At 36.4% G+C, this 72,089-nt stretch overlaps 7 protein-coding genes and 1 pseudogene across 7 annotated transcripts in view; 6 read left to right on the forward strand and 2 right to left on the reverse strand.

The window, feature by feature from the left end:
* The first annotated feature begins 2,577 nt into the window (after positions 1–2,577).
* Positions 2,578–3,172, forward strand: LOC116267256 (dirigent protein 22-like). Its single transcript, XM_031648886.2, has one exon. It carries the CDS (start codon positions 2,590–2,592, stop codon positions 3,160–3,162), a length of 573 nt encoding a protein of 190 aa, XP_031504746.1. The 5' UTR covers positions 2,578–2,589; the 3' UTR covers positions 3,163–3,172.
* Positions 3,173–8,357: 5,185 nt separating this feature from the next.
* On the forward strand, positions 8,358–19,962 carry LOC116253914 (uncharacterized). The gene is made up of 6 exons (XM_031628936.2): positions 8,358–8,962; positions 14,130–14,319; positions 15,972–16,174; positions 16,815–16,882; positions 17,869–18,037; positions 19,924–19,962. Exons 1-6 carry the CDS (start codon positions 8,525–8,527, stop codon positions 19,960–19,962), a joined length of 1,107 nt encoding a protein of 368 aa, XP_031484796.1. The 5' UTR covers positions 8,358–8,524.
* A 4,387-nt stretch (positions 19,963–24,349) lies between these two features.
* On the forward strand, positions 24,350–25,095 carry LOC116265209 (dirigent protein 22-like). The gene has a single exon (XM_031645766.2). It carries the CDS (start codon positions 24,400–24,402, stop codon positions 24,970–24,972), a length of 573 nt encoding a protein of 190 aa, XP_031501626.1. The 5' UTR covers positions 24,350–24,399; the 3' UTR covers positions 24,973–25,095.
* Positions 25,096–30,804: 5,709 nt separating this feature from the next.
* Positions 30,805–39,865, forward strand: LOC116253998 (dirigent protein 22-like; annotated as a pseudogene).
* Positions 39,866–44,091: 4,226 nt separating this feature from the next.
* Positions 44,092–44,592, forward strand: LOC116254067 (dirigent protein 22-like). Its single transcript, XM_031629170.1, has one exon. The coding sequence runs from the start codon at positions 44,092–44,094 to the stop codon at positions 44,590–44,592; it is 501 nt and encodes a 166-aa protein (XP_031485030.1).
* A 4,637-nt stretch (positions 44,593–49,229) lies between these two features.
* LOC116254129 (dirigent protein 22-like) lies at positions 49,230–49,853 on the forward strand. The gene has a single exon (XM_031629302.2). It carries the CDS (start codon positions 49,230–49,232, stop codon positions 49,797–49,799), a length of 570 nt encoding a protein of 189 aa, XP_031485162.1. The 3' UTR covers positions 49,800–49,853.
* A 4,671-nt stretch (positions 49,854–54,524) lies between these two features.
* On the reverse strand, positions 54,525–55,455 carry LOC116264457 (dirigent protein 22-like). The gene has a single exon (XM_031644705.2). The coding sequence runs from the start codon at positions 55,404–55,406 to the stop codon at positions 54,834–54,836; it is 573 nt and encodes a 190-aa protein (XP_031500565.1). The 5' UTR covers positions 55,407–55,455; the 3' UTR covers positions 54,525–54,833.
* Positions 55,456–64,739: 9,284 nt separating this feature from the next.
* Positions 64,740–72,089, reverse strand: part of LOC116254194 (pterocarpan synthase 1-like) — a 38,845-nt gene continuing 31,495 nt past the window's right edge. The window contains exon 5 of the mRNA XM_031629429.1: positions 64,740–65,308. Within this exon, the coding sequence (XP_031485289.1) occupies positions 64,740–65,308 (569 nt within the window). The remainder of the gene's footprint in view (positions 65,309–72,089) is intronic.

A 72,089-nucleotide genomic window follows, 5' to 3' on the forward strand; every position in this document is an offset into this window, starting at 1 on the left:
GCATCCTTCAAATTTTTTGATTAAAATAGTCTTCTCACGAACCTTGATTTATAATATTAAAAGTCAAAAAAAATAAAATTGAACAAATAAATCTAAGAAACAACCATATAATTATATATAAATATTATATATATATAATAAAAATATATATTTCACCACACCCCACACCCGTTTTCTGGAATGTGCTCAACATTGATACTGCATCTACATGTACACATTCCGAGACTCGCATTTCCCACCCATCCATGTAACATATTGACTATCCTTTTATTATATATATATATATATATATATATATATATATATATAATAAGTGTCGATATCATATAAAGTAACTGCTCTTGAAGACAATCATCTCTCACCCATGTGACACATTCACTATCCTATATATATATATATATATATATACTGCACTCATTCGGACACTCGCATCTTTCACCTATGTGACATATTGACTATCATAATATATTTAAGCTTCCAAAAGCTCTTAGACACCGTACGTCTTTGGACCGGACCGCAAGAAATGTTCAAAATTTTCTTACCTTTCTAGATGCAACCATTCCATATTTCAGGCGTCGTTAGGAAATGACTGGTCAAACATATATAAGTTAGTAAGGTTGAACACGAGCCTGAGTCCCGCTCAACTCCATTCATGGATAACTGGGCTCAAGATGAGGCGAGCTTGATAGTGTTGACTGGACTCAGCCGTTACGTGTTGAGCTCGAGATCGACTTGACTAAGGCTCGACAAACTCATTTGAATAAAATTGATATTCATCGCTACGTATTAAGTTTGAGGTCAACTTGATTAAAGCTTGACAAACTCGTTTGAATAGAATTGATATTCATTGTTACGTGTTGAGCTCGAGGTCGACTCGATTAAGGCTCGACAAACTGATAAACTCGTTTGAATATATTGACTTGATTAAGCCTCAACAAACTGATAAAGTTGTTTGAATATATCGACTTGATTAAGCCTCGACAAACTCGATTAAGGCATCAAGCTTGACTCGGTAGTTACGTGTTGAGCAACTCGATTATTTGAAAGAGTCCACTCATGAACTCGAGCTCGACTCGTTAAGTAAATAACTTGGCTCGAACTCGTTCACGGTTCAAGCTTTAACAAATCGAGTAGCTTGACTTGTCGTTCACTCCTAGGCATGAACATGGAGGATATGAAACAAAAAGAGACTTTGTTCTTTCGTCCTCCCCTTCCAAAAAGAAAATGCATTTTTACAAGTGGTTGTAAAATATTTTCTACTTAAATTAAAAAAAATTCAATAGCATGCTTTAGTTTTGCAAAATCTTCGAGCAAAATATTTAAGCTTCAAAAAACATTTAGAAGCTTGCGGCCTTATTTTCTGTAAACCAACAAAAGAAATAAGACACCGGATTATTTGTAAATTTTCTTCAGAAGCATGCTTAGATTTTGTAAATGTCCAAGATGATCTCTTTAATCAAAATCGACTTCAAAATCATGTTCTCTACGTGTAAACATGTTATATTTATTAAAAATAATAGGAATATTTGACATTTTTATGTTCATCAATATTTTAAACGCCATAAAATATCCTATACATGTCATATCCTAAAGACGCCAAGGTTGACTCTTCATAAAGCAACTCTACATATCAAGACTGAGATCTAAAGAGCACCCTGCACAGCCGTTTCTAAAAGATCTAAACCGCAGTTCAACTGAATTTACTCGTTTATTCTTAGAGTTGGAAGTAGAACTCGCTCAAAAAAAAAAAAAAAAAAAGTCGAGCTCCACTAGTTATAAACGAGTCAAGTTCAAGTTTAAATGTATATTTGAAATGTTAACCAAAATTCAAGTTTTAAGACGTCGACTCATTTAAGCATCGTTATGCATGACTACGTAAATTTGGTTCATCGTAGTTGAATTACTTAAATTAGTTATCTAAATAAACGAGTTGATAAGTTAAAAAAAAAAAAAAAAAAAAAACCTTGTCAACACAGAGTAGTCCGGTCCAGCTTCAGCTGTTCTATAAAACTCGACTTAAATTCAAGCTGAGGTATTTGTTTAGTAAAGTTGAGCTCGAGCTAGAACTCGGTTCGTATGCAACCCATTCTGTTACAAGGCAGAAGTCTCATGTCCTCAAGTCAATGCGCAGTCTTTGAAGATTATCTGGTGCAGGTGAAATCATGCTCTAGTCAACACGTGCCAGAGGTTGAGAGATCTACCAAATTCAGACGGCCCTAATTCGACGAACGTCTATCGTTCGCTATCAACTTGTGATCATGATTCAAACTAAAGGATGGTCAGGTCAGCTTCCAAAACCATGAGTTAGAAAGGGAACAAGAGAAAGAATTCAATCTCGATCGATGGATTGATCAAACACAACGCCACTCCCTTTCCTACTCCTCTCTGTTCTCATTTTCTGTTCGAGTTTCCAAATTCACATTCATAAATTTCTATATTGAAAAGTCATCATGTTCTAGAAACGAGCCAAAGATCCTCAGGAATTAAGCATGTAAAGCAAAACTTTATAGATCTCTCTCTCTATAAATACTACCTGCAGTGCATGCCTCCTCATCATCGGCTTTCATGTTTCACAGCAAAGCCAACGCAATGGCGTATTCCCTTCTTCCAAAACGCTCAGCCACTATCTTCCTCTATACCTTCTTCTTCCTTGTCGCCGTAGCAGTGGATGCCAAACTTGTTCATAGTCAAGGAGTCCTCCACAGGCCACCGAAGGAGAAGATATCCCACCTCCATTTCTACTTCCACGACATCCTCAGCGGCCGGAATCCGACTGCAGTACCCATTGCCGGAGCGAGGAACCGGACCTCAGCGACGGGGTTTGGTGATGTTATAATGATCGATGACCCCTTGACGGAAGGGCCCGAGTTGTCTTCCAAGCTGGTGGGAAGAGCCCAGGGAATCTACGCTTCGGCCGGGCAGCAAGAAGCGAGCTTGCTCATGGCAGTGAACTACGTGTTCATGGAGGGGAAGTACAACGGCAGCAGCTTGAGCATTTTGGGGAGGAACGCGGTGATGCAGAGAGTAAGGGAGATGCCGGTGGTGGGTGGTAGCGGTCTGTTCAGGATGGCCCGCGGCTACGCCCTTGCGAGGACTCACTGGTTTAATGCAAACACGGGAGACGCCATTGTGGAGTACAATGTCTATGTCGTCCATTATTAGTTAATCACATGTGCCGCCATGTAATAAGATATCCCAATATTTTCTCTTCTATGTTATTCTTTAATATTATTTGTATGAATAAAATAATTAATTATTTAGAGATTTTAAGTTACCCTTAACATCCTAATAGAGAGATTTGAAAACAAATTTCGTAACCTATCTTGAACTCCGTCCTTAAGAAAAAGCAATGCATCTAGGACATCCAAAATGAAGAATAGCATTCCATTCCACTTTTGGTCAGAACTTCAAACGATTTGTTTGACTAGTGACCTTCAGTGTCATCAATGAAAATGAAATTCATCCGTCAAACCTTATTCCGTAAGAGTTTGATGAGTCCTCTTCTTTCAGAAAGCACTTAAGAATTGGGATGAGTCGATATCGGTTGATAATGTGAGAACACTTTTGAATGTCAAGACGGACTTCTAAACCAACCCGAAAAGGGTTTTGAGGTTGGACTAGGTAGGAAGAATGAATTTATGTCTGGACGTAGCTGGCCAAGGCCACTCAAACTTCAACCTAAAGAAATAGCCAAAAGGTATGTTATTATCGAACCCAAATTTAAAAAGAAAGAACTATGCTATTGACCGAACAAAGAACCCTAAATCTATGCCCCTTAATGAATCGAACCGCCCTTCACCTTTGTTTGATTTTGACGGAAAAATGTTATTTGGTGCATTGTGCACAGCCCCTAAAACCATGACATATTGACTTCTAGCCCACTTTTAAAATGATCTTTGCTCAGGTGTCATGCCCAGACACACATTTAAATTATACATAGGTTTATGCATATAACCACATTTAAATTACAAAGTAAAACCAAAATTTTTATTTAAACATCCTAATAAAAAGATTTGAAGCAAAAAGGTTACTTGGTGCATTGTGCATAGCCCCCAATGCATGATATGAGGACTTCTAGCCTACTTTTAAAATGGTCTTCACTCAGGTGTTATGTTCAGCACACATTTGTATTATGTATAGGTCTGTGTATATAACCACCTTTAAATTACCAAAGTAAAACCAAAATTTTTACTTAAACATTCTAATAGAGAGATTTGAAGGTAAAAGGTTACATGGTGCATTGTGCACGGCCCTCAATGCATGACATGTGGACCTCTACCCCACTTTTAAAATTGTCATGGCTCGGGTGTCATGCCCAGTCACACATTTGTATTGTTCATAGGTATGTGCATAGAACCACCTTTAAATTAAAAAGTGAAACCAAAATATTTACTTAAACATCTTAATAGAGAGATTTAAAGGTAAAAGGTTACTTGGTGCATGGTGCACAACCCTCAATGCATGACATGTGGACCTCTAGCCTATTTTTAAAATGGTATTGGCTCAGGTGTCATGCTCAGTCATACCTTTGTATTGTGCATAGGTCTATGCATATAACTACCTTTTAAATTATAGAATTGAAACCAAAATTTTTACTATCTGTTGAGAAATGAGCTGCCAAAAGAGGCCAATATATTTTTTTGAAAATTTTTTATAGTAAATTTTTTAAAAAATTTATACACGTCAATTTAAATATTTGAAAATTTGAGAGGGGCCATTACCTTGCCGTCCTTTTTGCTCCACGAGTAATTTTACCTACCAGTCAATCCGCTGATCACCTATGCCAAACCACATGTAAGAAGGGGAAAAAAAAATCGTAAGGGTTATGTCTCCAATATATCTGGGATGCTAGCATAATTAATGGTTTAAAATATAGTTTTTAGGGTCTTAGACATTTTGTAAAAACAATATGATTTTGATTTCACATGTATATAATATAGCCCACTCAAAACTAAGTTACATGGTCCATGTAGTAAACCACATTGTAAAAATATTAGGGTTGACAACATGATCAATTACCTTAATCGCTATATAATGCAAAACACATTAAGTTTGATGTAAAGCATAAGAAACTGAGAATATTGTCTTGAAAAATCGTAGAAGTGCAATATATATCCTACTACTTATATCCCTACATTATAAAGAATAAATCATTATATTATTGTCTTTGCATTTCTATCGTGAGACCATGTGTCTAGCCAGTTCCATATTTTACCTCAAAACTTATCGTGTGATATTCTGTCAAACAAAATTAACTGCAAAAAAAGACGAACTTTCTTTAATCCAAAGGTGCAACCTAGGGGTTAAATTAAATGCAAAAATTCTGGCTCTGCCCGATCTCAATAAAAAAAAAAAAACCATCTTTTTACGGTGCTTTACAGTGCTAGATCTAAAACATGACATTAAAAATTATGTCTACCTTTGGCAGCTCGTACGCATTTCCCTTCATTAATAAAATTTTACCTGCAGTAATAAAATAAACTTGCGAACTGTTCTAGATATTGGTAAATTCGTTTAGATGTAGCCAGTCATATATCAAGATCATTGGCCAGTAAAATCGAAGAGGCTAACTAATCCAAACTAATGAATTATTTTTTTATCGATAGTATTTTAATCTTTTTATCACACTAATTTCCCAACTTAAATTAGTAATAATTAAAGGTTAACTGGTAACATGTTTTTTTTTTCACTATAAAAAATTAAGTCTGTCTTTAATTATCTCAGTTCATTACTAAAATTTCTAAAATAAATCTACAAGAGAAACAACAGAAAAGGTGCTAAAAGAGATCTACGGACGGCAGCTTTTTGAAGGTGCATTCAAATTACCTAACTCGTTTCAATTTTCCTTGCTGAATATTATATATTAACTCCGTCCTCTGTCCGCTGCTTGGCAGGATAGAAACACAGACCAAAATTAATTTCCTTATGACTTTTTATTGGGGTCCGCTGTGACAGTTATTTAAAACATTTATAATTTGATAGATGCTAGCATCATGTTCGGAGGCTGAATTAGAAATCTCTTTTTAGGGACGTCAATCTAGATTTTCTTATTTTTATTGGGGTCGAATTAAAAATCTTTTCTTAGGGAGGTCAAATCTAGATTTTCTTGCTTTTATTAGGGTCGAATAAGGAGGAAGCCAGGGTAGGGCGTGCATGGGCCCTCGCCCTACCTCAAATTTTTTTTTAAATTTATATATAAATTTTAAAAAATTTCATTTGTTATATATACAAATTTTATATTTTGGCCATATTCAAAATTTATAAACTTTAATTCGACTTTTTTGATGTTGACTGGTTATGCCTCATGTCCAACTATATATTTTTTTAACTTTTAATGAATCAAAAAAACATTTATAAAGGTTATTTTTTTGTCTTTCCCAAAGTCATGGCCATGGCCCAGCCTTTGTGTGTGCATATATATATATATATATATATATATATATATATATATATATATATATATATATATATATATATATATATATATATATATATATATATAAAATTAATTATGTCGTATCCAATTCCATTAACTTCTGTTTTTTTGATAAAAGGAAGCATTCACTTTTATATATATATATATATATATATATAAAAGATAAAACCGCCGTACTTGTTGGAAGCAGGATCGACCGGGCGTACACATTTTCTGTTAATTGGCAAGGTCTGTGTGGGGCCGTTGGGTGTACACATTTTTCAATTGCAAGTCATATTCGTTTACGTCTTGAAGCAGTACATCCATGAACTGAACGGCAAGAAATGTTCAATTTTTCATCGTTTTAAGTCGTATTTGCTTCTTCTGCTTGCATCGTAACCATAGCCCCCCAGTCCATTAAGGATGCTTTTCCACGACCATGAGTATAGAGATTTTGACCTTGAATTCCACATATTCTCAGATCCAAGATCTTTAGTCCGGGCAAACTTTGCCCATAGTAAGATAGAAGTACGGGCCTATAAAACTAAATAGATTAAGAACCAAGGCAGAACCAATTGGTGCTGGTGTGGGCAGTTGCCCACACTAGTCTCACAAAATTAGTTTAATATGTATGTTAATGTTTTGATAGATTTGATTGTTATATATATAAGCGCCCAAAGAAATTAAAGGTATTAAATAAGCGCTCCCACAAAAAAAAAAAATTCTGGCTCCGCTAGTATTAAGAACTGTTAGATTAAGCCCATCCTGCCAGAATATGAGAGAAGTCTGTGTTTCCACCCTGAGTTTTTTTTTTTTTTTTTTTACCTTGTCTATTGTCTATTGGTTTAATACAAGTCTCTACATTCTTTTTCCCCACAAATAATAGGAGACATAGATAAGTAATAGGAAGGGAGGACTAGTCCCAGCCAAGGATTTGAGCTGCTTTGAAGATGTTTTTCTTTCATCAAAATCGATTTCAAAATCAGGTCCTCTCCATGTAAACATGTTAGATTATTAAAAAGGATCGGAATATTTGACATTTTTATATTCTTCAATATTTCAAATGCCATAAAATCTTCTATACATGTCATATTCCAAAGACGACAAGATTGACTCTTCCTAAAGCAACTCCAAATATCACGCCGACATAGACCTAAAAACCAACATACACAGTCCTTTATGAATCTTTTAACTGCAGTTTAACTATATGTTATTAAGGCTACACAACGAGTTAAGCCAATTCAAGCTCGAGTCAAAATCACTCAAAAAAATTTGAGTCCAGGTCCACTTGTTATAAATGAGTCGAGTTCAAGTTTAAATTTACATTTGAAATGTTAAGCAAGTCAAGTTCCAGTTATAAGATGTTGTATCATTTAAACTCAGTTTGGCTTGACTATGTGAAGCTGGGAGTTCATCATAGTTGAATTAGTTAAACTAGTTAACCAGCTATACAATTTAACAAATTAAAAAAACAAGACATGTTAATAAAAAAGATTTAAACGACTTAAGCGAGTTGAACTTGAGTTTCACGTAGTCAGGTCGAGCTTGAGCTTGTTCTATGAAGCTCGACTTGAACAATCCGAACGCGCTGTTCAGATGGAGGACTCAGCTCGTATGCAGCCATATATGACCCAGAAGCAGAAATCTGGTATTCTCAAGTCAATGAGCAAATTACAATCACTGAATCTTCGCTAAAGGATGTGAAGTCTCCGTGCTCTAGTCAACACGCGCCAGAAGTTGGGAGATCTACGAAATTCAGCCAGTTCGCTATCAATTTGTGATCATGATTCAACCTAAGGGATGGTTAGGTCAGCCTCCAAAACCAGGCGTTAGAAAGAGAGCAAGAGAAATAATTCAATCGACATCGATGAATTGATCAGAACACAACCGCCTTTTCCACTCCTCTCTGTTCACATTTTCTGTTCAAATTTCCAAATCCCATTCATAAATTTCTTTACTGAAGAGCCATCATGCTCTAGAAATGACATCAAAGATCATGAGGAATTAAGCATGTAGAGCAAAACTATGTAGACCTCTCCCTCTATAAGTACTACCTGCAATGCATGCCTCCCCATCATCAGTTTTCTGTTTCACAGCAAAGCCGACGCAATGGCGCATTCCCTTCTTCCAAAATGCTCCGCATGCACCATCTTCCTTTTTAGCTTCTTCTTCCTCGTTGCCGTGGCAGTGGATGCCAAACTGGTTCATAGTCAAGGAGTACTCCACCGCCCACCGAAGGAGAAGACGTCCCACCTCCACTTCTACTTCCACGACATGGTCAACGGCCAGAATCAGACTGTAGTATGCCTTGCCGGTGCTGGGGACTGGGCCTCAGCAACGGGGTTTGGCGATGTTGTGATGAACGACGACCCCTTGACAGAAGGGCCTGAGTTGTCTTCCAAACTGGTGGGAAGAGCCCAAGCGCTCTATGCTTCGGTCGGGCTGCAGGAAACGAGCTTGCTGATGGCAGTGAACTATGTGTTCAGGGAGGGAAAGTACAATGGCAGCAGCTTGAGCATTCTGGGGAGGAACACGGCGATGCGGCCGGTGATGGCACCTTCGTGTTGCAGCAGCAGCGGAAACAACAGTAGCGTCTCAGCGTGAAGAGGCAGCACCTGTGACAAATAGAGGAGAAAATTAAAGCTCGTAACTGCAAGTGGGCCCCTTGTAGTTGGCACCTTTATGTTGCAGCAGCAGCGAAAACAGCAGCAACGTCTCAGCATAAAGAGCATCACCTGTGACAAATAGAGAAGAAAATTAAAGCTTGTAACTGCAAGTGAGCCCCCTTGCAGTTATGAGATGAATGGGTTGGGCTCTTAGCCACTATCTAACATCTCCCACTTGGCCATGAGACCGATAGATTGCTTCCACTATGTATGAGTTTTCTTAATCTTTAGTTACAAGGTTTTTCATAATTGGTTTGTCCTTCGTAACTTGAAATTTTGTTCAAGGTTTGTAGTGAGGTTTTTCTTTCAATGGTTTTCGATCACAACCTTTCAAGTATTTAATATATTTCACATTAGTTACGAGGTTATCTTCATTCACAAATATTTTTATCGTAACATGTTAAAACTTAGTCTCATGTAGACCATAAGCTTTACATAAAAGTCATCAAGAATTCTCTTGATAATAATGCTAGCAATCATGTAAGCATTTGAAATGTACATGTATATTCTCTTCTTGTTCAACAATGAAACCAATCCTAGATACTTTCCAACCACCTAACAAAAAAGCAAACCAGGATGATCTTAGCCCCCATACGGGCTACATGCTTGGCTAATAAATCATTAGGAATTCTTTTTGCTAAAAAAGTTAGCAATTATATGAATATATCTTTTGTTTCATTCATACATCTGAAAACATTTGACTGCCATAGAACAAGGTCAACTTGGACTTTCTAATGCATACTAATAAGCTAAATTAAAAAGTTTGTATAAAGTCCAGCACAGAAACTAATATGCTTAGAAAGCAAATGGTATATTTTCATTTTATTGTTTTCTACAATTACTTAACTCGTTTAGCAATAGGTGTTCCAAAACATTCATTCTAAATTCATGCAATACATAATCATATGACAAAACACATATTTGTTTTGCAAATGGTATGTTCGAGTGTGCTCCCACTTTTCAAATGTTTACATAATCATTATTTTGATTAACAATACACCTAATCTTTAGTGATCCGTCCCCACAGGTTTTGAAATGCCCGGGGGGTGAAACCAGTGCCTCTACCCTTGTATATGCCCTTATCTCGCCTCTTCGGGTCAACTTCGTAGTGAGATGTCCTTTTCATAGATCCTTCGAGCGAGAAAGGTGTTGCACCTTACCAAAAAAGCAAGGAGCATACTGCGAGTAGGAAGTGGAATTGATACAATGGATTCAGAAGCATCAAACCTCTCTTTTTTCAGAAGAATCGAAACACATCGAAATGGTTCCATGAAGTTGGAAGCACTTTTGACGATTTCCTGAGTGTTATGGAAAGGTCAGGACTTTCTGTAAAGGTCATGACTCATTATGGAAAAGTCAGGATCCAGAAAAGTATGACCATTTAAAAGAATGAGCAATTAACTCATAGTCTATCATACAAGTACTTTTTATCTTGCATAGTTTTTATCAATATACCCTTTCATAGAAAAAATTTCATTTAACTCATCATTCATATAATAACTTTCCTTACCAAATATTTAAATAATAACAAGCAAATAAATTGCTTACTGTTATGTCACATTTGTCAAGCATTTCATAAAGCTCAACACATAGTTCCACTATCATGCATAGAATAACAATTTAAGTATCGCCATTCAAGTATTTCACAAAATGATCATTGAGATCGATAATAAGCTTCAGTCGGTTCATTACCAAACTGATTCTTAGTCGGTTCATTGCTTAACTGTTTATTAACATATCTAATCGGTCAAACTTGATAATCAAAAGAATCATTATTTTAAAACTTTTAGAATAATTCCATCTCATGTAAAAAAGAAAAAATTATCATACCCTACTTTTATTTGGGTATCCAATACATATGTATTTGCAAACATATCATTTCATTTGCAGATATGTATTCAACATGCATTCTGATCTCCAAAGATCTCAATACAGATCAAGTTAGTGTGAATATCATTATATTCACGAGTGTTATTTTACACCTCATGACAAATATTAAAATCAAAATCATTCTTAAACAAGAACTTAGTAGCATACTAACATAGTTGGATCCACTAATGAACAATTAACATAATATCATTGGATCTAATATAAACAAGACATGGATGTTTAACAATATATCTAAATATATTGAAATCTGAATCAAATCTGTTTGCATGATGGATCTTTAAGGAATAAATAGATCCAATTCCAAATGCTACATGATGATAAAGATTCAGATTATCTTAACATAGATCCAAACTAGTAATATCCACAATACAACTAATATGAATTTAAAACACATGATCCTCATTGAAATATTATACAATATGGTTCAACAACCATATTTAAATCAATGCTAACTCATCTCTCTTTTGAGAAAAAGAAGTTACCATGTACTAGCACTTTAGTACTATAAAGCTTCAAATAAATGCATTCTTGCTAATACGAATTTTAGTTCAAGAGTGTTATGTTACATCCCTTGAGCCTATATTAAAAACAAATTTATTTTCTTAAGAAAGAGAAGAAAATGAAGCATTATTCAATAGTTTCCTATAATGATCTTTGAATCTAGAATGACAACAAATACTACAGTATGATCAAATCCAAAAGCAAATATGATAACATATATTGGAACCAAAGCAAACAGGATATGATCTTTTTTTTTCACATATCCAAACAAGTTTTAAATATGAAGCTAAACTTTATGTAATGTGGATTTCATAAATTCAAATATAGAAATTCAGATCATATCAACATAGATCCAAACACAACAATAAAAAAAGATAATAAATATCTCGTCCCAAAACACAATCTAGCTTTCTTAAGTCAACACCAAAGATTTTTTTTCATTTTTCATATGATGCAAGTCGAAATTCACACCCGTAGTCATCTTTAATAAGGGCAAATAAAATTTCAAGTACTAGAATATTTAGTACAACAGACCTTCAAATAAGATATTTCATTATGCTTAAGTGTGTTAACTGCAGGCAAAAAAGACAAACATGATGATATATTGGATTCAATGTAAGTACATGTATTTGGAGCCAATGATCGAAACAAGTTAGCTTAGATCCAAATCTATCATGAACTAAGCATAATGCCATATGTATCTCACCATGTCTAAGAGTCTGAGCAAATCAACATACAATAATATAATCATTCCTTTTAACTATGATAAACATACAATAATGTAATCTTTGTCTCAGGATATTCTTTCATAAGGAGCAAAAGAAATTCTTTTTTTAGCACTTTAGTGCTACTCACTTAAAAATTGTACAACTTGTAAAATCATTAGATCTAAAAATCAATGCATATCATGATATGTTTAGGTCTAACATAGCCAAGATCTTAATCTTGAACAAAAGGCGTAAACGAGTCAAATCAAATCATGGTCCAAAAAGGTTCAATGTTTACCGTGAGATCCAAATTCAACAGCCAAATGAACATATAAAACAAAATTTTGGTCATAACTAATATCAACATAGAGCTAAATTGACAACGAATATCCATAAGGTATGCATTATAGCATATATTTGAACCAATATAAATAAGATATGAATTTTTTAACCAATGTCCAAACAAATTCAGACCTTCAAGAATTTAAGGTTCAACATATATGGATACACCCTCAACCACATCCAACCATACAATAGGCATGAGTGTGCAACATGTAGAGATTCAAAAATACAAAGTGGATAATAGTCAGATCCAAAACCAAAAAGCTCATGGCATCCACATCATTACAATCACAGATCTGGATATAATAATACCCACAATATAACCAATAATGATTTGAACAAGAAAGCATATTTCACTTCAGATAGTATAAACCTAGATTCAACAAAAACATTCAAATCGCAACTAGAATTTTAGTTAGTAAAAAGAGATTGACATTCCTTATCAAATTCATTTCATTGTGTTCATTTTTCTTTATATCAACACATCCAAATCCAACACCATTTCGATTCTCTTCAAGTCAAGGCGCGAGGAAAACCTTGCTACCGGTGAGGGAGACTCCAATGATTCTCACTACTCTGTCCTCCTTCTCGCGGAAGCAACAGGTGCAGTGGCTCAAACTCTCAACGAGGTGCAAGAAGCTCTAAGGAGGAAGACGGTAGCCGAGGCGAGAGGCAAGTGAGTGCTCACGCCTGCTAAACTTCATTTGCTAGACCCAAAAAAATAGACGGCTGAACAATAGGTGCTCTCAAATCCTCTGAACAGGGGCTTGGGTCGTGTCAGAAAAAAAAAAAAGGAGCACCGGTTGGGTTTCCCTTGGCTGTGATGGACAAGACAAAAAACAAAAAAAAAATGACGAGAGAGACGGCCAACAACTGAAGCAACTATCAAATACTTTCTGCTATGGTTTTGGGTCTCTGCTAGAAGAGAAGACCGAACAGAGCAGCCGCGGGTTTTCGGTTGTTCCAGAGTGTCTGGTTTAAAGAAGAAGAAAAAAAATTTACCAGAGGCTTCAAATCGCAGGTTACAACAAAAAGGTAATCGTGTCTCTCTTGTCTAGCGCATATGCCCTTTCAGATTTTTATTGTTCTCAGTGTTTTTCCTTTCCGAGACTGACATCAGGATCGTTGACAGGGGTCTAGAGATCAATTCCATTTTATGTTTCTCTCAACCTCAGAGATACATAACACAGAGCACAGCATTATATATCAAATCCAAAAAAAAGGAACGCTTTTCTATTCTGTCTAGCATGGTTCGATGCAAACTGTCTAGTATGTTTCATGTAAACTTTCTAGCATGCTTCATGTAAACAGTCTAGGCATGCTTCATATTCAGAGATACATATTTGAACTGCATGATAAGAAAGACGATGTTCGTATGTGCACACGTAGCGTTCATCATAGGCAACACAGAGGTATGCTTTTACTTGCTTGAATTCAACAACCTGGCTCTGAGACCACTGATAGCACCTTTGTGTTGCAGCAACAGCGGAAACAGCAGCAGTGTCTCAGCGTGAAGAGGCAGCACCTGTGACAAATAGAGGAGAAAATTAAAGATCCTACTTGCAGTTACAAGATCAATGGGTAGGGCTCTTGGCCACTATCCAACAGCCGGTGAGGGAGATGGTGGTGGTCGGCGGCAGCTGTCTGTTCAGGATTGCCCGTGGCTACGCCATTGCGAGGACTCACCGGTTTGATGCAAACATGACCACTATCGAGTACAATGTCTATGTCGTCCTTTATGAGTTAATTAGAAGAGGCCACATGGCTGCAATGGAATATATCCCAATATTTTTCCTTTGTAGGTTCATCCTGTTGTTGTTGTTTGTGATCATGTTATATTATTCTTTAATAATATTTATACGAATAAAATAATTAATTATTTGGAGATTTTAAGTTACTCTTGACTATCCCGACATAAATTGAACTCTTGATTGTAGGGGTGGAGCCAAAAATTTTATCTCGTTCGCTGTTGGTTGACAAACAAACTGCGAAGAGGCCAAAATATTTTTTGAATCCTTTAAATGTGCAAAAACTTTGTTTTTGACGAATTTAGTTAGATCAAGGGAAGAAAAGCGGAAAAGTGCAATATTCTACTACTTATAATATCCCTACATAAAACTTGTAATAAGATAAAAGCATAAATCATTATACTATTGTCTTTGCCTTTCTATCTTAGACCATGTCTAGCTCCATATTTTACCTCAAATCTCATCGTGTGATATTATGTTGAATGGCAACTTGTGTTGCTTACCACAATGAGATGGAGAATAAAGATGAAAAAAATTTGTCAATGACATCGTAGCAGAAATTTGCGAGTTATTATGAAACTAGTAACATGAAAAACATCGCTAAGATTATGTTACTAATAATTTTAATGGAGAAATAAGCATGCGTCAGTGAGTTTGGTAGAGGAGAAAATAGCTTCAGGAAAAGTGTGAAAGAAGATAACTTTATTTAGTCCAAGATGCTTTCCCATAATGAAATTATGATTAGACAAAGTAAAACCACTTAGTTGCTGATAAAACATGTTTTTGTAAGTATATCAAATTTTAGGTGCAACTTTGGTGAAAGAATGAGTCGTCTGCTGTTGGAGATGATGGGATGCTAGGGAATGCCCAAAGAAGAGGAAAAGGGAACACAAGGAAACACTTTTTATAGCACGACAAACGTATTGGTTTTTTAAAAATTCAAATTGCCACTTTTCAAGGATCACTCCTGACGACCTTCTTGTAGGGCTTCACAATTGAGTCACGCCAATGCAGGGTCAACTCGAACTCGCTCAAGAAAACTTGGCTCACGCTCAACTCGTTTGTAAACGAATCGAGTTCGAACTTACAAGGATATGCGAAACGATAAATGAGTCGAGTTCGCGTTTCAAGAACTCAAATCATTTATACTCAACTCGACTCACAAACCGATACTCTACATATATATTGCCAATATCGGTTTCACTAGTAACACGAGATAATGCTTACACGAGTTAAATACTTGCACCAGTTAAATGAGATACACGATTTAACAGTTATGTGAGTTAAAATAATTAATGCTTACACTAGTTAAATGGGTTAAACGAGTCGAGTTCGAGCTCGATTAGTTGAACGAGTCGACTCATAAGCGAGTTCGAGCTGCATCGTGTGTTGAACGAGGCAAGCTCGAGTTCACGAGTCGACTCGTTCAACTAATCGAGTCGAGTTTGAGTTCACTGAACTTGAACCGTTAAAGCTCAACTCGGCTCAAAAGTGTCACTGACTTCTTTTAAAATTAAAAAAAGGGTTTTCAAAAACGTCTCAAGTGGGAAACTCTCTTTTCAGTTTTCACTTTTCACTTTCCTTTTTGTTCTTCCTCTTTCGTCTCGAAACTTCTCCCTCTCTCGTTTTGAAACCTTTTCCCCCATTGCAACCCTAACCTAACTCCTAAGATCCTCTGCCCGTGGGCTGCTTCATCCTTCAGCCTTCAAGGTTCCTGTCACAGCGGCAGCTCCGCTTCAACCTTCAGCCTTCAAGGTTCCTGTCATAGCGGCAGCTCCGCTTCAGCCTTCAAGGTTCTTGTTGCAGTGGCAGCTCCGCTTCAGCCTTCAGCATTCAAGGTTCCTATCTCAGCCGACAGCTCCGCTTCAACCTTCAAGGTTCCTGCCTGTGCCTGCAGCAATAAGGGCAAGTTTCCTGTGTGCATGTAAGTAGTTCTCTCTCTCTCTCTCTTGCTTTCTTTCTGCATTTTATTCAGCAAAGAGGGCAGGTTCTCTTTGTCACGTATCATTGAAGGCACATGGGCTGGGGAGGAAAACGTTTGTAGTAAAAGAGAATTTGAACACCTGCCTCAAGATTGGCTTTAGGTAAAAGAGAATTTCTTTTTGTCTTTCGATTCTGTTTCTTTTCTCTTCCTTTACGCACAGAGTTCTTTCTTTGTTTTTTGCTTATCTTTCTTTTCTAATATTGAAATATTTTTGCATCTCATTCTTTTGTTTTATCTCAAACTAATCACTAAGATTGACCTCTCTCACTCTCTCTCTCAGCAATAGAAACCTTGAATATTAAAATCTTTTGCATCTCATTCTACAATGTTGTGCTCATAGTGTCCTCAATCCTCTTCATTCTAATGTTCTACATTGGAACATATAAATATTTTCACAATGATTTACATTTGTGTCATTTTATTTAGATCGTATGTCGTGTTGAGAGACAGTATGCTGCAAATTTGCATGGGATCATATCTCCACATTTCTGTTCAAGTTTCTAAAAATAATGAAATTGTATCTTTTATGTTCTGTTATCATTGATATCTTTTTTGTTCTAGGGAGAAGATATTGAGGATATTGAAATATTGCGAGACATTTTCAGGATTTTTCCTACTTACCGGGACAGGTGTGGATTCATTCAATGTCAAAAATCAAATTCTAGATTCACCTCCTTTTATGTTATTTATGCAGATAGCATCCTTGCAATTTTTCCACTTGGTGATATTTACTCTGTTTCCAAAACTTTGGATGTCATTTCATGAACCGTTACAGTTTGTTTGTTAACGAATATCTGCTTAAGTTTTTTGCTTTATTTTCTTATTTACATGAAATTTTTTCTTTACTTTTTATGTTGTGTATCCTAATATTTCTATCATTTGCTCGATGTTGAAGCATATTTAATTTTTTCTCTTAAAATGCCATATTAAAAATTTTGCCCAATGATGAATTATTGGTAATAGTTCAAATTCTCAAGAAACATCTGTGCATGAATTATTGACAGTAATTTAGGTTATAAATAAACATATACTGTTGAACTTGGTAAAATCTCAATTTTGCTGATTTTTATTTTGTTTGATTCCAGATACAAAATCATTATCATGTGCTCCTTCTTAAAAGACAAAGTTTGCATGTCATGGCCTGAGTTTCTTCTTGTTTCCTTCCTTTTAATGTGTAGTTTCTTGTAAGATCATTATTATAGCTCCACTGTCTTGCTTCCGTTGCTTCCCCTCCTCCCCCCCACCCACCCCCACTCCTACTAGGGGATGCTTCACCATTTAGGCAGATTTCCAATTTTTGGTTTTTGATATTTTTTTCTTTGTAGTCATGGCTGCAAGATGGATTTTTTTTATTCTATGTTCTGCTGCATGATCTTTTAGAGAACCATCATATTGCTTTTGCATCGCTGTTTTTCATATTCTTACTGAAAAGACAATCAAGAACTTTAGCATTTTATGAATACGATTTCATATTTCTTAGATTGTAATATGTTTCTATCAAATTTCATGTTCAAATAAGAGAATAGCTTGAGCAAAAGGGAAAATTACTTGTTTGAAGAATCACAAATTTAAAAAGAAATATCATTGATAAGGGCAAGCAAGTATGTGATTCAAGACAAAGCTCAGATAATGTCCCAGTCGGAGTACATTCCTCTAATGAAACTCCTATGGATTCGCAAGACACTAAAAATGAAGGAGTATCAATAGATGCTCAAGAAGCACGTGTAATTGGTGCAAAAAGATCAAGAGCAAAGACTTATACAATACAGAATGATTTTGATGAGGTAATTATAAGTGGTATGAAAAAAGACAAATGTAAGCACTGCAGTACACTATTATTTATGATAAGTACAGGAGGATCTACATCATCAATGTGTGTTTAACATGTTTTGCTAACAAAAAACAAGCGATTTTAAGTTTTAAATTCGAAAATACTTTAGATGTCACAAAGAAGCTTATGAAAATGGTTCCAACATTGATGTTTAATCAATAAGAAAGACAACTGCAAAATTAGTGGCAACAGGAGAGCACACTTTTTATATAGTGGATAATTGTTGGTTTAGGTTCCTTCTTAAGCTTGGTTTTCCTAATTGGGTGCCAGTTTCAAGAATGGCAGTTAGGAAAGATGTCATTAAATTGTATGAAGATGAAAATAAGAAATTGAAAGAAGTCTTGAAGGGTGTTGATAAGTTTGCTTTGACTACAAATATGATATATGACGTTAACAACACGATAAAGAGTGGAATACAACAACGTATCATCAACTTTACTGAAGTTGAGCCACCTCATATTGGGTTGGTTTTATTTAATGTAATTGCTAAGCATCTTGCAGATTGGGAGATTGAAAAGAAAATATTACAGTTGACAACACTTCATCAAATGATGTTCTTATCAGAAAATTAAAAGAAAACATGGAAAAAGCGGCGTCAACTTATATTATGGAGGTTTTTCATGTGCGATGTTGTGCACATATTTTGAATCTGATGGTACAAGTTAGTTGAGTGCCATTGAAGATGAAATCATTAGCATTAGAGATGCAATAAAGTATATCAAAGTTTCACCTTCAAGACTCCATGATTTTGTAGTTGTAACTAGAGGGTTAGAAATTTCAACGACAAAGAAGTTAGTGTTAGATGTATCAACTCGATGGAATTCAACATATTTTATTGTTGGAAACAACTCTTGCATATAAAGATGCTTTTGCAAGATATAGCATGGAACACCCATGCTTGATATGGTTTATTGGACGTGAGGATTGAGAAAAAAATAGCAGTAATGTGTGATTTTCTTCAAGTTTTATATGATTTTGTCTCCACCTTATTTTCTGGGTCATCTTATGCAACAACGAACTTGTATTTTCTTGAAATTGGGAGAGTTCAAGAAATATTGTAGGAAAATGTTGAAAATGAAGGTGGATTTATGAAGGCAATGGCAATGCAAATGAAAGAGAAAGTTGATAAATATTGGAAATCTTGTAACTTGTTAATGAACATTGCATCCATTTTGGATCCACAGGGAAAACTCACATTATCAAAATTTATCATTTCAAAAATCTACCAGTCAAGAGAAGAAAAGAAAGAACAAATGGAAATGATAAAACAATCTTGACAAGATGTTTATGAAACTTACATTCAAAGAATGGAAGTGGTTGCTAATATTTCTACCATATCAACTAATTCCTCCAATATTCAAGGTCGAGAGAGTCGAGACACACTACGCGGTAGGAGAAAGCTATTTTTTAAGTTCTTAGGTAAAGCTGAGAATGTTGTTTTTCAAGTCACCAAATCTGAGATAGACACGTATTTGGAGGATGGATTGATTAAGCATAATGATAATGGTGATGAAGATTCTATTAATATTTTGCAATGGTGGAAGGATAAGGAATCCAAGTATGAAATTCTTTCAAAAATGACACGTGAACTGTTGTCAGTTCCAATAACTTTTGTTGCTTCTAAAAAAGCTTTTAGTATAGGAGATCGAATTCTTAATGATAGTCGTAGTTCATTGATACAAAAAACAGTTGAAGCTTTGGTTTGTTTGAATAATTGAGTAAAGAATGATGGTGATCCGCTGCATGAAGTGTTAACAAAAGTAAGTATATTTTGAAGAAATTGTATTCATTAAATATTTTATGAATCATTGGTTAATTGACTATATGTACTTTTTTCAGGTTGATGACGAATCAAGTGAATATGTATCATTAGAATGATTCAAGTTGCCTCTTGGTAATACTTGTTTTTTTTCGTTCTTTTGTTTTCTTCTTTTCTTGATCTAATGTGATTTTGGTGTCTGTTTTCGTTACCTCTTGCAATTTTTTGCTTTGATGTTCAATGTTCATGGATCATGATTGTGTGAAGAGCTTCTGCGTGCGTGCATGTGGATGACATTTCTCTTTATTTGTTTCCTGTTATCAGCCTTTCTCAGGATATAAAAGAATTTTGATTTTTAGTACTTTGGAAGCTAGCATCAACTATGTCATTCACACACATTTATTTTTAAAGAAATGAGATGCTTTCAGTTAGATTCTAAATAATGTGTAAGGCTTAATATCTTTTATATTCATAAATAACTTCAAATCATCACAAGATACTAGCACCAATTCAGTTCTCAATTTAACATATGCACATTTTCAATCCTAAATAGTGGCATGTAATGATTACTTGGAGTTTGTTGGTTGCACATTCTAAAGCATTTGTGTATTGTTGGTTGTAGAATGTTTTAGAATAATCTTGTTGGGGCAGTGGTCTTTATCTCACTATCTTCTACATGATGTGAGTATGTGAATTCGAGCAAGTGATACAATTTCTTAACTTTCCTTCACCTTTTAATGAATGTTCTTGCTGCAGTGTTTATGATCATTGTGCACTAATTCATTTTTTAAATTTGACAATAATGTGACATAGCCTTTCTTCGATGTTATTCAGGAGTTTGCTGTTATTGTGGCCAGTGGAAGGGGTGGTTCATTTTCATGTTTTGGTTCCTTGAGAGGAGAGAGGGTTCTCAAAACATAGTTGTTGTTGCAATTTAATAATGTTAAGTTATTTATAAATGTCAGGATGGCTTGTTCATGTTGATTGTTGAATGAGAATAGGTATGATCATTGTCTCTTCAACCTAAACCAGGAATTACACAGATGATTCTTTGCCATGCACAAGCAAGAGTTTTACAACCACATCTTTCTGTCTCATTGTCCTTGTAACCATTCAAAAACTAAAATGATTCTCTCTGCAACTCTAGGGCTTGGAGCTAAGATTTCCTTTTTTACACCTTTTTGATTGGGCATCAGAAAGAAAAGAAATGAGTAAGACGAGTCATTTGTACATTTGTTCACATATTTTTACATATTTCTGAACAATCTAATTATGTAGATATGTCATTCATGCCCAAATTAATTGTGATTGGCGGCATGAGAGGTGTTGCTTAAGATATATTTTGATAACGATGCATGTTGTTACTTTCTTAGTGGCATAAGCTCTTCTTTGGCTGGATTAATGTCAAATCCATTATCTATGTTGAGGTTGTTTGACAAAGAATTAATAATAATTCAAACGAGTTTGTTGAGCCTTAATAGAACTTGAGCTCAAGCTTAACAAGTAACGATGAGTATCAAACGAGTTTGTCGAGCTTAATCGAGTCGAGCTCAAGCTCAACACGTGACTATCGAGTCAAGTTCAAGCCACTGTAGTTGATCTATTTTCGAGCTCGAGCCCAGTTGAGCTTGATATTATATTTAGTCAAGCCGAGCTCGAGCTGACTGAACTCAGGCTCGACTCTGCTCGTGTTCACCCCTATTCTCGTCGTTCACTTATTTATATATAGTGCACCTCAATCATTTTAATATTATTTTAAATTTTAATTTTTTAAAAGATATATAGTTTCAAAAAAACTTCTACCTCCGCCGCTAACTTATGGCCAGGGGAAAAGGCAATGTAGATTTTTCTTCCCTAGTTTCCTCGTTTTCTCTAGAAAATTTTGCCAGGAGACCAGGCCTGCACATTTTTGTTATCTTAGTTGAATATTCTTTTGTTGTTCCCCCACTTTCTCTTGAAAAATTACGAACTAACTCTACAACTTGGGGGCTGGGAGACTAGGCGTGCATATTTTTGCTATCTTAGTCGCATTTTGTATCATTGTTTCCCACTTTCTCTGGAAAAGTTATGTGCAGCTGACTCAAATATTGGTCCTGGAGGAAGACCAGGTGTGCACATTTTAGCAATTTTGGTTGGAGTTTTCTTCCCATACTCATGGATGCAGACTTTTCATTTTGATCATTTCCGTTTTCAAACATCTAATTATGTGGACGAATTCAATAACGAAAAAAAATATGAAGTGCATAAATAGAGCTGCATAAATATGAAGACATTAATTTTCCTGTTTGGTACTTTTAAGGTTTTTTTTTTCAAAAATCTAACAACACAAATGCATGGAAAATGTCTGAATATAAGCAAAAAACTTTGAAAATTTGATGTACAGATCAGACTCTTGAGCTGAGAAATCTAAAAGTATCGATATTCACATCCCTGCATACGTTCCAATATATGCATCTTCCACGTCCATTGTACAGTTGAATTTGCAAAAGAATTATATATATATATATATATATATATATATATATATATATATATATATATATATATATATATATATATATATATATATATATATATATATATATAGAGAGAGAGAGAGAGAGAGAGAGAATGATGACTCCAGCTATCCTGAGTCGCCCAACCATATCAAATAAGGGTTCGCCCAACCATATCAAATAAGGGTCGTCCACTTAAAGCAGATGGATAGTTAAAAGAAAAACAAGAAAAAAATCTGTGAACTATTATTATATGACAAAAATATTTCTCATTTTTTTCTCATTTTTTTTCCTTAACTGACAATCATGCTACATTTATGGCCTGATTAGATGGTTAGGTGATGTTATAGTCTCTTCTTTCTCTCTCTCTCTCTCTCTCTCTCTCTCTCTCTCTATATATATATATATATATATATATATATATATATATATATATATATATATATATATATATATATATATATATGCACATTTGCTTCTCAAAGAAACCGATATTGTCAAGCAGACATAGTTTGTCCATTTAAGTGAAAAAGCTATTATTCTTTCTATCAGGGAGCACCTTTATTTGCTTTCATTACACGGTGAGAAACAAAAGTGGACCATACTTGACGTTGTTGAGTTGGGACCCCAAAAAAGCTTTCATATATAAGACCAAGGGCTCCCTTAATATCTGTGTTTTAAGTCATTTTAACCAAACTTAATCATATAAGATGACCTATGCATATGGTTGATTTGATCAATTAAGTTCTCCCTCCACATCACATTTTTTTCATGTAAAGAATATATTTTATAAGAATTGTTATATATCGTTTCCCTAAATCTGTCTTCTAAGTGTTTTAATATAAACCTTATCATATAAATATATGCAAAATATAAGGAAATGTAAGCACAAAAAGCAATATTGAAAATTTAATGTGTAGATTAAGTTTTATGAGTCAAGATTCTGCAGCTGGCTGTTAAATTTTAAGATGTTATAAGATCCCATTTGTGCTTCTATTTTTTTTTTTTCCTTGTGAAGTACTCCCCTGTATGTCGAATTGTTTTCATATATGCTGCTGGATTTTTGAAAACAGGCCCTTACAGTGTTTCCAGAACTGTGTCTCTGTCTTATCAATCAGTAAAATTTGGCATACTAATTACCATCTATTTCATATACAACTCAACTTAAATAAAGTAACTAAATATTAAATTTCTTACCTATAAAGTTGATTCCAAAACATTGAGTCTACACTAAGCACCAATACAAAATCTTAAGCACCAATACAAAAACTTAAAAGCAATGGAAAGGGAGGGTAAACCAACTATATATATCATATCTATAAGGCCAAATGTTTAATTTCATTAAAATCATATAAAAAATCTGGTATTTAACTAGGGTTGGCACTAAATGTGATTTTAAAGATGATTTCACTAAATGTTGGTAAATTTTGTATACCAGGCAGGAGAGAGAGAGAGAGAGAGAGGTCCTTGTCAAGTCAATGGAAAAGATGTGAAGCCTGTCCCAGTCAATACGCGAACATAGCCCAGGGCGTAGGCTTGGAGTTGGTGATGAATGAAGGGGTATAACTAGGGTTTGCTAACAACTTTGTCATTATTCAACCTCAACCATGGTTAGGTCGGCTTCCAAACCCATAGAAGAAAGAAGAAGGACAGAGACAAAATGGACCAAAAAAACACGGACATCTGTTCTTACCCCACTCCCAGGTCTTCATGTTCTAGAAACCACAGAGAAGAATCATTTATTTTTCTCAGGAACCATGTGATTCTGCTGAATTTGTCAGTCGACAAAAAAAAATATTTTTTGAACTAAAAAATATGAAAAAAATTGCTCAAAAATAGAAAATAAATTCTTAAATTTATTCAACAAAAATAATCAAATCGAACAAATCAGTTTGATAAAAGCGTATCAAAACAAAGGTTCGAATTTCATGGTCATTATTTAAAGCAAAAGTCTCGCTCTTTCTTTTTCTCATTTTCCTTCTGCCTCTGTCTATAAATACCGACTCCATCAAACACAGACATGCCTCCCCAAACATCAGCTTCTCTGTGAAAGCCACCACAATGGCATCTTCCCTCCTTCCAAAATGCTCCACCACCATCTTCCTCTCTTGCTTCCTCTTCCTTCTTGCTGCTGCCGTGGATGCCAAACTAGTTCATAGTCAAAGAGTACTCCGCAGGCCGCTGAAGGAGAAGATGTCCCACCTCCATTTCTATTTCCACGACATCGTCAGTGGCCGGAACCCGACTGCCGTGACCGTCGCCGTAGCAAAGAACAGCACCTCGCTGACGGGCTTCGGGGATATTGTGATGATCGACGACCCCTTGACGGATGGGCCGGAGTTGTCCTCTAAACTGGTGGGAAGAGCCCAGGGGCTGTACGCCTCGGCGGGGCTGCAGGACCTGAGCTTGCTGATGGCAGTGAACTATGTGTTCATGGAGGGGAAGTACAATGGCAGCAGCTTGAGCATTCTGGGGAGGAACATGGCGATGCGGCCGGTGAGGGAGATGGCGGTGGTCGGCGGCAGCGGTCTGTTCAGGATGGCCCGTGGCTACGCCGTTGCGAGGACTCACTGGTTTGATGCAAACACGGGAGACGCCACAGTAGAGTACAATGTCTATGTCGTCCATTATTAATTAGAAGAAGCCATGGCTGATCACATGGAATCCTGAATCCCAAATATAGCTCTTGTCAGTTGGGTCGCGTTTGTTGTTCTTTCTTATGCCCATTTTGCTTATACAGTACCAAGTCTTTTAGCACCTCTCTCTCTCATTGATTAAGTGTAAAGTGTTTCATAAATTCACTTCAATATTATGGTAAATTCTTGAAACAAGTATCATATTAATGTCCTCCAAATTTTAAAGTAAATTCATGTAACGTTTACATGATGATCTCGGACTTTAAAATTGGAGTAAATTGTAGCACATTAGAAAATGTGTCCCAAGAATGTATTTAAATTTTGACAATGTTCTCCTTGCCAAACACTCTCCCAAAGTACCCATCAAACAGAAAAAGTAAAGTGAAAGGAGGGACGACTTAGATTGTCGTTCTTGACCTTATTCATGTTGTTCATTCATCTTTCCTTTTTCCATCCCTTTTTCCATTTTTCATCCGTACGCACGCGCTAAATGCCTGGCGAGTACGGTCCCAAAACTGCTCCCTCTCCATGGAGAATGGGTCTGAATCCAGATCATATGTATCCAATTTGAATCAATTAAAACGGTTGTCCTTTAGCCCTGTCCATTAACCGAGCAACAACTGTTACTTTGCTTTTTATCATAAGCCATGTTTGAGAGTCTTGGATCTGAGAGTTGAGCGTGATTCTGAATCCACTTTATGTTAAACCCACTGCTTAAACAAAAGGGAATTTCTCAATTAGAGATCTTAAATCTGTGTTACATTATGAAAACCACTGGTATGTTCAATTTTTTTTTCACTCCATTTCGATCCATTTTCTTTTTTCTTTCTCTTTCTCTCCCTTTTTAGTGGCCTAAGAAATGTTCTCTCTCTTCTCTTTGGAACGCCTACACATTCTCATCCTTTTTACCTGGTGGTCCTCTAAAATTGATGACTTGCACGTTCTCCTCTTTGAGGACAGCAAGGTCTACCGGTTTAATTAGTCTATCAATATTTTTAAAAAATGATTTTCTGTTAAAAAAAGGTAAATGTATAACATTATATATGTATAATTTTTTTAAAAAATCAGCATCCTTTAAACTTTCGGATTAAAATAGCCTTCTCATGAAACTTGATTTATAATAATAAAAGTCAAAAAAATAAAATTGAACAAATAAACAGAAACAGCCATATAAATTATATATATATATATATATATATATATATATATATATATATATATTTATTTATTTATTTATTTATTTATATACTATACACATTCTGACACTCTCATCTCTCACCCATGTGACATACTGATTATCCTCTCACTCATGTGACATATTGATTATCCTTTATAATATATATATATATATATATATATATATATATATATATATATATATAAAAGTGTCCATATCATATGACCTAACTGCTGTTGAAGATTTTTTTTTTTTTTGATAATAGAAAAAAGATGAGACCCGACTTGGAGAGCTGGGGTGCTGCCGTTGATTGTTCAAGGGTTGTGTGGGGCCACCGGTATAAGTCATATTCTTTTCCTTCTTGACACCGTATGTCCTTCGACGGGACGGCAAGAAATGTTCAAAATTTTCTTCCCTTTCTAGATGCAACCATTCCATATTTCAAGCGTCGGTAGGAAATGACTGGTCAAATATATATTAGTTTAATGCGGTTGAACACGAGCAGGAGCCCAGCTCGACTCCACTCATGGATAGCTGGGCTCAAGCTCGAGCCAAGATCGATAATGTCAGCTGAAGGTCCACTCAATAAATGACAAATCAAGTTGAAGTTCGAGCTCCGCTCGTTTAAGCTCGAGAGGCTGAGAGATTCATGCCAGCAGCCAGCTGTGGATTGAAGTTTTGTAAAATTTTAGCATAATTTTCCTGACCTTGGGGATTTAGTGAATCAGTTATATGGCGGAGCCAAGTTGAGTCTCAATTAGTCGAGTTCCTACAACTTGAACTGGACTCGGTTCACAGGCTGAGTTGAGTTCAAAGACCAGCCCAAGTAAGTTTGACATTGTTCTGCATACAACTACAGAGTTCCAAAAAGCTATGTATATGCTCCTAAGAAGTCTGTGTCCTTTCCAAATGTAATATTTTAGTGGTACCTAAATTAGATCTAATTAGCTAAACCAGATTTAAAGTCAAACTCAATTTAAAATCAGTTTATGAAATATGAATTAAGAATGTACACGTTAGGTACTAACTTAGACATTTGCATACGAAAACAACCTTTCAAACGAGACCCACACTAGCCAAAAAGTAACTTCAAATTTCTAATTAATCTCACAAACAAAATAGCTTGGAGAGGAGTAGCATAGTTGGTCTGGTTGGCGGGGCATTGAGAGACTGGTTGTCAACTCAATTCTCACAGACACAAAACTTTTAACTGTAAACTCGTGAATGCGACTCTTTAATTAATGAGTGTATCACTCCCCATTTAGGACCCGGAGCAGCCATGAAGGAGGATATAAAACAAAAAAAGGGACTTTGACCTTTTATCCTCCCCTTCCACAAACAAAATGCATTTTTGCATGTGGCTGTAAAATATTTTCTACTTAAATTGAAGTCATTGCAATAGCATACTTTAGTTTTGCTAAATTTTCCAACAAAATGTTTAAGCTTCAAAAATCATTTAGAAGCATGCGGCTTAATTTTCTGTAAACCAACAAAAAAAAAAGAATACACCGGATTTATTTGTGAATTTTTTTCAGAAACATGCTTAAATTTTGTAAATGTACTAGATGATTCTCTTTAATGAAAATCGACTTCAAAATCATGTTCTCTCCGTGTAAACATGTTATGTTATTAGAAAAAAAAAAGTAAGAATGTTTGTCTTTTTTATATTCATTAATATTTTAAAGGCAGATTACGATCTTTATATTCATTAATATTTTAAATGCCATAAAATATCCGATACATGTCATATCCTAAAGACCCCAAGGCTGACTCTTCCTAAAAGGTGTAAACTGCAATTCAACGAAATTTACTCGTTATATTCTTAGGGCCATTAAGTGAATCGAGTCGGGCTCCAGTAGACTCACTCAAAAAAAAAAAAAAAAAAAAAAAACTCTGAGCTCCACTCGTTATAAACGATTCAAGTTCTAGTTTAAATGTATATTCGAAATGTTAATTAAATCAAATTCAAGTTGTAAGAGGTCGACTGATTTAAGCTTGGTTATGCCTGACTATAATTCGGTTCATCGTAGTTGAATTACTTAAATTAGTTATCGAGTTAAACGAGTGGACAAGTTAAAAAACGAATACAACTTGTTAACAACAACGATCTAAACAAGTCAGAACTCGTGTTTCACACCAAGTAGTATCGTCGAGCTTGAGCTGTTCTATGAGGCTCGACTTAAATTCAAGCTGAAGTCGAGCTCTAGTTTTTTTTCGAGCTATTGTCTTCCAAAGGCAGATTACAATCTTTGAATATTATCCAGTGCATGTGAAGTCATGCTGTAGTCAACACGTGCCAGATGTTGGGAGGTCTACCAAATTCAGACAGTCGCTAACTCGACGAACGTCTATCCTTCGCTATCAACTTGTGAACACGATTCATACTAAAGGTGTAAAAGAGAAGAAAGATGAAGAGAAAGTAACAGAATTTTAACGTGGTTCAGCCTATTGTTTGGCTTACATCCACGATGAGGGTGAACGTTTCAAGATGAGGTCGAGCAAACAGTAACAATCGATGGAGGAGCAAGAACTGGTAATGATTTTCTCGCATTTATCTGATCGGCCTTTAGGGTTTTATTTGGTGGTGTTCCTCATGACATCTACTTTTATTGGGGTGCTCTTTGCAATTTTCGATATGAAATACCTATTCTCTTACGGGACCAGTTTGTTCTTTTTCTGATTTCTTTACATGTTGGTTTACTCATTCCGCTTGTTGTTTCTTAAGGAGGCTGATTTGGTATTGGGTGGCGATGAGGGTAACGAGTGTACCTATAATAAAGGGTATATAAAGAGGCAGACAATCTTTTCGTGCCTCACGTGTACCCCCGATGGCCACGAGGTATTCAATTTCAGTTGTCTTCGTCGTTGTGGTCACTGGTTTCCCTTTATGCTGTCCTTTGGTTACTTTATATCAGATTGAAAAATTAAGAATGTATTTTCAGGTATTATGTTGCCAACTTGTTGCAGAATATTCTTTCTAAATTCATGTTGTTGGATTGTAATCTGGGTTGTTAGATTTGCAATTGATAAACAACAGCTCTTCTATCCTCTGATTAGGTCACTATATTGAGGAGATCTGTTATTGTCCAATATTCAATTTGTTTGTAGGACGTCTAGGAGTTTCTCATTTGCATAATTGCCATTCTTTTGTTCCACTTTCCCTAGTGAACTTTTATGCCTTGTGATCGGTCCATGTGAATCTCACGTAATGTCAGAAATGAGCAGAGTCCATGTGAATCTCATGTAATGTCGGAAATGAGCAGAGTTTGAATGGTTGACGTTTAGTTTGTTCAACTTGTTCTTATACAACTGCCAGAAAGCTATAAAGGCATTCTCATATTCTTGTCATATTCAGAGGAGGTCAGAGTTGATTCTTATCAAAGCAGACATAGTGATTTATATGGGTATATTTGTTGGCCATAACTTGGCATTCAGATTTGGAGGATAATTGTATATATGTTTACCAATGGTGCCTCTGGGCTCTGTTGTACACCATCTTTACTCCCTGTCCTCCTCTCAATTACAAAGTTGGTGCAATTTTTAATTCCATTGTTTCTCAACCATGTCATGCTTGTTGCTGTTCTTTTGGTTGTTGTCTGTGAGCATGTTGACTTGGCTGTTGCATGTTGACTTGGCTGTTGTCTGTGAGATTGTTGACATTCCTACCTGGATCTTACAATCATCACATGTAGGCCATTCTCAAGTTCGACTGAGAATCAAATAATCTTTTGGTGAAGATACATGACCCTTTTTGTTATTTTCACTTTTCTATGATTCTTGATGAGATCACTTATCATGTTTTAACTAATATTGAACGTTTGTTCTTAGCGATATTGTGTGGAGCTACTGAATATGCACATAGTTTAGATCACCTTGATGAGATCACTTATCATGCTGCCAGATTTTGTCCATCAGTAGGTTGTTCATGATTTTTTTGGTAAACTCTTCTGTTTCTGAAAATATATTTCTTTTTCATCAAATGAAGAAATATATTTCTAGAAATATATTTTTCAATCATTTTCCTATTCCTTTATTCCAGGACATATATTTTCAGAAATATTTTTCTAATTTCCGATTTTCAGGCCATCAAACGGACCCTAAAGGTTATGTCTCCAATATATCTAGGACGCTAGCATAATTAATGATTTAAAATATAGTTTTTAGGGGCTTAGACATTAAAAACAATATGATTTTGATTTCACATGTATAAAATATAGACCACTCAAAACTAAGTTATATGATCCGTATAGTTAGCCACATTGTAAAAATATTAGGGTTGACAACATGATCAATTACCTTCATCGCTACAATTGCAAAACACATTAAGTTTGATGATAGAGCATAAGAAACTGATAATAGTGACTAGAAAAGCGTAGAAGTTCAATATATATCCTACTACTTATATCCCTACATTGTAAAGAATAAATCGTTATGTGTTTGTTTTTGCTTTTCTATCATGAGGCCTTGTGTCTAGCTAGTTCCATATTTTACCTCAAAATTTATCGTGTTATATTCTGTCAAAACTAAATTTAGTACAAAAAAAATACAAAGTTCCTGTACGCACAGTTTGGATGAAGGGAAAGGGAAGGAAAGAACAATCAATCTTTTGTTTGATTGATTAATTAAGTAGAAGGGAAAAGAAAGCAAAGTCAAAAACTTGTTTGGTTGCAAAGGGAGGTAAAGGAAAGACATATAGTTTTATACCGTGCATGTCATTTCTTTCTCTCTGTCCTTGTATGAACAAGGCTTTATGTGATAACAGTTTTTTTTACCAACGTTCACATAAACAATGACAACAAAAAAACTTCTTCAAGTTCATCTCTCTTCTATTTTTTGCCTATATTTTTACCACCATTCACGGCACCCCCTTCCTCCTTTCCATCGTCTGGTACAAGGGTACTATTGTAAAATAATATAAATTATTCTTTTTATTTCTTTTATATATTCCAAACAAACATGATTTTAACAATTCCTTGTTTTTTATCCCAACAATCTTTATAATAACATCTTTCCTTTTCTTTTTCATTCTCTTTCCTTCCATTTTTTTTCATTTCCTTTTCAAACCTCCCATTCCTTCCCTTTCCCTCCATGAAAACAAGGGTTAATCCAAAGGTGCTCCCAATAGTCTAATTAAGTGAAAAAACTCTGGCTCTACTCGGTCTCAATAAAAAAATTATCTTTTTGCAGTACTAGATCTAAAACATCACATTAAAAATTATGCCTACCTTTGGCAGCACGTACACATTTCCCTTGATTAATAAACTTTTGCCCACGGTAATACAAAAACTTCCAAACGGTTCTGGATATTGATAAAATCAAAGAGGCTAACTATTCCAAACTAATGAATTTTTTTATTGATAGTATTTTGATCTTTTATCACACTAATTTCCCAACTCAAATTAGTAATAATTCAAGATTAACTAGTAACATGTTTTTTTTTTCACTGTAAAAATTTAAGTCTTTTGTTATCTCAGTTCATTCCAAACACTTCTAAAACAAGTCTACAACAGAAACAACAGAAAAGGTGTGAACAGAGATATATATGGACTAATGATTTATTCAAATTTGCTACTCTTTTGTAGACCATTGCAAGCCGCATCAGTGGTGAAGCTAAAAAATTTTCATGAGAGTCAAATTAAAGTTTTTAAATTTTTATTAGAGCTGAAATATCATTTTTCAAAATTTTTATATAGAACAAGTAAAATTTTAAAAATTTACATAAAAATTTAAAAAAAAAAATTAAGGTGGGGTCAGGGCCCATGCGAGCCCTATCTTGAGTCTGTCCTTGGGCCACATAGCAACTTTTTGTATGGAAGTTGAAAAACCTGACTCAAGCAAAGAAAGAAGGAGCATCACATGACATAACTCGTTTCAATTTTTCTTGTGTTAATGACGTCCTCAAACACAAATCAAAATTAATTTCCTCATGGCCGTTTATTTGGGTATATATACATTTTCTCTCCCTCTCTCTCTCTCTCTATATATATATATATATATATATATATTGATGACTATTGCATCACTTAGCCATCGCCATCAAATCCAACTTGATTGACCGTTAAGAAAAAAAATAAAGAGTAAAAAGTGACAAATATTTTTGTCATATAATAGTAGTTCACACTTTTTTTTTTGTATTTCTGTCAACCATGAACCGATATTGTAAAGCAGACATAGTTTGTCCATTTAAGTGAAAAAGCTATTATAATTGCGATCCAGGAGACCTTCATTTGCTTCCACTACACGGTAAGAAACAGAACTGGACCATACTTAACTTTGTTGAATTGGGACCCAAAAAACCTTTCATATATAAGACCAAGTGTCCCCTTAATCTCTGTGTTTTAAGTCATGTTAACCAAACTTAACCATATAACATGGCCTACGCATATGGTTGATTTGATCAATTAAGTTCTCCTCTATATCACTTCTTTTTTCATGTAAAGAATATATTTTATAAGAACAATTCTTATATATCGTTTCTCTAAATATGCCTTCTAAGTGTTTAATTATAAACCTTATCATATAAATATATGCAAAATGTAGGGATATATAAGAACAAAAATCAATCTTGAAAATTTAATGTGTAGATTAAGAATTATGAGTCGAGAAATCTACGGCTGGCTGTTAAATTTTAAGATGTTATAAGATCCGATTTCTGCATCAAATTTGTTTTTGTTTTTCCTTGTGAAGTACTCCCCTACATGTCGAATTGTTGAGTTCACAAATGCCGCTGGATTTTTGAAACCAGGCCCTTACGGTGTTCGAGAGCTGTGTCTCTGTCATATGAATCAGTAAATTCTGGCATACTAATTACCATCTATTTTATATACTACTCAACTTAAATAAAGTAACTAAATGTTAAATTTCATATATAATAAGTTGATTCCAAGACATTCGGTCTTCACGGGGCACCAGTACAGAATCGTAAAAGCACCAGAATGGGAGGGTTTAGACCACTCCCATTTGAGCGGTAAGATGAAATATATTTCTCTCGCATGCCTGTGTTAAACCAACTATCCACATCATATCTATAAGGCCAAATGTTTAATTTCATTAAAATCAAATAAAATTCTAGTATTTGACCAGGGTTGGCACTAAACGTTATTTTAAAGATGATTTGGCTAAATGTTGGCAAATTTTGTACACCAGGGGGAGGGGAGAGAGAGAGAGAGAGAGAGGGAGAAGTCCTTCTCAAGTCAATGGAAAAGATGTGAAGCCTGTCCCAGTCAATACGCTAACGTAGGCAGACCAGAGCCAGGGCGTAGGGTTGGAGTTAGTGATGAATGAAGGTTTATAACTGTGGTTTGCTAACAACTTTATCAAGAAGGACAGAGACAAAATGGACCAAAAGACAAGGACACTCTGTTCCTACCCCCCTCAGCGCCTTGCTTTTTTTACACAGAGGTCTTCATGTTCTAGAAACCACATAGAAGAATGAATCCTTTATTTTTCTCTAGAAAGCATGAGATTCTGTGGAATTTGTCAGTCGAGAAAAAAAATATTTTTTGAACTACAAAATATATGTGAAAATTGATTAAAAATAGAGAACAAGCTCTTAAATGTATTCAACAAAAATAATCAAATCACAAATCAGTTTGATAAAAGCTTATCAAAACAAATGTTCGAATTTCATGGTCATTATTGAAAGCTAGTCTTGCTCTCTCTTTTTCGCATTTTCCTTCTGCCTCTCTATAAATACCGAATCCATCAAACACACATACATGCCTCCCCAAACACCAGCTTCCATGTGAAAGCCACGACAATGGCATCTTCCCTCCCGCCAAAATCCTCCACCACCATCTTCCTCTCTTGCTTCCTTGGCCCTTCATAGTCAAAGAGTACTCCGCAGGCCGCTGAAGGAGAAGATGTCCAACATCCATTTCTACTTCCACGATATCGTCAGTGACCGGAACCCGACTGCCGTGACCGTTGCCGGAGCAAAGAACAGCACCTCGCTGACGGGCTTCGGGGACATTGTGAAGATCGATGTGTTGGGATAAAAATGCGGATAAACACAAATCTACTAAAAAGATTTAACAACGAAGTATAGCCCAAACCGATCATGCAATAAGCAACAAATCAACGGCTGAGCAAACCAATCAAAACAATAACAATCACAAACTGCACAAGAGAATTTTTACGTGGAAAACCCTTCAAAACAATGAGGGTAAAAACTACGGGATACTACGACCCAAAACTCAATCTACTATGATCAATGATATAAGTTTTCCCACAAAGGGCTACACATAGCCAACCCTCAAACAATAATATCTCATCAAAACTATATGAGAAAACAAGGGAAAATATCACCGATTGAATGCGGAAACCATGGATTGAGAGGAAATGCACCTGACTTCCTCCTTGGAATCGAATCTTGCTCTAGCCAAATGCTCGCAACCTTGTCTTCCTCTTCTCCTTCTCTCCTTTCCTCTTCTCCTCTCTTCTTCTCTTTCTCTCCTCTTGTTGTGCAGCCACCAAGAGAGAGCACACGAGAGAGGACACCTCTCTTTTTTCCCAAAATGGAACCCTAGAGAGACAGAAACGTGAGTGAGATTAGGAGGCACCATTGGGTGCCCTCCTTGTTCTTTTCTCCGCCCATCACTTAAGTGACGGGCTGGATTGGGTCTACTTGAGTCTAGACCCGACCCAACAAGCTCTCCTTCCAGCCTCAAGTGAGAGAACATTTCTGCAAAAAGAACAAAATTAATATACTGCCTTAAAGGCAGTCATCCCAACTAAGTCTCTACACATATCATGTTTTTCTTTAAGTAGAGACTTCGTCGCAAGATTATCATCTGTATGGATCTTATCAAGAACAAGCTGCTTCGACTATAAAACATCACGTATCTAATGATAGCTTACGTCTATATGTTTTGACCTTGCATGAAAAGTAGAATTTTTTCTAAGGTGAATAGCACTCTGACTGTCACAGTAAAGCACATACTCGTCTTGACTGAACTGAAGTTCCTGCATGAACCTCTTCATCCATAGCAGCTCCTTGCTCGCCTATGTAGCTGCAATAAACTTTGCTTCAGTAGTAGATAATGCTACACATTTCTGAAGTCTGGATTGCCAAGAAACTGCACCACCTGCATATGTCAATAAAAACCAGATATAGATCTTCTCCCGTGAATGTCTCTTGCCATGTCTAAATTTATATAGCCAACAAAAATAGATTTTTCTGCCCCAAAACAAAGTGAGAAACTGCTAGTCCCATGAAGGTATCTCAAAATCCATTTAACTGCTTCCTAATGTTTCTTTCCTGGATTTGAGACAAACCGACTAACAACTCCAATTGAATGAGCAATATCAGGTCTGGTACATACCATAGCATACATCAGACTACCTGTGGCTAAGGCATAGGGAATCTTCTCCATATCTTCCTTTTCTGAATCTATCTTTGGACTCTGCTTGGTACTCAACTTGAAATGTGCTGCAAGAGGGGTGCTAACAGGCTTTGCCTTGTCCATGTAAAATCTTTGAAGTACATTCTCAATGTACTTCTCGTGAGATAGCCATAGCTTCTTCGACTTCCTATCTCGCGTGATCTTCATACCCAAAATCTAACTAGCAGGTCCCAAGTCTTTCATAGCAAAAGACTTGCTCAACTTTTTTTTCAAGCTTGAAATTCTCGAGATACTATTGCCAACAATAAGCATGTTATCAACATAAATCAACAAAATAACAAAATCATTACCTGTGAATTTTTTCACAAAGACGCAGTGATCTGAAGTAGTCTTGGTGTAGCCATACTCCCCCATAAATGACTCGAACTTCTTATACCAATGTCTAGGTGTCTGCTTCAGACCATACAAGCTTTTCTTTAATCTGCAAATATGGATTTCTTTACCTTTTACAAGAAAACCTTCGCGCTGCATCATGTATATTTCATCATCAAGATCACCATGAATAAAAGCTGTCTTCACATCCATCTGCTCAATCTCCAAATCAAGACTGGCTGCCAAACAAAGAACTAATCTGATAGATGACATCTTGACCACCGGTGAGAATATCTCGTCGAGGTCAACTCCTTTCCTTTCATTGAACCCCTTCACAACCAACCTATCTTCGTATCTTGGGTTTAGAGAGTTTTCATCATGCTTCACTCTAAAAACTCATTTGTTTCTCAATGCCCTCTTGCATTGGGGCAAGTCCACAAGCTCGAAGGTGTGGTTGTTGTAAAGTGACTGCATCTCATCTTTCATGGCTTCCATCCACTTTTCCTTGTGCACATAATGCATAGCTTCTTCATAGCATTCAGGCTCACCACTGTCAGTCAACAAAATATAGTCATGCGCGGGATATCTAGATGATGGACGCCGCTCCCTCGTGGATCTTTGTTGCCGATCTACATCTGAGGAAAAAACCTCCAAATTATGATTGTCACCTTCGTCATCTGAATTAGGAATATATGGCATGTCTACTTGTCTTTCTCTATCATGTATCTGCCCAACAGCATCATATGGCACTGTTCTTGAAGTATTCTGCAAAGGAATATGGTCCACATCAACTGGCAGATAGCTACTATGAGAAGAATCCTTTCATGTTTTCATAATCTCTTCAATATTCTGATCTTCAGCAAATACCACATCCCTGCTTCTGACAAGCTTCTTCTCAACTGGATCATACAATCTGTAACCAAATTCATCATGGCCATAACCCAAAAACACAGATTGCCTGCTTTTTTATTCCAACTTCGATCTCTCATCCTTTGGTATATGCACAAATGCCCTGCATCCAAATACACGTAAGTACTCATAAGATACATCCTTCCCATACCAAATTCTGTTAAGAATATCACTATCCAAAGGAACATGTGGAGACAAATTAATCACATAAGCAGCAGTATGTAAAGCTTCATACCAAAAAGAATCAGATAACTGAGCTTTAGATAGGAGACATCTAACTATCTCCATGAGTGTTCTGTTCATCATTTCTGCCACGCCATTCAATGGAGGAGTCTTAGGTGGAGTGTTCTGGTGCCTGATGCTATGAGATCTGCAATACTCATCAAATGGACCAATATACTCTCCTCCATTATCGCTGCGAACACACTTCAGCTTCTTTTCTGACTGTCTTTCAACCAGTGCATGAAAGTTCTTAAAAACACCAAGGACTTGGTCTTTCCTCTTCAAAGAAGCGACCTAAACTTTCCTGAAAAAATCATCATTAACGTGACAAGATAAAATGCACCACCATGTGAACTTACTTTTATAGGACCATATACATCTGTATGAACCAACTCAAGTGCTTCTGACTTTCTGAAATGTGGATGACTCTTGAAAGAAACCCACGTCTGCTTCTCTGCAAAACAATGACTGCATTTGTCAAGTTTATCTTTCTTTACATCTTGTAGAAGATTCTTCTTGATCAAGAATTGCAGTCTCTTGTCACTCATATGTCCCAGCCTCCTGTGCCACAACTCAATAGATTTTTCATCTTGTGTCACATGTACCATGTCTCTGAAAATTGATGTCTGCATAGTATAAAGATTATTGCTGCATCTTTTGCCTCGAGCAATAATCAAGGAACCTCTGGTAAGCTTCCACTGGCCATCACCAAAAGTATTGTGATACCCTTCTTCATCGAGCCTTCCTGCAGAAATAAGGTTCAGATGCATGTCAGGTGCATGCCTCACGTCTGTCAGCTTCAAGAGAGCTCCATTCGTATTCTTTAGAATGACGTCACCTTTGCCTACAACGTGAGACAAAGAACCATTACCCATTCTCAAAGTACCAAAATCACTAGAAATATATTAAGAGAAAAAATCCTTATGGGAAGTAACATGAAAAACTGAATCACTATCAAAAAGCCAACAAGTATCGTCTCTAGCAACGTTAGCCATGTTAGCATCACAAACAACAAACATTTCATGTTGTGCAGTAGCAGCGATATTGTTATCTCGGTCATTTTTCTTCTCCTGTTTCTCCCCAATTTTATTCTCCTTCTTCAGCTGAAAGCAGTACTTCTTTACCTATCATTTCTTTCCACAATGGTGGCATTCCAAATTCTTATATCTCAATTTGGACTTGCTTCTGCTTTCATCTCTGTCCCTGTCACTCTTGAATTTACTCATATCCCCTTGTTCTTTGTGAAAAGAACCTCTGTCTGAGAAGAGCAAGCCTGAGATTTTCTTCTCATCTCCTTATTGAGAATACCTGACTTAACAGTCTCTAAAAAAACAACCCCATTAGCCGCAGAATTAGTAAGCGGGACTCTAAATGTCTCCTATGAATCAGGCAAAGTAGCAAACAATAATAATCCCAAAATCTCATCTTCAAATTTAACGCCCATACTAGATAACTGACTAATGACCTAAAAATCATTTAGAAAATCTGACACAAAACTGCCCTTCCTGATTCTCAAATTCATCAATCTTTTCAGAAGAAATAATTTACTACTTCCTGTCTTGTAGGCATAAAGATTCTCTAACTTTGCCCACAAACTACGTACACGATTTTCATCTTGGATATGGTCATAAACATTTTCATCCACAAATTGTCGAATGAAACCACAAACTTGTTCGTGTTCAAATTCTCATTCCTCATCAAACTTAGAATCAGGCTTTTCTTGGGTAAAAACTAGGGGGTGCATAGCCTTCACATATAAGAGATCTTTCATTTTATTTTTCTATAGACTATAGTTAGTCCCATTTAGACTAATCATATGGCTAGTACCAAAATCAATTTTGTTATCTACCATGTTGGCTCTAATACCACTTTGTTGGGATAAAAAATGCGGATAAACACAAATCTACTAAAAAGATTTAACAACGAAGTATAGCCCAAACCGATCATGCAATAAGCAACAAATCAACGATTAAGCAAACCAATCAAAGCAATAACAATCACAAACTGCACAAGAGGATTTTTACATGAAAAACTCCTCAAAACAATGAGGGTAAAAACCACGCGGTACTACGACCCAAAACTCAATCCACTATAATCAATTATATAAGTTTTTTCACGATGGGCTGCACAAAGTCAACCCTCAAGCAATAATAACTCATCAAAACTATATGAGAAAACAAGGGAAAATATCACCGATTGAATGCGGAAACCGTGGATTGAAAGGAAATGCGTCTGGCTTCCTCCTTAGAATCGAATCTTGCTCTAGCCAAATGCTCGCAACCTTCTCTTCCTCTTCTCCTTCTCTCCTTTCTTCCTCTCATTCTCTCTTCTCTTTTTCTCCTTCTCTCCTCTTGCTGTGCAGCGACAAAGAGAGAGCACACGAGAGAGGACACCTCTCTTTTTCCCCAAAATGGAACCCTAGAGAGAGAGAGAGAAAAACGTGAGTGAGATTGGGGGGCACCATCGGATGCCCTCCTTTTTCTTATCTCAACTCATCACTTAAGTGATGGGCTGGATCGGGTCCACTTGAGGCTGGACCCGACCCAACACAATGACCCATTGACGGAAGGGCCAGAGTTGTCCTCCAAACTGGTGGGAAGAGCCCAGGGACTCTATGCCTCGGCCAGGCTGCAGGGTCTGAGCTTGCTAATGGCAGTGAACTATGTATTCATGGAGAAGTACAATGGCAGTAGTTTGAGAATTCTAGGAGGAACACAACAATGCGGCCAGTGAGGGAGATGAAGGTGGTCGGCGGCAGCAGTCTGTTTAGGATTGCCCGTGGCTACGCCATTGCGAAGACTCATTGGTTTGATGCAAACACAGGAGATGCCACAATAGAGTACAATGTCTACGTCGTCCATTATTAATTAGAAGAAGAAGCCATGGCGGATCATGGAATCCTGAAATCCCAATTATGACTCTTGTCAGTTGGGTCGCGTTTGTTGTTCTTTGGATGGCCATTTAGCTTGTACAGTAACAACTTTTTTTTATCATATTTTTTATTTTTTTTTATAGGTGTAAGTGTTTCATAAATCTACTTCAAAATTGAGAACTACTTCAAAATTTTAAAGAATACATGATGTTTCAAAATCAAAATTTTAAAGAACGAGCTTACATGATGTTTCAAAATTAAGGTAAATTCTTAAAAGATTATAACAAATATCCCAAGAACGTATGCTTAAATGATGTCATTATTTCCGAACAACCTCTTAAAAATTTAATATTTTATAATTAGTGTCCTTTTCAATGAAAAATTTTTACATCTACCTCTGAATTCAACTTGATTACGAGGCGTAAAGACACAGCGAGACTTTCACCGAAAGTAGCCATCAAAGAGAAAAGCAAAAGTGAAAGGAGGGACGACTTAGATTGAGATAAAAAAAGAACCGGACTGCGTTTTTAGTTTATTTTATGCAGTGTTCATTCACCTTTCCTTTTCCCATCCGTATGCACGGGCTAAATGCTTGCCGAGTACGGTTCCATAACTGTTCTTTCTCCTTAGAGAATGGGTCTGGATCCAGACTATATGTATCCAATTTGAATCAATTAAAAATGTTGTCCTTTAGCCATGTCCATTAACCGAGCAACAACGATTACTTTGAGTTTATCATAAGCCATGTTTGAGAGTCTTGGATCTGAGATTTGAGTGTGATTCTAAATCCACCTTATGTTAAATCCACAGCTTAAACTAAAGGGAATTTCTCAATTAGAGATCTTAAATCTGTGTTACATTATGAAGCCACTGATATGTTCAATTTATTTTTTCTCTTTTAAGTTTCCTTTCCATCCATTTTGCTTTTGTTCTCTCTCTTTTTCTCCCTTTTTAATTGCCTAAGAAATGTAAGGGTGGGTGCTCTGCCAGGCCACCGGCAGGGGCCCAGTCGGGGCACGGGTTCGTGCCTGGAAACCAGGCCCGGGCCCAATGCCCAATGGGCCAGCCAGAAGGGAAACAAAGCCAGACCGATTAATTTTTAAAATTATGTTTTATTATTAACATTATATGTTTTCTTATTAAAAATATATTTTATATTCAAAAAAATTATTTTATTTTTTAAAATAATCTTTTATTATAACCGTGCCTCGGCTTAAATTTCGGGTCCTTGCCCAGGCCCATCTTTCCGACATCAGACCGACCGACCTGAATGTTACCTTAAGGGTCCAATGGCCACCTCTTTGGTTTGAGAAGCCGACACTTTCTCATCCTTTTTGCCTGGTGGTCCTCTAAAATTGATGACTTGCCCCTTCCACTCTTTGGGGACAGCAAGTTCTACAGGTTTAATTAGTCTATGAATATTCAAAAAACATGATTTTTTGGCAAAAAAAGATAAATGTATAACATTATATATCCATAATTTTTTAAGAAGCAACAGCATCCTGTAAATGTTTGGATTAAAATAGCCTTCTCATGACCTTGATTTATAATAATAAAGTTCAAAAAACTAAAATTGAACAAATAAATCTAAGAAACAACCATATAATTGTATATAAATATTTTATATATGTTTATAATATAATATATATTTCACCACACTCCCACACCCCGTTTTCTGGAATGTGCACACCCATGTGATATATTCACTATCCTTTATATATATATATATATATATATATATATATATATATATAAAAGTGATAATATCATATAAACTAACTGCTGTTGAAGACAATCTTTTTTTTTTCTGTGATGATACAAAAATAGATGAGACCCGACTCGGAGAGCTGGGTGCTGCCCTTGATTGTTCAAGGGTTGTGTGACATATTGACTATCCTTTATATATATATATATATATATATATATATATATATATATTGCACACATTCTGACACTCGCATCTCTCTCTTATGTGATATATTGACTATATATATATATATATATAAGTGTCAATATCATATAAACTAACTGCTCTTGAAGACCTTCATCTCTCACCCATCTCTCACCCATGTGACATATTGACTATCTTTTATATTGACTATCGTTTATATATATATATATATATAAATGTCAATATCATATAAACCAACTGCTCTTGAAGACCATCATCTCTATATATATTTATAAAAGTGTCAACATCATATAAACTAACTGCTCTTGAAGACCATCATCTCTATATATATTTACAAAAGTGTCAACATCATATAAACTAACTGCTCTTGAAAACCATCATCTCTCACCCATGTGACATATTAACTATCATATATATATATATATATATATATATATATATATATATATATATATATATATATATATATATATATATATATATATATATAAGTATCGATATCATATAAACTAACTGCTGTTGAAGACAAACTATTTTTTTTTTCTTTGATGATAGAAAAAAAAAAAAGATGAGACCCGACTCGAAGAGCTGGGTGCCGCCGTTGATTGTTAAAGGGTTGTGTGGGGCCACTGGGTGTACACATTTTTAGGTCATATTCTTTCCCTCTTGGCACCTTACGTCCTTGGAGGCTTGGACGGGACCACAAGAAATGTTCAAAATTTTCTTCCCTTTCTAGATGCAGCCATTCCATATTTCTAGCCTCGTTATCTATATAAGTTTAATAAGGTTCAACACGAGCCTGAGTCCCGCTCAACTCCATTCATGGATAACTGGGCTCAACCTCGGGGCAAGCTTGATAATGTCATATCTAACTCGACTCAATAAATTAAGTTGAAGTTCAAACTCCACATGTTTAAGCTCAAGAAATTGAGAGACTCATGCCAGAAGCCATTAATATGAAAGATATGAAACAAAAAAGGGACTTTGACTTTTTTTCCTCCCCTTTCACAAAGAAAGTGCATTTTTACAAGTGGTTGTAAAATATTTTCTACTTAAATTGAAAAAAAATCAATATCATGCTTTAGTTTTGCAAAATTTTCGAACAAAATGTTTAAGCTTCAAACAACGTTTAGAAGCTTGCGGCATAATTTTCTGTAAACCAACAAGGAAAAAATAATACATCGGATTTATTTGTGAATTTTTTTCAGAAGTATGCTTAAATTTGGTAAATGTCCAAGATGATTCTCTTTAATCAAAATCGATTTCAAAATCATGTTCTCTCCGTGTAAACGTGTTATATTATTAAAAAGAATATGAAAATTTGGCATTTTTATATTCATCAATATTTTAAGTGCCATAAAATATCCTATACATGTCATATCCTAAAGCAACTCTACAAATCAAGACTGAGATCTGAAGGGCACCCTACACTGCCGTTTCTAAAAGATTTAAACAGCAGTTCAGCAAAATTTAATCGTTATATTCTTACTTATAAACGAGTCAAGTTCAAGTTTTAATGTATATTGGAAATGGTAATCAAATCCAATTCAAGTTGTAGGAGGTCGACTCATTTAAGCTTGGTTATGCCTGGCTATGTAAATCCTTCTCATCGTAGTTGAATTACTTAAATTAGTTATCGAGTTAAACGAGTTGACAAGTTTAAAAAAGCAAGAGTTAACAAGAACGATTTAAACAAGTCGAACTCTAGTTTCACACCGAGCAGTCCTGTCGAGCTTGAGCTGTTCTATGAATCTCGACTTAAATTCAAGCTCTAGTTTTTCTTAGCAAAGTTGAACTCGGCTGGTAATGCAATCCATTGTGTTCCAAGGCAGAAACTTCCTCAAGTCAATGCGCAATCTTTGAATATTATCTGGTGCATGTGAAGTCATGCTCTAGTCAACACGTGCCAGATGTGGGAGATCTACCAAATTCAGGCAGCGCTAATTCGACGAACATCTATCGTTCGCTATCAACTTGTGGTCATGATTCAAACTAAAGGATGGTTAGGTCAGCTTTCAAAACCATGAGTTAGAAAGAGAACAAGAGAAAGAATTCAATCTCGATCGATAAATTGATCAAACACAACGGCATTGCCTTTTCTACTCCTCTCTGTTTGCATTTCCTGTTCCAGTTTCCAAATTCACATTCATAAATTTCTATACTGTAAATACTACCTGCAGTGCATGCCTCCTCATCATTGGCTTTCCTGTTTCACAGCAAAGCCAACGCAATGGCCTATTCCCTTCTTCCAAAACCCTCAGCCACTATCTTCCTCTTTACCTTCTTCTCCATCGTTGCCGTAGCAGTGGATGCCAAACTGGTTCATAGTCAAGGATCAAGGAGTCCTCCACAGGCCACCGAAGGATAAGATATCCCACCTCCATTTCTACTTCCACGACATCCTCAGCGGCCGGAATCCGACTGCAGTACCCATCGCTGGAGCTAGGAACGGGACCTCGGCAACGGGGTTTGGTGATGTTATAATGATCGACGCCCCCTTGACAGAAGGGCCCGAGTTGTCTTCCAAGCTGGTGGGAAGAACCCAGGGGCTCTACGCTTCGGCGGGGCTGCAGGAAGCGAGCTTGCTCATGGCAGTGAACTACGTGTTCATGGAGGGGAAGTACAACGGCAGCAGCCTGAGCATTCTAGGGAGGAACGCGCCGATGCAGAGAGTAAGGGAGATGCCAGAGATGGGTGGTAGCGGTCTGTTCAGGATGGCTCGTGGCTGCGCCCTTCCGAGGACTCGCTGGTTTAATGCAAACACAGGAGACGCCATTGTGGAGTACAATGTCTTTGTCGTCCATTATTAGTTAAAGAGACCACATGTCCTGCCATGTAATATATCCCAATATTTTCCTCTTATATGTTATTCTTTAATATTATCTTATGAATAAGATAATTAATTATTTGAAGATTTTAAGTTACACTACAACATCCTAATAAAAATAATAAAAAGATTTGGGAGTTTTGAAGGAAAAAGATTAGTTGGTTGGTTGCATTATGTACAATCAAATGCATTACATGTGGACTTTTAGCCTACTTTAAGAATGGTTTTCGATCATGTCTCACAGGTTCAGGTACACATTTGTATTGTGCATAGGCCTGTGCATATAATCACTTTTAAATTATAGAATGAAACCAAAATTTTTCACACTAGGTCTTTTCACTCCAATCTGGATTCCTGTCGAAAGACCTTCAGACTCGAAAGCCGAAAAAAGAGCCCATAAGCTCAGAGGATAGTCTTGCCTATCATAGGTCAAGGGGACACTGAAAAAGTTCTAACCTTTCAAAATAGTCCTGACCTTTCAATAAAAATGAGTCTTGACCTTTCAAAAAAATCGATGAAGAGCCGAGAGACATCTTTCTCTCATGGGACCGAAGAGCCTCGAGGAAGGTCGCTTTGCTCGTTCCGAGCTACAGGCTTTGCGAGGCCACTACATGACGCTTTGCTAGTGCTTTCACCTTGCTCGTTCCGCGAAGCGAGTGCTTTAGGGTACGTCATGAGCAAAGCCCACAAAGCACTCGCAATTACATGAACATTCTAATAAAATGTTTTGAAGGAAAAATATTGTTTGGTGCATTGTGCACAACCCCCAATGCATGACATGTAGACTTCTGCCCCACTTTTTGATTGGTCTTTGGCTAGGTGTTGTCTGTGCATCCTTTAAATTTCAAAGTGAAACTAAAATTTTTTCTTGAACATCTTCATAAAGACATTTAATGCTAAAAGTTACTTGATGCATTTTACACAACCTTCAATGCATGACATGTGGACCTCTACTTCACTTTTAGAATGGTTTTGGCTCAGATGTCACGGTCAGTTACACATTTGTATCGTGCATAGGTCTTATAACCACATTTAAATTATAAAAGTGAAATCAAAATTTTTATTATGAAAAGTCCATCTGTTGACAAAACAAACTGCCAAAACAGGCCAATATATTTTTTGAAAATTCTTCTAGGAAACGAAAGACAATTTTTAAAAAATTTATACATGTCAAATTAAATAATTTAAAATCTGAGAGGGGTCATTTCCCTGGCGTCCTTTTTGCCTCCACGAGTGATTTTACCTGAAAAAAAATTAGTGAAGGTTGTCTCAAATATATATGGCATGCCAGTATAATTAATGGTTTAAAATATAGTTTTTAGTAAATTTGGGCAATGGGCCGGCCCGGCCCGACTCCCGCCCTTGGGCCTTCGTCCCCTGCTCCCCTCCCTCAGTCCCTCTCCCCTCGCCCTCTCCCTCAGACCCTCTCCCTTCCCGTTTCCCTCTCTGCTCCCCCTCTGCTTCCCTCTCCCTGTCCGGTCCCCCTCTCCCTCTCCCCCTCCGCCCTCTGCTTCTGTCTCCTTCTCTGTTGCCCCTCTCCCTCACCCCTTCTCTGTTGCCCCTCTCCCTCTCCCTCCTCCTCTGTCTCCCTCGCGGCTCCCCCTCCTCCCCCATGTGGGCCGTCAGCGGGGACCCAATGGCCATAGCCGGAGGGCGGAGGGAAAGGGGGGGCGGGACTCGGGAGGGCAGGGAAAGGGCGTTGAGGAGGGGAAAGGTGGGCGGGCTGGGCCGGGTCCGGGCCGGGCTGAGCGGCCCGACCCAACAGCCGGGCCGGGCTGTTCCCAGGCCGAGACCCATGCCTAGTTTTTTGGGTCTTAGACATTTTATTACAAACAATATGATTTTGATTTCACATGTATTATATAATATAGCCCACTCAAAACTAAGTTACATGATCCGTATAATTAACCACAGTGTAAAAATATTAGGGTTGACAACATTATCAATTACCTTTATCGCTGCATATAACAAAACACATTAAGTTTGTTGTAAAGCATAAGAAACTGAGAATATTGACTAGAAAAGCGTAGAAGTAATAAAATAAACTTGTGAACTGTTCTAGACATTGGTAAACAAATCCATTTAGATGTATCCAGTCAAATATCAGGATCATGCGCCAGTTAAATCTTCGAGGCTAACTAATGAAAACTAATGAAATATTTCTTTTATCGATAGTATTTTAATCTTTTTATCACACTAATTTCTCAACTTAAATTACTAATAATTAAAGATTATCTAGTAACATGTTTTTTTTCACTATAAAAATTTAAATATTTCTTTTATTATCTTAATTCATTCCAGACAATTCTAAAATAAGTCTACAAGACTTTTGTAGGCCGCATGGCGGCTTTTTGTATGGAAGTAGGAAAGTCTGACTCAAGCAAAAAAAGGAACACATGGCAACTTTTTGTATGGAAGTAGGAAAGTCTGACTTAAACATCAGAAAAGGTGCGAATAGAGATATACCGACTAGTGATTTATTCAAATTTGGTAATGTTATGGTAGACTTTTGTAGGCCGCATGGTGGCTTTTTGTATATGGAAGTAGGAAAGTCTGACTCATGCAAAAAAAGGAACACAAAAAAAAGGAAGGTGCGTTCACATGACTTAACTCGTTTCAATTTTTATTGCAGAATATTAATATTATATATGAACAAAGCCTTTTGTTCGCTCATTGGCAGACAATAAACAGAGACCAAAATTAATTTTCTCATGGCCTTTTATTTGGGTGACAATTATTTAATTTTATCTATTCAATTGGTTAAGCAAATGACTCTCGAACTCGTTCATGAGCCAAACTTTAAGGAGTCCAACTACTCAAGCTTATTGTTCACCCCTGGCGATGGCCCCGCCTTTGTGTGAAATGATCTCGCGACTTATGCTTTCAAGAGCATAAGGTTAAATTATGTTGAAAATTAGATTAAAATGATGTCAACCTGAAAAGGTGGAGAGGGTCGGTGGACAAAATTTGTGGTTATGTATATATATAAAATAATAATAATATGCTGTTGTTTATTGGATGTTGCTGTAAAAGTTATAAGTTGTTGATTTATGGTATTTCAGGAACGATTCATGTTTTAGGTAGCTATCAAACTCATACATGTGAGATTGAATGGTAATCGCTCGGTTCATGGACTTTAAGAAAATTAGATGATCGAGACTGAGCAGAAAAAATTAAAACCAAGCCATATTTTGAATACTAAAATACCCTTCAAGGATGAGACAAACGAGTTTCCTTAAGATCCCTTACCATCTTTTCATCTCTTGAAAAATTTTGGCTTTAAAAATTTTCAACTTAAATTCTGCCATCCTAAGTCCTTAAAATAGACACGTAAACGATTCCAGTTCAATGTAGCATATAAAGGTTTACTAGCTACCCATTTTTTTATTTGGATTTGAATAAATTTTCTGGCCTCTCAAACAACACAGTGTTCAATCTATTACATCAAGCAGCTGTAAATAAATGGAGCTCAAAATAGTTAGCGGATTTTAACTCTTTTATATATATATATATATATATATATATATATATATATAACTGAATTCTTCGCAGCATTTGATGTCACATAAATTAACTGCTGTTCAAGACAATCTGTCATATATATATATATATATATATATATATATATATATATATATATATATATATATATATATATATATATATATATATATATATATATGCAAGATGAAACCGCTAACTTGTTGGAAACAGGGTCTCCGATCGGTTGGGTATTCACATTTTCTGTTAATTGTTGAAGGGTTCTGTGGGCCACTGGGTATACACATTTTCCATCAATGGTAAGTCATATTCGTTTCAGTCTGGAAGCCGTACATCCGTGGACTGAACGGCTAGAAATACTTAATTTTCCAATCATTTAAAAAAAAAAATTGGAAGATAAAAATAAAAATTGAAAAAAAAAGTATTAAACTAGTTAACCAGTTATACGAGTTAACAAATTAAAAGAAACGAAACATGTTAATAAAAATTATGTAAACAACTTGAGCGAGTCGAACTTGAGTTTCACGCAGTCAGGTCGGGCTTGAGCATGTTCTGTGAAGCTCGATTGGAACAAGCCAAAGATCGAGGACTCAGCTCGTATGCAGCCATATGTGTTCCAGAAGCAGAAGTCTGGTATCCTCAAGTCAATGAGCAAATTACAACATTTGAATCTTCTCTAAAGGATGTGAAGTCTGCGTGCTTTAGTCAGCACGCCTCAGAAGTTGGGAGATCTACGAAAGTCAGCCAGCGCCAATTCAACGAACGTCTATCATTCGCTATCAATTTGTGATCATGATTCAACCTAAGGGATGGTTAGGTCAGCCTTCAAAACCAGGCGTTAGGAAGAGAACAAGAGAAACAATTCAATCTCCATCAATGAATTGATCAGAACGAGACCACCATGAACGCAATAAACGCAACACCGCTGCCTTTTCTACTCCTCTCTGTTCACATTTTCTGTTCAAATTTCCAAATCTCATTCATAAATATCTTTACTGAAAAGTCATCATACTATTAAGCATGTAGAGCAAAAGTCTGTAGATCTCTCCCTCTATAAATACTACCTGCAATGCATGCCTCCCCATCATCAGTTTTCTGTTTCACAGCAAAGCCGACGCAATGGCGTATTCCCTTCTTCCAAAATCCTCCGCATGCACCATCTTCCTTTTTTGCTTTTTCTTCCTCGTTGCCGTGGCAGTGGATGCCAAACTGGTTCATAGTGATGGAGTACTCCACCGGCCGCCGAAGGAGAAGACGTCCCACCTCCACTTCTACTTCCACGACATCGTCCGCGGCCGGAATCAAACTGTAGTACGGGTTGCCGGAGCTGGGAACCGGACCTCGGCGACGGGGTTTGGCGATGTTGTGATGATCGACGACCCCTTGACAGAAGGGCCTGAGTTGTCTTCCAAACTGGTGGGAAGAGCCCAAGGGCTCTACGCTTCGTCCGGGCTGCAGGAAACGAGCTTGCTGATGGCAGTGAACTATGTGTTCATGGAGGGAAAGTACAATGGCAGCAGCTTGAGCATTCTGGGGAGGAACACGGCGATGCGGCCGGTGAGGGAGATGGCGGTGGTCGGCGGCAGCGGTCTGTTCAGGATGGCCCGTGGCTACGCCATTGCGAGGACTCACTCGTTTGATACAAACCAGGCCACGGTCGAGTACAATGTCTATGTCGTCCATTATTAGTTAATTAGAGGAGACCACATGGCTGCAGTGGAATATATCTCAATATTTTTTCTTTGTAGGTTCATCCGGTTGTTGTTGTTTGTGATCATGTTATGTTATTCTTTAATATTATTTATACGAATAAAATAATTAATTATTTGGAGATTTTAAGTTATTATTGATCATCGGCTATAAATTGAACCCTTGATTGATTGTAGGGGTGGAGCCAAAATTTTTTATTCACATGTACATAATATAGCACACTCAAATACATGTACATCGATTACCTACACATTAAGTTTGATGTAAAGTGTGAGAAACTGAGAAATATTGACTAAAAATGTAAGTACAACCGATGGTTCTTAGCGCTTGCTGTGAACTATATATCCAAGGGATAGATGTCATGCTGCGTCAAATACAATCCATATTTAAACCAGATATATGGGCAGTGTATATTCGAATCTTTTAAATGTGCAAAAACTTTGTTGTTGACGAATTTTGTTAGTTCAGGCCCCGTTTGATTGCCTGGACAAAATGAGAGGAGGGGTTGAAAAATGTACGGGCAGGTGAAATTTCACCCGCCCGACTAAAAACACATCAAACATGGTGAAAGTTCACCCGTTTCCCGTATAAGGGAGAGGGTGAAATTTCACCCGCTCGTTGTTTCCGAACGCTCCTCCTCCCTCCTGCCTTCTCACCGTCGTGCACCAGATGCCTCTCCTCTCTCGGTCTCTCTTTCCTCTCCTCTCTTGCTCTCTCCTTCCCCTCCACTCTCAAAGCCTCTCTTCTCTTGCTCTCTCCTTCCCCTCCTCTCTCGCTGCCTCTTTCCCTTTTGTCGCTTCTGTCCCACTCCCTTTCTCCTCTGCTCGTTCTATCTCCATTTCCTGCACCCAAATCTTTCGTACCAACTCTATCGTCATCTCCCGACCACCGGATTTCCCCTCTTCCATTTCCCCTTGCTCCCTCTCTTCCCCTCCATTCTCCTTTTCAGTTTTTCGGTTCATCTGGTCTAGGGATTATGAATCACAACATTTGGATGGAGATGTTGAAGAAAAAGAGTGGGACAAGAAGATTGGATAAACAAACAACATCTACAGGTAACATCGGACACTGTTATAAACGATACTGCAACAAACATATGAAGCCAACAGCCATGAAGGAAGATGAGAGAGTTCAGAGGAGGAAACTTTGTGAGAATTGGGAAGCATAACAAGGGAATCAAGCAATGTAATCGGGCTGGTGACGATAGGGGGCTCGCCGTCCAGAACCTTGCCTTGTTCAGCCGGGCCGCATTGAATCTGCTCTTCGCGGCTCTCCTCTCCGCTATGCTCCCCGCTACAGGCACCTTCCACTCAGAAAATCCACCGCCAACGACCGCTTCATAAATACCACTTAGGCCACCTTTCTCTTCACGGCCACCACTCTCCTCTCCGCCAACCGCCACCTCTTCCGCAGCCTGCCTGATGAGAAACGCAGTGAATTTGGATTTGTTCCTGAGGAACACGCTAATCAGCATTTACAAGCAACAAATGTGGTGGTCTCGAAGACATCTTCAACGTGTTTGGCAGAATGCCTGAACAAAGTAAAAGGCAGAATGCCTGAACGAAGTAACAAGCTGTTCAGTTACCAACGGCTTTAGTTTCACATGCCATTAGTTTATTTGAAGAAGAGACTTGAAAATGAAGAGTTGTAAGTTCTTTTTTAGATAACAAGGAATTTCTTGTCTCTCTCTTTTATGAGCCATCATTAAATTTCACCACGTCAAATCCAGTAATGTTTATATCAGACCTGGCCTGCTTCTCTAATTACCATGTCAAATTTGGAGAGGAGAAGACAAAAAAAAAAAAAACAACATTTACCATGTTAAATTTTTTTGTGTATCAAACAAGGTTAAATTTACCACGTTAAATTCTTCCTGTACATCAAACATAGTTAAATTTACCACGTTAAATTCTTCAGGTGCATCAGACAAGGCCTCAGATTGGAAGATGGAGAAATTTTATCCTGTAAAGTTTTCTAGAAAAATTTACCATGGTAAATTTACCACGTTAAATTTCACCCGACAATCAAACGGCCCTCAAGGAAAGAAAAGCTTAGAAGTGCAATATTATATTATTATAAAACTTGTAATAAGATAAAATCATAAATCATTATATTGTTGGCTTTGCCTTTCTATCTTGAGACGATGTCTAGTTCCATATTTTACCTCAAATCTCGTGTGATATTATGTTAAATGGCAACTTGTGTTGGCAAAACAGTTTTTTTTTTTCATTTTTTATTTTTTTGTTTGTTGCAAATCTACTTATTTTGTGATGTTTATTAGTTTCTCATTTATTTTATTTTTCCTCTTTTTTTAGTTTTTTAAAATTTTTAAAATTTTATGGTATTTCTTCTGTTTTTTTTTCAAACTCACCATATTTTACCTCGGAAAAACCTTGTCGTGTAAAACTACGAGATGTTATTTATGACTATGGTCATCATAACGAGTTCGAGAATAAATAAAGATGAAAAAAATTGTTGATGATATCGTAGCACAAAATTGCAAGTTATTATGAAACTAGTAACATTTATGAAACTAGTAACATGAAAAACGTCGCTAAGATCATGCTACTAATAATTTTAATGGAGAAATAAGCATGAGTCAGTGAGTATGGTAGAGGAGAAAATAGCTTAGGAGAAGTGTAGAAAAAAAAAATACTTTCTTTAGCCCAAGATGCTTCCCCATGGTCAAATTATGATTAGACAAAGTAAAATGACTTAGTTGCTGAAAAAACATGATTTTGTAAGTATATCAAATTTTAGGTGCAACTTTGGTGAAAGAAATGAGTCGTCTGCGGTTGGAGATGATCAGATGTTATTGTTAGGGAATGCCCACAGAAGAGGAAAAGGTAACACGAGGAAGCGCTTTTTACAGGGCGACAAACGTATTGGTTTTTAACACTTTTAATGGAAAATTCTTATTTAGTCCACTTGTTTTTCAAAAAATTCACATTGCCTCTTTTCATGGATCAGTCCCCACGACGGGGACGACTCAAACTTTGGTCACACTTGCAGCCTTTTTTGTTCTTGTATTGATGATGCTATTTGACATCAATAATAAATTGTCATTATCTAATAAAACTGCTTAAAAATTGAGTCAAATTTATTGAACAATTGCAATATAGTGTTTTATGAATCTACCTAAGGCGTCAAATTCATTGAATAATTGTAACATAATGGTTTATGAATCTACCTTGGCTAGGTAGAATTACTAGACATTTCCTAATTGTTTCGGAGCAATTAGAAAAAGATTATTTGACCAGAAATAATTCAGTTTAGGTGGATGATATCTATCCAAAAGTTTTCGCAAATCAATCACGTATGGTTGAATCATCAAAGATTTGATCTTTTCTAATTTTGTCTCTAACTCACTAGGGACTCGAGATATAAAGAGAAAATGCATACAAAAGAGATATCCAACAACAAGTGGAAGGAAAAAGATTGAATAGAGGAACTCCCGAGCAAAAGCAATGCCTCCTTGCATAACATGGATTCGAAACATTCCTGATCTGTATGTGAATGAGTTGAATTACATATCTCTTAGTCTATTAGTGAACCATCTTATGAGGGATTGTGAAAGACACTATAAATATTCTTGTAAATGCTTCAACTTATATTCCTCAAAGTGGATCCCACTCTAATAGCTCTCAATAAATCAAATACATGCATTAAGATAGGAAAACTTCTTATTCTACAACTGCGAAAGTACTTTTTCATTATAATTACTGGACAATAACAATATGTTATGGCCAGACAAATTTAACGTTAAAAAAGCTAAGCACCAATGAAGTGCCTACCTAACTTTTCAGGTACATATGTAGCAAATTCATCCCCCATGGTGGTTTGGTTTGAGTAGGTAGGTCCATGTTAGAAAGGCGATTAGTTCACCTACCGCGTCGACCACAAACAAAAGTGGTCGCTTTTGGTTCGAATATCCTCATTTATAACACCACTTTTGTATTATTTATCAATCTGTCGTTTGTACCTAGAAAAGTATAATCTATAAACATTTTACTGGTATAAATAATATGCCATGACACTTGAAAATCAAGTCTGACCTATTGGATTTCTAAAACTCATCTTACATGTCAAACTTAATTATAAATTTGGTATCAATTTTAATTTTTATAAACATGGATAACCTCACGTGCACCGTTAATTTTTGAGAATAAGTAAGCTTGAAATAACTTTTGCAAAATTTACCTGTCCCAACTTGGTGTTCATGTGAGTGCGTGCACAGAAATGATTTACATGAAAGAGGAATTACAACCCAATTCATTTTTTACCCAATCAATGTCAGCCGTTATTTTTGTGGTTGGGTAGTTATTTTTTATTTTGTGGCACTGAAAAGTATAGTAAAAATTGCATTTCATCGTTAGAAACCATAGCCAAATAATTATGCATCACCAATTTACCTTTTGCCATAATTGTTTATCGACACAAAATAAAATAATAACTACCCCGTGACAAAGGTAACCAACTAACTTCAGCTGATATATATATATATATATATAGAGAGAGAGAGAGAGAAAGAGATCCGACCGCTGGCTAAATAGCCTAAATGTTCAAAACCTATCATTAAATCGTTTCTTACTAAAAGTAACATAAGTTGGTGCGGTACAATAAATAATCGCAGTTGCTTTTTATGGCTGAAGACTATATATATATATATATAAGAGGGAGAGAGAGAGAAATCAGACCACCGGCTAAATATTTAAAATCTATCATTAAATCATTTCTTACTAAAAGTAACATAAGTTGGTGCGGTACAATAAATCATTGCTATTGTTTTTATGGCTGAAGACTTTACAGCATATTGTAGTTATATAACCATAGACAACGACAATATATATATATATATATATATATATATATAAGTGATAGAAAGAGAAACAAACTGAATTTCGTACCTAAACATCTTATAGCAACTTTCGTACCTAAACCCAACTCCTGAATTTCGAAAGACTAACAACCGACAAAGTGATCGGCGTTTTTGGCCTGAATCACGGAGATGTCCTAATAATGGATGACATAGACATTGTACTCCACATTGGCGTCTCCGGTGTTGGCATCATACTGGTGAGTCCTCGCAACGGCGTAGCCACGGGCCAACCGGAATAGGCCGCTGCCACCCACCACAGGCATCTCCCTCACCGCATGCATCGGCGCATTCCTCCCCAGAATGCTCAGAGTGCTGCCGTTGTACTTCCCCTCCAGGAAAACATAGGTGCATGCCATCAGCAGCGTCGTTTCCTGCTGCCCGTCCAGCGCATAGAACCCTTGTGCTCTTCCGATCAGCTTGGACGACAGCTCCGGGCCCTCCGTCAGTGGATCGTCGATCATGGCAACGTTGCCGAAGCCAGCCGCAGAGGAGATGTTCGCTGGCCGGACAATGTTTACGGCCGTCGGATTTCGTCCGCTGACGATGTCGTGGAAGTAGAAGTGAAGATGGGACGTCTTCTCCCTCAGCGGCCTCCTGCTTCCGGCCAGCTGCCTCTGAACTGGTCTGGCGCTTGCAGTTAAAAAAGCGAGGAAGAAGAAGCAAAGGACGAAGATGGGTGTGGTGGATTTTGGAAGATGGGAAGCCATTTTCTTGAGTCTGGCAATGACAGAAGTATAGAGAAGAAGATTGGAGTGGTTGATTCAAAATTGTCTATATATAAAACAAAAAAGAGAGATAGAGACTGGCCAACTGTTTGGCAATAAACCATTTATTTATGATTTTTTAGTTGACGACGACAACTTTGTTCAATAATCATGTCAAGTTGAACGACGCTAGCATTTATATTTCGTATTTAATCTACTTTGCAGGAAAGAGAGGCAAAAGAAGCACAATAATTAGCTTGCAGTAATTAATTTTAACGAATCCAATTGGCCAAAAATGGCCCTTGAGGTTCAGCAGAACTCTACGTGAATTGATTTAAAACTTAGAAAGTTTTTTTTTTTTAGTGTTTATTTAGGGAAAACCACTTTGAAGGTAAAACCTACAAGGCTATACCCTTATACTGTAACGTTTTAAAGGTTAGGTAGACTTACTGTAGGTTCTCTTATTCGAATGTTTCATTTGTGATTGTATGTAGCCTAGAGGAACAGTATGCTGGAACATGACGTGAGCCATTTATTCGAACCTCGAACTCCTTTTACGTAAACCTCAAAATATAGAAAGTTATTTTTTTACAAGAATAGATGAAAATTATAATGAATTAATTAAAACAGAAAAAAATTATAATATAAAAAGATATTTATAAATTGGTTTGTGGTGCACCTGACTCTACCACGAGCTGTGCCTACCAATTGGATTTGAATAAACTGATTCATGTTAATTCTAAAAAACAAAATGTTCAAATAGTCTCCTGCTTTCATGTCCAAGTAAAATAGTGCAAAAAAGTAATTACAAAAGCTACTTATTAAGAGATGGCCAATAAATTTTAATGCATTAGGAGGGGTTGAGATCATTGTATTTACAAAATTTTAAAAATTATAACAAATGATTTTTAGTTTTTCCAAAATCAAGGAGGGGTGGACCACATGGCGCCTGCCAGCCTCCACTTGGCTCCATCCCATTTCCCCACAAAGTGATTCTCTCTCTTTCGCTCAGATGCACATACAAGACATCAGTATTAACAAACTTTACTTTGTAAACAAGCTTCCTTGACATCTACACACATAATTGTATTAACTTTCCTTTGTCAACAAGCTTTTGATACATGTGACTAGAAATAATGACTTCCCAATTGTAAAGGAAGTGGGGAAAAGAAACGAAAAGAAACGTTCCGGCATTTTTCCTTTTCAGAATGAGTAAGAGTTGAACCCTCCTGCCCAAGTAAGACCTGAAGTTGGTAGGCCTCCTCTATCTCAAGCAGGTTATATACGCTCTCTTTGTATATAAAATTTTATGTGTCATTTTAATAATGACAAAAAAAAATACCATGATTAATAAAAGACTTTTTGTAAAAACAAAAAATAAAACCACAAAAAAAATTGGGGGATTTGATAAAGGTAAAATTTGTCAGTCCATATATGCATATCGTTATGACCATTATACCCCTCTAATTGTCCTGCTTATACCATTATCTTATTACATCATAAACATTATATTTTATTATCTCATAAACATCATCTCATACTTACGTTTAACATTATCTCATATATTTGTCTCTTATTTTACTATCTCATAAATATTTTACTATCACATACCTATGTTTAGCATGGTCTCATACATCCGTCTGTTATCTCGTTATTTCGTAAATCGTTTGTTATCTCATAAATATTATTTCATACTTATGTTTAGCGTTACCTCATACATCTGTCTGTTCTCACATTATTTCATAAATATTTTGTTATTTTATACACATTATCTCATATTTATTTGTTATTTCATACTTATTTTTTCTCTCATGCACATGGATATGTGCAATGTTTGGATATGAAAGTAAATAGTATATTGATAGTATAGTCTACATCAATGTGTACGCTCGTTATATATAGAGACGGATGTATAAAACTTTCTCTCTCGTCTTTCCCTTAGCCCTAAGGCTATGGAATGCTATGGTGTGTCCCAGAATATGTCCTCGCTGTATGCCAACTAATACAAAAGCATTGCCATAATATCAATTTGTAGTATGAAAACAAGGAGACCACTTTGATTCAATTTGAATCACTTTTTCCTTTTTCTCAAAAAACTTCTAAAAGTAATGTTTCTCAACTTCTTCACATTTTTTCATCATTACTTTTAGATGGATTTCACTTTAAAGTTTGAAGCATATGTTAAATTATTAATTTTCATTTCTACCATTACCAAAACATCATTTTTACCATTGTATAACTTTTTTTGTTAATTTTTCATTTATTTTACTTTTTTGTAAAGCATATATTGTGCTCAATGGGCAAAAACATATTGTCCTTATTCAGGTATTTATTAAACAGAGCGTGCACTTCAAAAGTGCGTGACTGCTAAGAGGGATGGGCGTGTTGGAGCAAGCTTGAATATTAAATTCATTGGTTATATACAATCTGAAGGCTACCTGTCATAAAATATTGAAAAGGGCTTGTTGGTATATATATAATAAATAAATAAATATATATATATATATATATATATATAGGTGTCACGCACTTAGATTGTAAATAGATAAGTAAGGTCATTAAACTCTGCTTGACTAACTTTTTGTTAAATGAGTTGAGCTCGAGTTGATATCTGAACTAGTCTTTTTAGTGGAGTCGAGTTTAAGTTGTCGAGCTGTTCGAACGCAGCTCGTCTAACTCGACTGGGCTTAAAAAAATTAAAAAACGGCTCATTCCTTTTTCTCCCTCGTCACCATTCCTTTTCTCTCTTCACCCTCACCCATCGCTTCTTTTTCCCGTTTCTTTTTCTCTTTCCTCACCTTTCCTCCTCCATCCTCCTATGGACTCTCCGAGCAGCACTGGTGATGGCAGCGGTGGTGATCGGCAATGAGAATCTCGACCGGCGGCGGCGGACGAGACCAACGCTTCTCTGCCGCCCTTCTTCCCTTTCTTATTTGTTTCTCTTGCTCCCTCTCTCTTACCCTTGCTCGAACAAGGGTTCCGATATCTCATAAACCCTCGTGGTCGACCCAGAACCCTTTCATGAGCAAGGGTACTCTTCTCAGAGCTCTCGCTCGAGCAAGGGTTCTCACTTATTTACTCAGAATCCTTCTTCACTCAAGCAGGTCTGTGTGTTCTCTGCTCGAGCTGTGCGAGGGCTCTGAGCAATGAGCATAGAACCCTCGCTTCGCTCTAATGCATCGGAACCTTCACTCTAATGAATAATTGAAATTGATACAGCCATTATTGGAGGATATGATAATAAAATATACAATTAGAATGTTAGTTCAAGAGCATCGGCTCGAAACACTATACCATTTAAAGATATGAAAGCTTCATCAACGGTTCAAACTAGTTTGCATATTATTTGCTTCAGAAATGAATCGCAACTATGGTAGTATTGTTTGGTTTACGCAAGATTAAAATATATATGGCTATAAAATTTCATCTAACAACCTAATTAATTGGTATTATACAATTACCAATTAAAACATTTAACTAGCTGCACATGAGTCTGCGTCGAGTACCCAAGCTGGTCGCTTTTGGATCGAATCTCTTAACTTATAACACCACTTTTGCAATATTTATCAATCTATCCTTTATATCTAAAAAACCATAAATCTATAAACATTTTACTGGTATAAGTAATATGCTATGACACTTTAAAATCTAGTCTGACCTTTTCGATTTCTAAAACTCATCTTACATGTCAAAATTAATTATAAATTTGGTTTCAACTTTAATTTTTATAAACATAGATAATCTCACGTGCACCATTAATTTTTCAGAAAAAGTAAGCTTGATTTTTTTTTTTGGCAAAATTTAACTCACCCAACTTAATGTGCATGTGAGTGCCGCAGAGATTATTTACATCAAAGGGGAATTACAGCCTAATACTTTTTTGACACAATCATGTCAGCCGGTTATTTTTGTGGATTTCATTGTTAGAAACCATAGCCAAAGCATCGCAAATTTACCTTTTGTCATAATTGTTTAACGACACGAAATAAAATAATAAATATCCGATAACAAAAGTAACCAACTGACTTCCACTTATATATATATATATATATAAAAGAGAGAGAGAAAGAAATCAGACCACTGGCTAAATGTTTAAAATCTATCATTAAATTATTTCTTACTAAAAGTAACGTAAGTTGGTGCGGTACATAAATCATCTTTATTGCTTTTATGGCTGAAGACTTCACAGCAGTGAGCAGTTGTAATTATATAACCATAAGACAACAATACTATATATATATATATATATATATATATATATATATATATATATATATATATATATATATATATATATATATATATATATATATATGAAAGAGAAACGTATATAACAAAAAGGCCAAACATCTTATGGCAACTTTCTTACCTAACCCAACTACTGAATTTCGAAAGACTAACAACCGACAAAGTGATCGGTGTTTGAATCAGCCGATTCAGGTTTATTCACAAAAACAAATTTTTGAAATAGTCTCCTGCTTTCATGTCCAAGTAAAATAGTGCAAAAATATAATTACAAAAGTTATCTATTAAGAGCAGGCCAATAAATTAGGAAGGGTTGAGATTCGTTGTGTTTACAAAATTTTAAAAATTATAACAAATGATTTTTATTTTTTACAAAATCAAGGAGGGGTGGAGCGCGTGGCCCCTGCCAGCCTCGCCTTGGCTGCTCTCTCTTTCTCTCTCTCATGCACATACAACACGTCAGTATTAACAAACTTTACTTTGTAAACAAGCTTCCTTGACATGTGGAAAGGTCATGACACACGACGCACATAATTGTATTAATTTTCCTTTGTAATAAGCTTTTCTTAGGTGTGAAATGAAATAATGACTTCCCAATTCTGAAAGTAGTGGGAAAAAGGGACTTCCTAGCATTTTTTTTTCGTTTTTTAGGCTGAGTAAGAGTTGAATCTTACTGCCCAAGTATGACCTGAAGTTGGTAGGCCTTTTCTTTCTCAAGTTAGTTATATACGCCGCACCCACATATGAAATTTCATATGTCATTTTAATAATGACAAAAAATAGCCATGAATAATGAAAAAAAAAACTTTTTGTAGGGATAAAAATATAAATTGCAAAAAAAAATTTGGAGATTCGATAAAGATAAAATTTTTCAGTCCTTATATGCATATCGGTATGACCAATATACCCTTCTAAGTAGTAAAAAAGTATTTTACTTTTTTTGTCTCGCTCATAACGTTATCTCATTATCTTATAAACATATCTCATATTTATGTTTATCGCTATCTCATACATCTATTTGTTGTCTTATAAACATTATCTCATACTTAAATTTAACCTTACCTCATACATCTATCTATTATCACATTATCTCATAAATAATTTGTTATTTCATCCCTATCTGTTATGTCGCACATGCATATATGTAATATTTGAGCATGAAAGTAAGTATGCATATTGATAATATGGTTCACATCGGATGTTCGCTCATTATATACATGGACCGGTGTAGAGAACTTGCTCTCTCCTCTTTCCCCTACCCCTAAGTCTAAGGGCTGCAATGGTGTCTTTGGAATATGTAGGATGTCTCCCCTCTAAGTCAACTAATATAAATGCATTGTTCCTAAAATCAATTGTTAGTATGAAAAGAAGGAGACCACTTTGATTCAATTTGAATCACTTTTTCCTTTTTCTCAAAAACTTCTAAGGGAATGTTTCTCAACTTCTTTTTCACATTTTTTCATCATTCTCAAATGATTTTCGTTTTAAAGTTTAAAGCGTCTGTTAAATTATTTATTTACATTTCTACCATTACGAAAACATCATTTTATCATTATATAAATATAAATATATATATATATATATATTTATATTATGTATTTTCTTATTAGTTATTCATTTATTTTATTTTTTTCTAATTTTTAATTTTTTGAAAATGCCTAATTATTCATGATATTTTTCGGAGATTTTCAGCTTTGCTAAAAATACCCGCAAACAATCTTACAAACTTGAAACCCGTTAATATTTTGATTATGCTTTTATTGGACAAAACTAAGGATCCTGCATCTCCGGTTGTGGCTAAAAAGGCATCTACTAAATTATTTGATAAACAAAATGTTGATGAAGAAACATTTAAAAGTATATCCTTACATAATCGTCTTTTAATAAATTTCATTATGAGCTGTTAAACGATTACTAATCCAAGTTGACGAGAGTACTTATACATATGTTTCTTAATTGAATGGAAAAATTACAAAGAGCCGATGCCGAACAAACAGGTGAATTAACCATTAATGGCCGCGCCATACCGTTGAGAGATATCAGATATAAGTGCCAAACTTTTCTAACTGCTTCATAAATAGCTGCAGTAAACAAATAGCAAATTAACTTGTCCCTTTAAATTAAAATTATTTTCACAAAACAAAGAAAAAAATCAACAGAAGGAAAAAATCACTGCTGCCTCTTGCGATGCAGCGAGTGTCAAAATGCCGCTGCCTGGACCCTTGCCAGGCAGCGACGGAGAGGGTCAACAGCACCCATGTGGCGTTGTTGAACAGTGAGGGTTAGGGTGAGCAACATGTAAATGACTTGAGCTCGAGCTTGAACTCAGATTATTGAGTCGAACTCGCCTCATAAAGCTCCATTCAGTAGCGGAGCTACCTTGAGGATAACATGGACAACCATATTAAAGTTTTATTATCAATAGATCACTCAATGCATTTCATTGGGTGGATGTGATTAAACACATTTCTCAATGCATGTGTGGGAGGCTTAAGCCTGGGCATTGGGCCGGGCCGCCACCGGGCCTGGCCGGCCCTTTCGGACCTGGGTTCGGGCCGGGAAAAACCTGGCCTAGGCTGGGCCTGGACCCGATAGGCCAGCCCGGTGGAGGCCCAGACCGACTCCCGCCCTCCGTCTCCCTCGCTCCCTCTCCCTCCTCCTCTGAGTCCTCTCCGCTCCCGCTCTCTCTCTCCTCCGGCTCGCCCTTTCCCTCTCCCTCTCTGCTTCCCCTCTCCCTCTCTGCTCCCGCTCCCCCTCTCTTTCTCCCCCTCTCCCTCTCCTCTTCCCCTCTCTCTCTCCCTCCTCCTCTGTCTCCCTCGCCGCTCCCCCTCCTCCTCCATCGGAGGGGGTCGGGAGGTCAGGGGAAAAGAGGGTCGGGAGGGCGGGGAAAGGGGTTGGGATGGTGGGCCTGGCCGGGTCCGGGTCCAGCTGAGCGGCCCGACGAGCCGGATCGGGCCGGCCCTGCCCGGCCCGATGCCCAGGCCTAGTGAGGGTACACAAATTTTCAGTGGAAACCCATACGAAGAAATTCATAAACACAACACACTCTTATAGCTCAGCCTTGACAACCCACAGTTGGGACAACCCCCAACAACTGAAACGTTCAGATATAATATCAGTGTGTGGGCGCATCCACTCAATTAGATCGTTCTACATGCCTTTTTTTCCAAGATAAGCTGATGAATATCACCAAGGTTTCAAAAATGAGTACAGGGTAATAAGTATATATATATATACATCATATTTTGTTTCATTTCTTATATATATATACATATATAAAACGTAATATTAAAAACGTGTAATATTAAAAAAACACATATAATACCCAAGAAATAAGTTAGTCGTATAAAACTGCAATTAGAGATGACATTTTTTTTAAATGCCAAAAAATAGAAAACGTAGAAATAACACGTGTTATACATGTATTTTTAGCTTTTTGTATTTTTTATTATTTTTTATTTTTTATAATTTTTAAATGTATTAAATATTTTAAATTTTTAAATCGAGGTATTCTTGAGATATACAACTTTACCGTATTATACTCAAGAAAATTTTCAGATGGAATTCTCTCCATTCAAGGTCGCCCTGTGCTTTTTATCCTGCCGTCTCTTTTCATTGGTGGTATATATTTAGTCTATCCTTAATGACCTGACCACATTATACATTGTTGGGAAACTCAAGTCAGGTTGTGTGGTAGCTTAGTTGGCAACAATTGGAAGACACTCTAATCCTAGCCCAAGTTCAGGCATTCATTATGTCTTCGCTTTAAACCTTGACGCGGTCTTGGATGCGTATAGAGTTAGGCATAAAAAGATTCTCTGCAGACCCCCCGGGGGTGGAGGCAGGTGTGAGTGAAAAATTACCAATACGAAGCTAAAAAAAATTCTTAATTTTATATTAACATTTATAGTTTTTCTTATTTATACAATATTGCTTCTTAAAAATTTAAAATTTTGCCTCCTTAATTAAATTTTTTTGCCCTGTACGGGTTATTTTTGCCGTTGTCCGGAGGCATATTGGAAAGATGAGTTCAACTCCGAGAGCCAAGCTGTCATCTCCTCCTTTGTTGGAATGGAAGATGACCTTCTTGGACGAAGAAAAGTAGACTGTGTAGAACACTAGAATAAAAATCAAACATTTGACAGAAAAACGTCAAGCTGTGGTGTACAATAACAAAAAAAAACCTTAAAAAGTTTAGGTCTCTTTATCTAACTCCAGTTAAACGAAGAAAAATCAAGGGTTATGCACTTTTCTGTTAATTCACTGGAATTTGGGCGTGTTTCTGAAAGTATTTTCAGTCAAACTTCAGGGCAGCGTTACTTGAACTATTGCAACTGTGACCTGACAGGCATTTGATAAGCTTTTTCAACAATAATCTTTCCATTATTGACCAAGAATTAGGTGCAGGTTCAAGTTCGGGAGCAGTATCGTTATCTTCTATGTGCTCCAGCCTCCAAGTCCCCGGTTGAAAAGGAAACTGATTGATCATAAATTATTAATAGTATGTAGGGCAGTTGTCCGGATTCTTGAGCCGAAATTTTTCTCGCCGCAGCTGAATTATGTGTTTAGAAATCTTTACCGATGCCAAATCAAAGTATTTACAGAAAATTATTTCAAAGTAGCTTTCCATACATGAAAGCGGAAAAGCTAGCTGAAGTGTCATGCATGGAACTTTCCTTATTCTGTTCTGCTATGGCTCTCCTGTATCTTTTTTTTCCGAGATGGTTGATTTCTTCACATGTCAACTTCAACGAGATTTCTGTAAAACAAAATATGAACTATCACTAATATCAAACCCGCTATTAAAGTCTTATGCAGTTATAATCTGATGTCCGAAAATGCACATTTTCATCACAGTCACCAGATCACAAGCAAAGAGATGAAGAAGAAAGAATGGAGGAGAAATGGGGTTAGAGAAGTCACCACTAATTCTGTTCACATTGGCAAAACCATAGCGCTTGCTGACTCATGAAATGGTGCCACGGTTCAGGATATCATCAAGCCAATTGTGAAATTTATTCCATAGTTCCAATCTTCAAATACATAGAACAAGAATGTTCAAAAGACAAAGATATTACATCATATATGTGCCTAGATTGAGTATGGGTAATGCCTCACATAAACATCATACTCTACAACAGCATCACCAGTTGTGGCATTCAATCTGTGAATCCTGGCCTGTGTGTAACCTTGGGCCATCCTGAAATACCCAGTCCCACCCACCACTGCCAATTCTCTTATAGGAACCGAGGCACTGTTCCTTCCCAATACGCTCAGAGTGCTGCCATTGTATGCTCCTTCCAAGAACACATACGTCTGCACCATCAGCAGGCTCACGTTTTGCAGTGCCGCAGAAGCATAGAACCCCTGAGCTCTCCCAATCAACTTGGACGTCAGTTCCCGCCCTTCCGTCAGAGGATCATCGATCATGTTTACTTCGCCAAACCCCGTCGCCAAATTGTTCAACGGAGACTGAACAATGGTCGCCACCGTCGGGTTCCGGCCGGTAACTATGTCGTGGAAGAAGAAGTGGATGTGGGTGGTCCTCTGTTTCTGTAACCGGATTGCTGGCGACGGGATGATTCTGTGGTTACTGGTCTTTGCCGCGCAACTAACTGTTAGGAGGATTGCAAGGAAGGAGAGGAAGAAGTAGTTGCTGCCTGCAATGTTGTAAAACGCGTATCGTAAAGCGTATCGATCAGGCTTTAAGATACGTCGTATCGTAACCGTATCGTAATTTTTTTTAAAATAATAATAATAAATCAGAAAAAATTAAAAAAAATCAAAAAATTCATAAAAAAATCAGAAAAAATTAAAAATAATAAATTCTTCATAGAAAACACGTTTTAGATAATGATAGACTTATTATTGCTAAATGCTATAAACTTACACGTTCACGGTTCATCATTCATACTTCATAGACATCAAAATTCATAACAATATCATTCAATTTCAATCAACAAAGCATAAGTCATAAAGTGATAAAGTCATATAACATTCAAGTGTTCAACAACTATAGATAACTCTTAAGTGGTTCGATAGCACTAGTAGACTCTCCTTCATCAACAAAGCCTTCTGTTGCTTCAGCTTCAAGGTTGAAGCATTCAAGATCTTCATCATCAAGATCTTCATCATCAAATATTGTAGCCGGTTCTTCCTCAATCCATGGCTCCAGTTCGTCAAAGTTTTCCAAGCTGATAGGATCGAACTGAGATGTGTGCTTCCTTGCTGATGTTTTTTGTAATTCTCTACGTTACATAAGAGAAAACTTATTAATATATAATTTCATATAAATATATTGTACAAAAAATGTAAACATTAAGCTATATTACCTTTGTTTCAACCTCATATTATATCGAACAAAGACAAAGTCATCCAACCTTTTATGTTCGAGTCTATTCCTTTTTTTGCTATGGATATGTTGGAACACACTCCAGTTCCTTTCGCATCCACTAGCACTGCATGTCTGGCTGAGGACTTTGATTGCAAAACGTGCTAGGTTTGGACAATCAAACCCATACCTATTCCACCACAAATCTAAACAAAAATATAACGTTATAACAAATCAATGTGAAAGTTATAAAAGAATCAAATGTAACAAATGCAAAGTAAATTAAACATTTCTATGTATTTACCTGGACGCATGGTTGTCCTGGCTCGAACGACGACAGGTTGTCCCATGCCCCGATAACAAGTATCATATAGATTTAACTCATTGCTGACGGCATCTTGTTCTCTAGAATCTGCCACTAACACGTTAATACAATCCAACAAACCACTTAAGACTTCTCTGTCCTTCCTAAATGTAGGAGAAAATCTAATTGCAGGATTTAGATAGTAAGCTGCTGCATGAAGAGGTTGATGAAGCTGTCCAGTCCACCTTTTATCTATCATCTTTTATATGGGCATATATAACTTTTTCTTTCCTTTTAAGTTGTCTCAAATTGCCTCTTTTGCTTTATCCATGGCCTCATGTAAGTACCCTATGGAAGGCCTATCCTCACTGTCAGCTAACCTGAGGACTTTCACTATGAAACACAAACTTTCAATAGCTTCACACATGATTCTCAAAATTCGTTATTAAACATGATATCCACAACTAAAGAAGCATTTCTTTTATGAGCATGTGGATATGCAGTTCATTCTTCACTAGCGAACATCTGCCTCAAAGGAGTTCTTTGTTTCACCACACTCTGCACAATCAATACATTTGTGGCAAATCTAGTTTGTGCAGGTCGTATCAATTCAACTCCTTTTGTAAACTTTCTCATCAAACTCAATACATATGCATGATTATAGATAAATTTTGTTACCTCTTGACATTGGTCAATGACTGATTTCATATCATGCATCTCATTAAGATCTTGAAGCATAAGATTAACACAATGAGTGGCACATGGACTCCAAAAGAATGTTCCATACTTTTGAAATAACAAATCTCATGCAGCTCTATAATTTGCAGTATTATCTGTAATAAACTGTACAATGTTTTTCGGTCCAACTTCTTGTACTACATTATAAAAAACATTGAACAAAATCTTAGTAGTCTTAGGAACATCAGACAAGTCAAGAGATTTCAAGAACATTGTACCTTTAGGACAATAAACAAGAAAATTTACAAGTGCTCTTGACCTTGTATCAGTCCATCCATCTGACATAATGGAGCAACCTATTTCCTTCCAAGATAATTTCAATTGATCGCAATGTCCAGACACTTCTTTCACTGTATCTTGAAGAATTTTACCCTTCAACTGATGATATGATGACATTTCGAATCCGGGGCCTGTAGAAGCAATTGCATCTGCCATGGCTTGGAATTGAAAAGAATTAGCCGCATTAAATGTAATACATGCATCATAAAACCATTTTCCTACCATCTTTTGTGCTTGATATAGCATATCTTTAGATGTCATAGCAGCACGAATCTGCGGCTGACCACGTGGGCTAGTATATGAAGGAAAAAAGCTCTTAATAGAGCCAACACTAGACCTACCAGTAGGAACTCTACCACTAGGTGGTCGCATACCATGCTTGGCCCTATCTGTTGTTCCTCTTCTCTTCCTTCCCGTTACGCCAGATCGACCTCCTTCATACATGATCCCTTTTCCTCTACGATCTCTACCTCTTGAGGTCTCCAAATCTGTTCTTAGAATTGTATCATCTTCATCGTCACATTCATAAGCTTCTTCCTCTTCTTCTTCATCTTCCAAAGCCTCATTATAGCCTACATCTGCCTATTCAATTTCTTTCTGTATCATATTTTGATGTAAAGCATGAAGCATATCTAAACATTGCTGACGGACATATGGAGGCAAAGGTTTGTTTGGTCCTCCAACACAAGGAGACGCATCTTTGGAGGTCCCTACCAAATGGTGTTTCATTATACTAATCCCTTCTGAAAATGTATTCCCACAAAAGCTACATTTGAGTTTAAGTGGTTATTCTCCTTCACCCTTTCGCACTATTGCCATGTAGAATTCATATCTTAAAAAAAAAACGAAATCCTATGGTAAACTTAATGAAAAACATTCAAAATCTTTCAATCTACGATTCTATGGTAAAAAATTATGAATATGTGGTAAAAACAAGAGATTCCATACCTTATAAAGAAGAAATCAAGAAAACCCCTTTCCTCTCAATGAAAATCAACCACCCACGCACAAATCGACCCTTCAATCTTCGATTTCACGATGAAAATCAATGTTTTCACGGTGAAAATTGATGATCTCCCCTCTTGGACGCACAAACCCCATGTTATAAATGAAGAACCCTCACACGTTTTAAAGAAAAAGTGAAAAAGGAGGCTTCGGGTGCCTCTTTTTCAAAATTTACCCGTATCGCACGATACGTGCGATACAAGGCCGATACACCCCCTATTTACGATACGGGGGGTATACCGTATCGTAAATAGTCATCGATACGATACGTATCGTACAATACAGGCTCGTATCGTACGATACGTACAACATTGACTGCCTGCCATGTCTCCAAAGTATGAGCAAGAGAGCGATGCAGGTCGATCAATTCATGTACTCTGGTTCTGCTTATATAGACAAGCAAATCTGATGATGAAAGTCGCCCCACCTTCTCTTCTACCCAGCTAGTCATTTTCTGTTATGCGTAATGACCTTTCAGACTAGACTCGCTGATTTTGCTGTACAAAATCATTTTTTTCTATGACCTTTTGGCGCTGGCTTTGTTGATAGTTCGGCCTTCCTTTATTGTGAACACAAAGAAGTTCTACTACGACTTTGAAGGCGAGAAGGTAACGGGTCTCCCAAACAGGCGGACTTTATTCAAAGCTGGTTATAAATGCCTTTGTTGTACATATAATTTAAATTATGCGTGATTTTAATAATAACAAAAAATGCTTATGATTAATAACAAAAAATAAAACCTTATTATAAGGACAAAAAAAACAGCAAAAAGTAGAAAAGGTAAAATTTGTTAGTTTATAACTTTATGACTAATATATTATTTTAAGAAGAAAAAAAATGTTTTTGTTTTTCTTATCCCATATGTAGTGTTATCTCACTATCTCATAAATATTTTATTATTTGATACTTATATTTAGCGTGATCTCATACATCCGTCCATTATCTCATTATTTTATAAATATTTTATTATCTCATAAACATTATCTCAAACTTATGTTTAGTGTTATCTGTATACATGTCTGTTATCTCATTATCTAATAAATCTTTTATTATCTCACACCTATATTTAGCGTTATCTCATACATCCGTCCGTCCATTCTTTCCTTATTTCATAAATCTTTGATTATATCATACACATTATCTCATACTTATTTGTTATCTTATGCACATGCATATGCAATGCTTCAGCATGAAAGTAAATGTGCATATTGGTAGCAGTATCCACATCAAGCGTACGCTCGTTACATACACGATGCGGCACATAGATCTCTCTTGACTTTATTCCCGTAGATTGTTGGCCATAGTCTAAAGCCTCAATGTGGTACTTTCTTCTAGAATATTTTGTCCCTCGCTTTCCCGAGGTAAAATATTTGTTAGAAAAAGTTTTACAAATTCAAGAGGTTTTCACTTTGCATCAATAACACTGATTTTCTTAATGGGGAAGATATCCCAAACAGCCACAAATTCTCCCCATGTTTTGAGCTTTACTGCTGTTTTCAGATATGAGTGCGGAACAGAACACTGTCAACTAATAACCCTATACCCACAATTTGCAGTGTAGAAGAATAGCGGTCATGGGATTCAAACTAACAACTGACCATTCACAGTTCCAGTTCAACCAGCTACGCTATGTCTTTAGGAGTGAATTTTCCCAATGGAGGAAGTTTCCAGGGTTATGAAGTGTGAAGATGAAGAAAGCTGATACATGGTTTCTTTTGGAAGCAACAAAACTTTAAAAGCAATATTTTGAAACCATTCTTCTCAATAATGTGAAACATGCTAATATTAACTGAGCTACTCCAGGCACATGTGATTTTTGACTTCCTGCACTCACCCGGCTAGACTGGGATTAGCATCACTTCAGAGAGCATATCTTTTTTTATTGCCAATCTGGTTTTGGATCTGTTTAGTCAAATCTGTTTGGTCAGTAATTGGATTTAGATTCGACATGCAGTTTAATACGTCTGAATGGTGGGTTTGACATCTAATTGGGATCTGATAAAGGTCCAACTTGATTGGATGTAAATTTTGGACCTGATGCTGGCTGGATCAGTATTGGGATTTAGAAAAGGTCAATCCGGTGTTACATAAAATTCAATTAAATTCAAGCCACTAAAGGCTGAATGCCACCCAAAAATCCAAACAGCTTACGTACAGTCCTTTTCTCAAGGGACCCAGTCAATCGGGGCTGAGGATGTTTGGGGATCGGACTGGGCTTCGCCTGTTCGAACCAATAGTGGAGTTACTTTGGAGCCGGTGTGGGCAACTGACCATCCCAGCTTGTCTAAACCCTCATAAGAAAGTTTTATTATGATGAGGTTGAACTCAAGCCAACTCATATGTGGTGCCCACACCAGGTGCCAGGGCCTGTAGCCCAACATGTACCCAATTCTGTAATAATAAGATGCGTCAATGTTTCTCGGTTAAAAATTTCTAGGTCGGCCACTGGCCCAGACCCAAACCCATTAATTATTCTTACTTGTCGTGACCGGCCTCCAACTACCATTATTTTTTTCAATTAACTTTTCAATGGGGCGTTTCATGAATCGAACCACCTTTTTCCTTCAGAATCATGCTTAGTTTGAGCTGAGCGAGGGACAGGACAAATATTTCTATGGATTCTTAGTTAGGTGAGCTCAGTTTGGTTGTGCATGCAAATGAACAGTGTTCAAGCCTCTCGTTAGGCTAAACATGATAATTCGTTGTCACATAAAACACATATTATATAAAAAATATTTAAAATGTTTAAATTGATCACCTGAATAAAATGTAAAAAAGAATACATCTTTTTAGAAATTGTCAGAAATTAGAAAAACATGTTTTATTCCTTTATTTTTTCTTTTTCATGTTTCCAGTTACCAGTTTTTTACTTTTTACTTTTTATATATATATTTTATTTTAAGATTTTGATAACATTTTTTCCCTCAAAGATTAATTGTTTTTAACTGTAACGAAATTTTCCCATTTTATTCAATAAAAACTAACTTTGCCATTTTATTCCCATGCAAAACATGATCGTTTATAACTTGAAAATGATATTTGTGGCCATGGCTTGCACAAACCCAACAAGATATGATAATATTTATTTAATAACAGTAATAAAACAAATCAAATTTTAATTTATGAACCACTACAAGCTTATTTGAGACCATGACAAATGCTGACTGTCTAGATGCTCCACTTAGTGAAACCAATTGCCATGCAACCTGCGGAGCAAAGGCCCTCCTAACCCATTTATTACCAAAAGAGATAGAGATACAACAAACTGACTTGTACAGTAGATGAATATACAACAAAGAACAAAATTGACCACCAACGTTGCTGGAAGAACTATTGACCATGAAGTGTTGGTGACCTACAAACAAAATTTCATGGCCTACAAACGAAATTATGTTCTGTTTCTTATAGCTTGTAACTGTAATGTGTCAATGGAGGAGTTGCTTCGGATAAACACGAATATGGAGCTGTGAAGCTGTAGCGAGTACCCATATCCCACTTGCCTATAAATGCAGAGAGTTTTTTTGTGGGAAAGACTTCGTTTGTGAGGAGCCAATGCAATTGCAATCACCTGGTTTTTCTCTGGGAAAGAGTGGACGATCAATTTAAGGAGTCCCTTGTAAAGAGTCATCACCGATCCTCTTGGAAGAGTCGAGAAAACTCAAGAGGCTTTGAGCCTTTCTTTGTTAGTGCTTAAAAAGACTAAAAGCTAAAATAAAAATAATAATAGAATGTGGTGGATTCTCGACTTGTCCTCCCTATAGGAGTGACTGACCAATTTGTAAAG

The sequence above is a fragment of the Nymphaea colorata genome, chromosome 1 (assembly GCF_008831285.2).
Source record: "Nymphaea colorata isolate Beijing-Zhang1983 chromosome 1, ASM883128v2, whole genome shotgun sequence".
NCBI classification, from domain to species: Eukaryota; Viridiplantae; Streptophyta; class Magnoliopsida; order Nymphaeales; family Nymphaeaceae; genus Nymphaea; species Nymphaea colorata.

What these genes read in the sequence shown, in the direction of transcription:
- LOC116267256 (XM_031648886.2), top strand. Translation starts at nt 2,590, where the DNA reads ATGGCGTATTCCCTTCTTCCAAAACGCTCAGCCACTATCTTCCTCTAT.
- LOC116265209 (XM_031645766.2), top strand. Translation starts at nt 24,400, where the DNA reads ATGGCATCTTCCCTCCTTCCAAAATGCTCCACCACCATCTTCCTCTCT.
- LOC116254067 (XM_031629170.1), top strand. Translation starts at nt 44,092, where the DNA reads ATGCCAAACTGGTTCATAGTCAAGGATCAAGGAGTCCTCCACAGGCCA.
- LOC116264457 (XM_031644705.2), bottom strand. Translation starts at nt 55,406, where the DNA reads ATGGCTTCCCATCTTCCAAAATCCACCACACCCATCTTCGTCCTTTGC.
- LOC116253914 (XM_031628936.2), top strand. Translation starts at nt 8,525, where the DNA reads ATGGCGCATTCCCTTCTTCCAAAATGCTCCGCATGCACCATCTTCCTT. An exon ending in TATCCCAATATTTTTCCTTT is followed by an intron (nt 14,320 to 15,971) that starts GTAGGTTCATCC and finishes TTCATCCTTCAG; the next exon opens with CCTTCAAGGTTCCTGTCACA. An exon ending in CTGTGCCTGCAGCAATAAGG is followed by an intron (nt 16,175 to 16,814) that starts GCAAGTTTCCTG and finishes TTTTTGTTCTAG; the next exon opens with GGAGAAGATATTGAGGATAT.
- LOC116254129 (XM_031629302.2), top strand. Translation starts at nt 49,230, where the DNA reads ATGGCGTATTCCCTTCTTCCAAAATCCTCCGCATGCACCATCTTCCTT.